Source organism: Numenius arquata, chromosome 5 (genome assembly GCF_964106895.1).
Source record: "Numenius arquata chromosome 5, bNumArq3.hap1.1, whole genome shotgun sequence".
Classification (NCBI taxonomy): domain Eukaryota; kingdom Metazoa; phylum Chordata; class Aves; order Charadriiformes; family Scolopacidae; genus Numenius; species Numenius arquata.
Genome location: NC_133580.1, coordinates 4,674,169 through 4,744,599, shown reverse-complemented (window position 1 = coordinate 4,744,599; position 70,431 = coordinate 4,674,169). Strand labels below are relative to the sequence as shown.

Genomic DNA, 70,431 nt, shown 5'->3' with positions numbered 1-70,431 from the left:
AAACTTTTAGGTGTTTAAAAAAAAAAAAAAAAAGAGAAAAAAAAGATGTGAATCCATTTCTGTCTTTCCAGTATGCCAGGGCTGGATTCTATTCTAAGGGATAATTTGTATGGAGCAACTGTATTGACATCAGCAGCGAATAAAGTGTGGCTCCATAGCTCCTAATTTCTTTAAGAGATAAAGTCTATCAATCTTTCACACCCAGAGTAAGACTTTATTCTTTGCCCAGCCACATAACGAGATTACTGCAAGAGAAAAGATAGTCCATTGAGGGAGTAAATATGGGAAAATATGGCTTTATTTTTCAATGATGTGCTGGAATTAAGGAGATAGATGGCTGCAATATGAGCTTGTTTTGAGGCAAAACCTCTAGGCAAGGTTGTGATTCTTACTTGGCACCTGCAAACAAAGAGCTGGTCTTGGCTGAGCAGGGATGGCAGACTTGGGGAAAACAAATGGAAGTCTGGTTTTCCTCTGCTCATATAAAAATCTAGATCTACTAATTAAGATGGAGTAAGAATGAACCCAAGCTACCTGAACCCACTTGACTTCTGGCTGGTGCTATTTTTCTACTTCTTCAAAATTACAATGTTAACACTGCTATTATTCGTTGTGTTCTATCATTATTAATAGTGTGTGCTGTACAGGATGTCTTTTGGGTCATTCAATGGCTGTGACAGTTGGTGGGTTTTTTTATCTGTCACTGTCCATCTGAAAAACAGCTTTCACCCTCTCGGTTTGTGTCTTTCTTTTTCTCTTGATCTCCTTTTTTTTCTTAACCAGAGGTCTAAAATAAAAGTGACAAAGGCATAATCAACCATGAACAGAAACATTCTCCGTCTGCTGGAGTCCGGCCTCTGACTCTCACCCGCCTGAGATGGGGGCAGGAAGGGAGGGTGATATCGCTTACAGCATAACTAGAGGGTCCACGCCGCGTGTTGATTTGTTTTTGTCTTTCCTGAAAGAGGTAAAGAATAGAAATGGAAACAAGGTGTTCTTGAGACTCAAAGTCCGGGTGAGCCTGTGAAGCAGGGTCCAGCCGAGCGTGCGTTTTGCTGAAGGAACTAGCAAGCAGGCAGACTAGCCATGAAGTCTTCTGTCCACGGGCAGGCTGGTGGTGAGGATGCAATTGCTCTGACCTAGCTCGCTGGCTGAAGAGATTCCTCCCCAGCTGCAGAGGTTAAAGGCCAGGGTTGCGGGAGGATCTCCCCAGGGAGTTCCTTCATCATGCACAGCTCAGCCTTCAAGGAATAGTTGTCATTTTTTCCTGCATCGTTGTGGGGTTTTTTAGTGCCTAGAGCTAAGCTGTGGCTTCATCAACCATCTTCTGGAGGGAAGGAACCATGACAACACTCACCCCATCTTGCTCCCTGGAGAATCCAGCACCATGAGTGCTTCCAGATGTAAAGCTCAGGACTGCCCCTGGTCTCCCGTTTCCTCCTCCCCTCATTCCCCTATGGTCACCTTGACCATGTCATGGTGAAGGTCATGTGAAAGACCTTCTTTGTATTGCTTTTCCCCTGAGTGCATTCATGATAGGCTCACACTGGACCCTCCAGCTTCACCCAAAACAGCACCTGTAATGCTGAGAAGCGTCAGGGTTCAGCAACGTCCTGACAAATTGCCAAGGGTGGTGTTTAGAGCTGACCACTGGAGGACTTGCTGCTGGCTTCTTCAGAGCCCAAGGCACTGACACCGTGCTGCAGGGCACATCAGCGGCTGCTGTGCACAGAGAAAGCCCAGTAGCAACTGTCTCTTCGATATTTAATCTGAAAGCTCTCCAAGACCCCAGGACGGAGGGGAATAATTTGAGAAGGATACTTAAAACCGTTAGCCAATGCAGGAGTAAATAATATTCTTCACCTGCGAGAAGAACCTGAGGGAGGGTGGTTTGGTATTTTTGAGGCTGGTGTATGAACAATTTGTATTTGCACCTCTTTATATGGTGGCTCCAAAACCGATGGCCTCAATTCTGGATGCTGCTACCTGGCAGAGCTGGATTGACTGAGCAAACTGAAATGACAGACAGTCACCGATGACTGGAATCAGGCCTGACTTGGTGACATACGGCTTTAATTCCCTCTTCAAGAGGAGTGTGTTGGCTTTGAAAATATTTGTGCAACAAACTCTCCCAAGGGAAAATCTCCTGGCATCCTGTGAGGGTTTGCTGACCGATGGACCAAACTCTGCACTCATCTGGCCTTGGCTAAGCCGGTGTGGATTAATGTGTGCAGAGCAGCACCGCTGTAGAACGAGCCCTAATTTGTCTGTGTCCAGTACGTACCTGCTGATCCTTCATGCCTTACTCCACGGCAGGTAAAAAGTACAAGAACTTGGAACTACAGTGCAAGAGAACTCGCTGCATGCTGATCAAATGGGCTGTGTGACCCTTTTTTAACCGCTCCTTTTCAAGTTGTTTTCCAAGAAAATTTTGTGGTTTGGGGAACAGCATGCAGAAATCCCTGAGACGGTGTTTGCTGGCAGTCTCTAATCCCCCCAGCTCCTCTGCCTCCTTTCTTCCTCTTCCCAGAGCAAGCCACAGAGCTGCATGCTGCAAACGTGTTGGGAAAAAAAAAAAAAAAACTTGATTAGGAAATGTCGAGTGCAATTTCAAGGCTGTTGCACAGAGTGGGGTTGTGTGGCGACATTTGCCAACAATAGAGGAAATCAGCTTCGCTGTGAAATATCCACCTTGGACATCAATATTGGCCTATGGGACCGTGCAGTGCAAAGCAGGGTGTCCTGTCACACTGATGCAGCTTCGTTACTGTTTGGGTAGTTTTTTTTATTAGTCTGTTTCTTGCCCTGGATATGTAAAGTCAATAATAATTTGCGTGATCACCCAAGGGGAGCGTTTTTCCTCATGACACGGACCCCAGATTCATGAGGCTTGCTACCAGGTGTGGCCAGATGCTACAAAAATGAGCAGGACCAAATCCCCACAAAGTTGTAAAGAGTCTCATAAACTCCTGAGATCTGAAGGACCTGCAGGAGTCTGCGTTTTGGAGGCCAGGGACCCACGTCCTTTGCCAGAGGGATGGTTTTACCGACCAGCCTCTCTGCAGGTTTAATACCCGATGTTTGGGCATCTGAGTGTGGTGCTTTTCATAATTGGTTTTTGAGATGCAGCGGCCAAAAAAGATGACTTTGATTAATTGGTCTGACCTCCTGAGTAACAAACGCAGCACCTTTTGACAGTTAACTTTAGAGCAATACGGGGATGTGTGCTGTGAGGGAGAAGCCAGTGCATTCTGCAACTGAGCATTGCAGATCATTCAGGGCTATTTAATTTGCGGAGGAGTGTGTAGACGCTGCTCTTGTTCTCCTAATGAAAACATTTGACTAGTCTATACATCTTGCATGTATATACACACATAGTCCTGAGTTTGTTTCTTTGCCTGGGGGCCTGAATCAACTTTGATCCACACTGTTGTACATCAGCACTAGTCCCAGTGAAGTGCAGGGAGTCCCGCAGATGTAAATGGCATGTGAACAACACTGAAATAAGCCACAGTATTTTATCAATCATGCTTCAAACTGGGTGTAGAAACTAGCAAAAAGGAGAGAATAGCCAAAATCTTCTGTTTATGTAGCAGAAAATGAAGGGAGATGCATAGTTATTGCTGCTGTGAGAGAAGATACTTGGGAAGATCTCTGCTAGAGATGGATGTGGACTGAGGATTTTGGATCTGGATTTAGGTCTGGCCTTTTAGAAATCACAAAATGTAGTGGTCTTTGCTTTGGGTGTTCTCAGTCACTCATGATATTTCTTTTAATTCAACACTGACTTATGTTCCAGTAAGAGTGACCAAAGGTTTTGTTTTTCAGCACTTTCTTTGCGCTGCATCCCCACAAAGAATGGAAATGAAGCGTCTGCCCTTTTTTCTTTCCATAGACCTTGACCTGGAAGTTCACCCATTTCAAAGCCTTTTGGGTAAAAGTAGGAGAAAGAAAGAGTGAAAAAGAAAGCCTAGAAAAAAAAAAACCCTGCAAACTCCATGAACAAACTTACTTCTTGCCCTCAATTAAAACCAAAGTAGAAACAAACCAAAAACCGCCCGGACCTTTCCATTCCTCTTTTATTGTATATTTTAAAACACAGGCAGATGAAAGAGGAACTGAACAGTAACTGTATTCCTCATTATCTAACTATCCCTCGGGCGCAAGGGCCAGGTTTTGCTTTCAGCGGGAAGGTTGGCCTCGCCGAGTGTCTGCACGCAGAGCTCAGGAGCAGCTTGTGGGCACTCCCAGGGAGCCCGGTGTTCATAGCTACTCGGAGGCATAAGTGTTTTCCAGATCAGGGGTTTAGACAGAGCTGCGGGAACATAAGAAAATACGTGGCTGCAGCCCCAGCCCGCTGATAACGTAACTGAAGGCTGCTGTATGAACGCAGGCCCCGGCAGCAAGCACTGGAGGGTCTCCGTGAGGTTTGGCTGCAGAGCCGGACAGCACTGGGAAGGCTGGAAAAGGAAAACCTGAGAGGCAAAAAAATTAGAACGGAAGGACAGCAGCCGAGCGCTGGGAGTGAGAAAACCGATCCTATGAGCAGGGTCCCAAAGCCTCCATCGCGCTGGCGTGGCTAGCTGGTGGGAAACACGCTTGGTATAACGCAGACACGGAGTGGAGTCCCCGTCTCTGGAGATTTTCAAGACCCGCCTGGATGCAGTCCTGAGTAACATGCTCTGACATGCTCTGGGCAATCCTGCTTCGGCAGGGGAGTTGGACTAGATGATCTTTATGGTCCCTTCCAACTCTAAAAATTCAGTGAAAAATTCAGTGAAATTCAGTGACATATTTCTAATGAGTCCTGGCCTCACAAAATACGCTATACAGCACGCTGGCTGAGAGAGACCAGGAATGTCACTCTACAATCCCTGCTTTTGCTTGAAGCGGTTTGGCTTCTGCATCGTGACTTGTGCCACCAGCTTGAGCACAGACAGCTCGTTGGCCTCTGTCTCCGGAGCTGCATTGACTGGGTCTTGCTCCCAGCCAGGTTAAATGGAAATAGCACTAAGGGATGACGAGCGTGTACGTTAGAGCACTTCGTATTGCAGGCGGTCCCGGAAAGGACAGGAGGTGGGAAAGAATGGAACTTGCTTTGGTTGTAACTCTAAACAAAACACTGGTGTTTATTTTTCTGCATGGGCACTGTGGATGTCGAGCTGGTCCAGAGACGGGGACCTTGGCTGATGCTGGAGGGACTGGCAGGGATGGGGGTGGAGGACCAGCTCTTCCATCAGGCACGGTGACTGGGAAAGCGAAGCCTGTCTGCCCATGCGGTTGCTGGGGCACAGAGCCATTGCTGCCCGCATCCATGTCTTCAAAAGGGACATGAGCCCTGTGGGGAACCTTTCAGGGCAAAACCACATCCACAGGCTGGGGTTAGCTCTCCCCTGCGAGCAGAGCCCCTGTTAAGCAGCCGGAGGGGTAAGAGATCCCTCTGGGCAGAGCATGGAAATGAGCCTGTCTCCCAAGCCAAAGCCTTTCTGGTGATTCCTGCCTTCATGGCCCTCCCCATGGCTCCTCTGCCCCTCCAGAGCCGGGGGCGTGGGGTCTGACTGCTCCAGGCCAGATGGCCATGAGGTGGCCACCCTGGCCACATAGCTTCCCTGCCTCGCTGCCTTCATCTCGGGTGCAAGGAGGGTGGCCGCTGGCTCCTACAGCCCAGGCTGCTGGGGTGACAGGGGGGCATGGGCCGAAGGTGTGGGGTGCTTGGCCTCCCCTAGCCACCTCTCGCCCCTCTCATGAGCTTTGCGCCCCGGCGGCAGGATGGGGACAGCTGCTTTCACAACCTGGACGTGTTGTCACTCACATCCAGACATTTCCTGTTATCTAACCTCAGCCTTATCTTCCCCATTCGCAGCTTCCTCTCGAAGGAGGAGCGGCCCCTTCAAAAACGAGCTGTGTGCCTGGGCTGTGCCCCCACCGCGCTCCTCCTGCGCGACCACCGGTGCCGCTGCCGGCCCCACACCACGCCAGCCCCACGCCATGGGGCCAGGCTGGCTCAGCACGGTAGGTGCCAGCTCCCTGTCCCTCCTGGTGGAAGGGGTGGTTGGGGACAAGGGAGGATTGGACCCTTGGGGGTGACCTCCCATTTCTCCTCCGGGAGGTCCCAGAGGACCACAGGGGCTGGGACACAGAAACCTGCGGGGTGTCTGCATTCCTGGTATCACAGAAAGCTCTCCTCCCATCCCACGTTACAGCTCGAGCTTTGGGGGGACCGAAGCCAGCTGGGGTTTGAACTGCTTCCCCTCGGCACTGGGAGCAGGTCTGCCTGAGCCAGAAGAACTTTTTGGTCCCTCCCTTCATGGGGAAAGTGGTGGTGTTGGGCTAGGTGTACTCTGGTGAGGGTGGATTAGGGGATGCGAACGCTGCCGGTCCCAGCCAGGGACTGCGATTCATTGACAAGGTTGAATTACAATTAATAGCAACAGCGATGTGTACGTAGCCCTGTTTGGTACCAGGATGCACGTGAGTGTGCTCCCCCAAGCTCGCACGCACACACACGCTACCGATGAGTTGCTGGCAGTAGGGAGATTTTGATCTAAATTAGTCATAGATGAGGCAGCGCACAAAGAACAGGGGAAGTTGCAGGATGGAGGAGGGTTTTACCGGGGAGAGATGGTGTCCCAGCTGGGTGCGAGCCTGCTCTTCAGCTCCTTTTCTCGCTGTCCCGATGGCGTCAGGACGGCGGACGAAGGTTTATCGTGCACCCCTCTTCTATCCCTTCGGGCGTCGGGGTGCAAGCAGGAGCAGGGACAGAGTCCAGCGCTGGGGTGGGGGCCGGGGGCTCAGGTGAGTGCGGGGGCTGCGGGAAGGTGTCTCTCCAGGGAATGGGGGGTTTATCGGGCCCTTTCCGGGTGCTTTTGGGTGAGCCGTGGGTGCCAGTTGCGGTGTTTCTGGTTCCGAGCCTCGCGAGCCACCACCAAAACCCACAACCTCCTGGCTGAAGTGTTTGCTGGCTGTCGGAACGGCACCTTGCCTTTCTGTCCCGTACAGACCTGGGGTCTGGATCTGGCTTTCGATTGTCCCCAGTCTCAGCGGTGGTTGGCCTGTCCTCCGGTGGGGCAAGCTTTTGCTGTGAATGACTGCTGGTCAGGAGAGGGGACAGTTTGCTCCTGGGTGCTCAGGGGAAACCTCTCCAGGACTCAGGGTCTGAACCCCCTGTGTCAGGAGGGGGTTGGGTCCATGAACCTCTGGAGACCGCGCAGAACAAGGGCACCTGCGCAGCATCAGCATTTCCCTGCGGTCAGTGGTACCCCCCTGCCAGCGATGCTGAGGGCACAGGGGGGATGTCAGGGTAGGAGGTATGAAACCGTGTGGTTTTTCGTTAAAAGCGGGGCCTATTTCTTTGCTGGGAAGAGCGCTGAATTACAGCTTTCACTTTCTGGAGCAAATTTGAAGAGGAAGTTGGGACTCATAGGACAAGATGGAGGAGAAGTTTATGGTGAAGCAGGGCTAGGCAGAGAGGGTGTCCACCTTGGGCTGAGGAAGGAGGGGTTGCTTTTAGTCTAATGACAAAAGGGGCTGCAGGGCTGTTGTGGTGCCAGGATGGCACGGATCGCAGCAGTTGGAACACATGGCTGGTTTCATGCTTCCCACAGTTGCCTGGGGAACAGTCCTCACTGGAGCACTTCGGGCTCTCTCTCACCTAGGTCCTCTCTAAAGCTGGAACAACTGCCGCACTTGCCAGATCCCGGTTTGCAGGAGCTTTCCTTAGGACAGGGCAGCTGCTCACCACACCGTCCTGTAAACTGCAGCCCAAAGACAGCTGGAAGCCCAGGGTGAGGTGACAAGGGACATCCCAGTCACTCTAGAGCCAGAGGGAGAGGGCATCACCTCCTGCCTGATACCTCCTGGTTTTGATGAGGGCAAGGGATAAGGGTGTCAAAAAAGCTGTTTCCCTGCGCCGCTGTTGCCCTGCTCGTGCTGGGGAACAAGTGATTTGTATGCCACCGAGACGGCTCCATCTTTGCCCACATGAGCCATCTTGGAAAGCAGAGCATGGCCCCATAAGCAGCAATAGCATCCTTCGCCTGGAGTCGCTCCCTGCGGCAGAGCAGGCATCCACGGAGCTGCTTTGGCACCTGCCAGCTAAGGAGCAGGAGTTATTAATTAACTGGCTGCAGCATTTGGCCTCTTTCTTTGTTTAAGTGTTGTTAACTGTCTCATCCAAGTCAGCAGAGGTGCTAGAGAGAACTATGCTTTGGGTATACAAGCCCGGCTTGCCTGTGATGAAGCAAGCCCTTTAGGCTGCAGCTCCAGGCTCTGCTGGAGCCTGCCTGACAGATGAGAGCGACCTTACTGAGCCAAATATTCCAACATTTGTCAGGCAAAGCTCCCAGCAGCGTCGGCAGCAGCGCTGGGAGCGCAGGAAGATCCTATAAGGAGTAGGACGGCATCCAGAGGAAGTCTGCCGTGAGCAAAGCCTCATTTGAGTTTGGCTTTTTCCTAATGAAGGCTTCCAGCTCCCTGGGAGAAGCCCACCCCACGGTTATTGATGGGCGGGGGTTCAGCCGGACCCTCTTGCCCACAGATCTGTGGGGGATTCTTGCTTTCAATCCAGGCTGTGATTTGGGTTTCGCTAAGTGGGAAAACAGAGACGGCCTCGATTCCAGTTCGGATCCTGCATAATCAGTGCTGGGCTCGAAATGGCCGCAGCCTGCAGCTCGGGACGCTGCTACTCAGCACGCGAGAACCACGTGAGAAGCCACACTTTTGTGCATGCCGTTATTTAGAGTTTAGAGTCAAGTCTATCCAATAATTGCACTTTTCACTTGTTTTCATCACAAGTTGTGGGGGAATCTGACAGGCCTGTAAAAATACCTGGGCGATGACACGCAGCTTGGAGGGGGGAAAGCCCAAGGTTTTTGTGACTTCGATAAGGGACTGGCCGAAGAATGCAGGAAGAGGAACTCTTTCTGTGTCCCCTTAGAGTATGCAATTGATTGCTCAGTCTGTTTTACAACACTGAGCTTTTTCTTGGAAATACCCACTTCAGCTTGAGACCAGAAGCTCTGACAATGACAAATCCATCCAGATCAGATGCTATCGTTATGGGGTAGGGTAGCAAGCTCCACTCCCATCTGCTGATAGAATTATCTCCACTGTGTACCCTCCTCTTATCTGTCACTGACAGCAACATTTCAAGTGGCTGTTTTTCCCCTCAGAAAGCCACAGTGGGGGATTATTTCAAGCTGCAATTGCAGAAGCAGTGCTGTCTTGTTTTTTGTTGGTTCATTACTTTTTTTTTTTCTCTCCCTCTCAAGCCCAGATCTTCCACTGTTAGAAATCAGCATTGAAGCTGAGGGAAGACTCATCACTGATACCTGCTGAGGACCTTGCTTGGTCTTTCTTTGTGCAACCTCCCCATCACACTTCGGTATGGCTGAGAGCCCTTTTGGGGACAACAGGTTCATTTTTCTTTTACCCCTGTGCTCTCATTAGTGTGTGGTGTCTAAATCTCACTGAAAATCGTTTTCAGGCAGAGAGAGCGCATCCCTGCTTTATTAACATCCGCAACAACTCTGCAAACCATTCAGAGTTGGTTAAAAAACCTTTTACTTTTCATGGTACATTAGAGTTAGATGTGGAAGAAGAGTAATCTGACCAACACCCCTGACAGACAGACCTGAGACAAGGACCCAGGTGTCTTTATGACATATGTCTGTTGCTAAAACCCACAGATGAGAGTATTTTGGATTAAGAAATGTTAACCCAGATCCTTGGCTACCTTAAAACGTTTGCACAAGGGTGACAAAATGCAGGGAAAGCCCAAGTCCCCGAGGACAGCCTGGCACCCCTCTCCCATGGCCGGGGCCTGGCTGCTTCGTGCTGCAGAGACTATCGCTACCGTGGTGCAAGAAGTTGGGAGAGATAACAGAAATCAGTTTTAATCGTGCTCAAACCAGTATGTCTTTTGCTAGGCTAATCTTAAATCAGCTTATTAACACTGTTTCCTAATGCTCATGAAATACACATGCTTCTTTTATCCATTGCAACATAATTCTTTTATCTACCATGGTTGAAATTCATTCTGAATTAGGAGCTAGAACAAAGAACTGGCCATTATCTACATCTCACCAAAGGCCTAACGTGGAGGGCAGGGGGAATGTAAGAATTGCAAAGCCTTTGTAGTAACCCGGTCTAGAAACTGATTTTATCTTTAAAGCTGTAGCTGTTCTCTTGCTGTTAAATCTTATTTCACTTTCTGGTGGTATCGGAACACGTATAAAGAATATGTATTTGACATTACCATTTTTTATTTTGTGCTTTCACATGAAAAAAACCTTCCCCTTTCCAGGTATATTTCTATGTGTGAAATATTAGATTAGGTACTGTAGTCATCTGTATGAATTAGAGTCCCAGAAGTTAGAGATAGAAAAGGGTTAATGGAGAATGCTTGTTAATATACCTCAGCTGCATTCCATTTTTGTGTCTTTAATGGTCTACCTTCCAAAATTTAGTTAACGTATCCATTTTAGTTTTTTATTTTGATACTAAAAGTAGCGCAGCTGCTCCCTCAGAAACTGGTGCTGCCGGTCATGTGAAATTAAAATGAGGGGACTGGGGAGAAAGCTAAAAGCACCATGTTTATAACTTGGCTATGCCTGGTTTAGGAGCCATGATCAATTTTTCTGGGAGAGTTGCACAGTATCAGAATTTCAAATCTGTTTTTAGACTCAAATTCTGAACAGTCAACACCTGAAAAGGACACAGAGCACAGTAATGCCATATCTTCTCTTGTGTATGTTTAGTTATTTAATTTTCTTTTAAGCGCCTTTCTGCATTTGACACACACTCTTGTTGAAAGAATAAGGGAGGGAACCAATGGCATTTTTTTTGGTCGTTGTGCAAAGGAATAGTGTGTGTTTGGGGGGACATGTTCACCCTTAAAGGCCGGATCATGTCAGCATCTGGGGATGGAAACGTCCATTTATTGCCAGAGAGGCTTTTTCTGCATGCTGGAAATGAAGCAGAAGGGGTTAGTTTGATAAGGGAAGAGAAAGTTTCACTTCATTCCCAAAGTTCATTGTTTCCCCACGTGGCAGTTTGGTTTTCATGTAGCATCACTATCGTTACAGCGATTCTGCCTCACAGAGCAGCTTCCTGTTGGCAGGCAGAGATGGGAACTGGAGTTTGAGGGGACAAGAGGCTGCTCTGGCTGTTTTTTGCTGCAAAAGCAAACACATATGGCACCGGACTTTGGGACCTGACCTTGCCTCCAGCAGAATCAACAATGAACCCCTACATGTATGTCCAGGGGCAGAGCTGTACCTCTTTTTCAGATGGGCTTGAAGAGGTGCCTCTTCAGATCATAGGTCTAGGTAAAAAAAAATTATGATTTTAGCTGTCAGTGGTACAACCCTGAGCCTATTCCTGGCAACAGAAATTTTGTCTTTGGCATGCATGGGCCCACCAACCTATGATAAATACAGAGGCCCCATCCCATGTTCTTTGGGATCTCTGACTGGTTACAACTGAAATATGCACGTATCTGGAATTAGGCACGTAGATGAAGCACCTTACAATACAAGGACACTTGGCCATGTGTGAATGCTTGAATGCAAGATTACCACAGGGACCCAAATAGAAGGAATTCAATGTGAGAAGCTTGAACAACTTGTTTAGGAGGTTAAAGATGAAAGCCGTGAAAAGTCTGTTAGATTATCATGCCCTTATCTCTGACCAGTGCAAGATTGCTCCCCCGCAATAGGTTCTCTGGGTCTTTGTCTGGACTTTATGTGTCTAGAGAGACATTGGTGTTCATGATGTTGTACCCAACCGGTGTGGCTGAGGGTTCGCATGGATGTTTTGTCAGTATTTCAAGCTACCGCTGTAGCCGTATAGCTAAGGCAGAAGGTTAGTCTGGAGCTCTCAGCATCATTTTCAGCTCCACAGAGCTTCAGCTTTTGAATTAATATAGTAGACATTTTCCTCAGCGGAAGGCAGTGTCTGCTTGTGTAGGTCGGTCTCACCCGAAGAAAAGCATTGAGGGGGGAGGGAATACGGGAGGGATAACGATGATTTTTGCTAACTGCAAAAAACCCTCGGAAGTTAACAGCAGCTTCAGCCCTTCTTTTCCCTCTCCATTTGCCCAGGATGACGCCCCAGCGAAGACCTCCGGGACCCCCAGCGAGAGGTGCAGTGCAGCACTGCGTGTATTTGACAAGCTGAGTCCGACACTCAGTGTGCAGAGTGTCAGTTTGTCAAATACCCCAAGTGAGGCATCTGCTGAGCAGCGCGGCGGCACACCGAGGGCACCGGCTCCTTCCTGCCCCTATTCTGCTTCTCTCCCCAAGCCCAGCGAGGTATTGTGAACCCATCCCATCATTAATGAATGCTTGACTCCCATTCTGTGCCGTCAGGTTTCCCTTCCACCCCGATTTCGGGAGCATCTCTTGGGGTACTCCTCCTAACAATGGCAACTCTGTGCAGACGTGTTGCTGGTACAGTTCCTCTGCGCCGTGAAAGCAGAGAATTGGGCCCTGGCTCCTTATTCTGTGCAGCCAAAGACAACGCTGTTCTGTCCCACAGCATTAACTAGCCAGCTGTTAATTAATAATCCTGCTCAGTTAACAAGGATTCCGGCAAATATAATCGCAACATCATGGGTGAGGGCAGCATTATTCATCATACAGAATCTTTTCTCTGAACATGTAAGAATCTTCTTTTAATTGGAGTACAAACAAATGAGGCTGCTGATTAACTTCCGTCTAGCCCATTAAACCAGTGAAAAATGCATGTTTGCTCAATCCTTTTTTAAATTCGGCCACTGAGTCCATCCCTTCTCCTTGAAGCCTTGTTGTTTGGAGAAGGCTCCTTGTTTTCGGATGGTTATTCCTAGTCAGCACTTGCAGCAAGGTTGCCTATTGTTTGCCTTGCAATTTCTGCTGCGTAGTTAAAGTAATTCCCTCTAAATCATCCCACTTGAAGATCTAATGATTGGTAAGCATTTTTAATAACTGACTAGTAGCATAGCAGATCTGCAGCGTGAGATATCTCAGGGTGAGGGGAATGACGGAGGGAGAGTGCACAGCTCAGTTTGACAAATCAAACCCTCTGAAAGCATTTAACATTGAAAACTCAGAAACTAAGAAAAAAAAATCCCAAGACCCTACTGACTTGTTTTAGGATGGTACCACCAACAAATTTTGCGGTATTTGAACATATTGATAAACTTCAATACTAAGCTTTCGGGGTTTTTTTTTTGTTGCAGCTATTTCTTGCTACATATTTTGAAGAAGTTGGGGTTTGTACAAAGCTGGGACAAATGAATGTATCTCATTGCCTAAGCAAATTGTGTTCTGCTTTTCGAATAGGTCCTCTCAATAGGGCTTATTGTGCGCTGCTGGACAAACATGGTCCTACTCCTTATGACTCACCCTCCCGTGGTCTCTCTCAAGCACCTACTCATGACTCACAGACATCACCCTGATCTTTATCAGGTCAGCTTCAAAAGAGAACGAAGTCTATTATTTCAGGGTTTGTTTTGTCCCCGGTGGATCCTTGTAGCAGGCAGCTGTGTCAACCCCAATCCTTTCTGCCATCACAGACCTCAAGGTTTCAACAGACCTAAACTCTTCTGCACCACAGGTAGCCAAGTGTTCATTTATGCTCTTCATCATTGTTTTCTCATGCATTTCCAGTTTTTGCTTTCAGCAGAGTTTGCCCCACTGCTTTTTAGATAACTCCCCCAGCCCTCAGTTCCTTCTAGGTGGCTGAGGGGGAAGGGGAAGAAAGTTAACCCCTTCCTCTCTTACAAGAACAAATACCAAATGGCGGTGGGTCAAATTTCTTTGAGACGTCCTCTCCCTTCTCCCTGCTGAGAACAGCAGGTTCAGGAGGGCTCTGAAGGCAAGGGCAAACCCGGCAAGTGTCAAAGCCAACAAAAGGCCCTCTCCCTTGTACACACACTTCAGTTGCTCTGAAGCCAGGGGAGCTGCAAGTCTCATGACGCTCTGCCGGCCACTAGAAATAGCGCGTTTTTTGGAGGTGGTGTAGTTTCGGAGCGGAAGCTGAGGTTTCCCTTCTGTGCTGGAGCCGATCTGGTGCTCAGGGAGGGGATGAGTCACGTCACTGGGTGAGTGACCAGCGCAAGGAAAGGAGAAGTTCTTTTGTTTGACAGCCATACAACACAGCAAAGCCCTCCATGACTGTCAGAAGAAAAATGACCTGTTTCCAACAGGTTTTACTACCAAACATGCCAAAAATATAAATAAAAAAAATAATTACACACTTGCTGCATAGGGAGAAACAGCAACTCGGCACTGGAGAGAGGCTTTTTGTCTTTCCACTGTTCTACTGCTTGTGACCAAAGTCGTTTTGCTGCCCTACTAGAGGCAGTGCCAACGTGAGGTATGTAGAGTCTGCTCCAGCTGGAATATCTGCTACCCCTGTCTAGAATCCTGTTGTCTTCTTCCTCTCCAGCTTCTCCCAGGCTTCAGGTCTTCTGAGGAAGTTGCCCGGACCTCCCCAGAGCCCATCAGTGCTGGGAGGAATAAAAAGTTGGAAAAATCATGGTGTTTCATAGTCAATGAGGGAAGTTGGAGCTGGGAGCTCCAATGGCAGCAAATCTTGCATAAAACACTAGGCTAATTGAAAATTAATGAGGATGGCACTTGGGGAATAAAAGAGCTGTGTTTTGGTCCGGAATCTGCCGAGGTGAGGAAGGGGAAGCTGAGGGGTTTTCAGTTCCCTTTTTCCACATGGCAACAACCTCGCATCACAGATTTCTGCCCTGCGTAAGTATGGCCGCGGCTCCCCATACCCCTCATTTCTTTAGTTTGGCACCACCTCTGAGACCACTGACACCAGCAGCTTCCTCCAGCCCCAGCCTGGTGTCTCCAAGGCCAGCTTCAGGGAGTGTATGTCCTACCTACAGCAAAGACACTGCTGGGTGGGGTGAAGTACCTCACCCCAGGTGCAAAGCACGAGAGAGACCCTCACACACATTTCTAATGGTTTCCACGCTTCTTGCCCTTGGTCAGGGCACAGCTCCTCTCCTCTCCAGCTGGGATGGGAGGAAATGGCCAGGCCTGAGGGCTAACAGACCAGTGCTTGGAGTGGGTCCTGGCACTGCCATAACCCTGGCAAGGACAAGCCCCTGCCTCCCCTGGGAAGCACAGGAGCCTTACACTGCAACACAACTGCCCCCGCCTGCCCTTTGCTGTGCTTATAAAACCTCCATGATACAGGCAGGAGACTTTTCTCTCTGATCTTACCTGATAACCGCCTCATGTCCCGAAGAAGAACTGTCATTGTAATTCAGGGCATTAAAGGTAAAAGTGAGGCTCTTCTTCCCAGCGCTCAGGCCATGAAAAGCTTGGTGAACCTGCTATTAGGCTGCTGACCTGGGAAGGGAAGATCCATGGCAGCAGAGGCAAAAGCCATGCGGGTCCAAGTCAGAGCCAAGAAGGAGGGCTTGCATGACCCAGAACTTATCTGCTTCCCCGTGCTCTCCCAGCTGCACTGGTTGATTTAATCAAAGCCAATAACTCCCCCTGCAAATCTGCTTTGCTAAAGCCAGGTGGCATCCTCTCTTCCTGCCCCTGGTCTGCTTGCCAAGCCTGGAGGACAGAGGGACGCTGCCTGGAGGTCTCCGACAGACAGGGAGGGCAGAGCACAGCACAGCAGCACCCCAGCACCACCAGTACATGTAAGAGGCAAACCGTTAACAATGAGGAAGCAAAGCAGGCTGTTGAGTAACTGAGCGTATTGCAGGAAACACACTTCAGCTGGAGGCAGGAACAGCTCGGCACGCAGCCTTGCTGCTTTTGCAAAAAGGAACTTTTCTTCTGAAAAACTTTTCTTCTGAGGGGAGACCTTATCAATGCTTATAAGTATCTGAAGGGTGCGTTGAAGGAGAAGGGAGCCAGACTCTTTTCAGTGGTTGCCAGTGAGAGGACGAGGGGCAACGGGCACAAGCTGGAACATAGGAGGTTCCACTCAAATATGAGAAGAAACTTCTTTCCGGTGAGGGTGACAGAGCCCTGGAACAGGCTGCCCAGGGAGGTTGTGGAGTCCCCTTCTTTGGAGATTTTCAAGACCCGCCTGGATGCAGTCCTGAGTAACATGCTCTGACACGCTCTGGGCAATCCTGCTTCGGCAGGGAAGTTGGACTAGATGATCTTTATGGTCCCTTCCAACTCTAAAAATTCAGTGAAATTCAGTGAAATTCTGATTTATTTATTTTTGCCAGAGATCCAGGAATGGCCTGGATTGGGTTTGAGCAGCAGTGACAGACTGCACACTGAACAGTTTCTGAACGATATGCTGTTAATATCAGAGTTTGGTTAGTTAGAAGAGGCCCAGCTAAATAAGTAAAATTACTGAACAGAAAATTAGTTCTGTTTTACCTGAAACCAGGACACACAGCAAAGCCTGCACCCCGTTAGCACAGGGCTCAGTCTGGGGACTTCTCTTTAGGACTGCACAAAATCCAGGGTTAATGAAAGTGGTGGGTTTTGCATCACGGACCGTACACGTCAGCCCTCCTGCTTGAGAGGAAGACTTTGGAAATGCAAAGTATAGCCTTGTAGCTCAGGAACCACTTGGCAAAAAAGAGAACCCAAAATGCACATTCCAAGAAGAGTCTTGAACTTAATGCAGGGCATGTGGGCTTCTATTTTTAAAGGTGATCTTGTGATTTTAGAGCAGTCAGCAGCAGAAGTGTGGCTGATCTAGAAGACACACTGGCCAAACAGCTCCAAAGCCTGCAAACACCAGAAGAGAAGGAAAAAAATGCCCCCCCCCCCCATTCCCTCCCCAATCTCTTGAGCGCACATCTGCAGTGCTTCCTCACTTCTCCTGCCTTACAGAAGGCTCCCTCAGCTTCAGGCATCGTCCCTGGGAGTTGGTGTCTCTCTCTGAGCCCTGACATGCTGCAGCTGCGCAAGTGCCTTTCTTTGCCACAGGATCTCCAGTGCCACTAATGGAGATGGACCCCATTTCTCGCCCCCCATGTCTGTAAAGCACCCCCCCATTGCTTCTGGCAAACCTTCAGCCCTAAACATGCCCAGCTCAAGCAGTGATGCTTCCAACCAGCTCACTGAAATGAGAGTTTTTCCATCATTTCCAGGCCTCAGCCTGACGTCGTCACTGCTTGGAGCGCTGTGTCTTACTGTGCTCCCACTGCAGGAGTAGGCGGCTGCAGGTTTGTGACTTGGTGTGTGGAGGCAGCACCAGGACCCTCACAACAAGCTCTTGGGGCTGTGGTGAGGTGTAGCCATGCCAGGAGTCTGGTTGGGGCTGATTTTGTGTCTCCTCCTGCCCTCTCCTCTTTAAAAGGCAAACTCAAGTCAAAAGTCCAAGACAAACCGTGGCCATGACTGTACCCCTGCCTGTTCTGCAGAATTAAATCAGAAGACTGAGAAAAAGCATAAATTAGCAGTGAACAGAAAAATGACGGCGCTGGATAGTGAAATACCAAGGAAGTCAGAATTCACATGCAACAAAATCCTTTGAAGCCTTTTGTATTTGCCCTGGGAAAGAAAATACATTGCACCAAGCAAGCATTTTTCAAGGCATTTTACAAACATAAGCACTCACAGCATCCCCGTAGCACAGGTCAGCATTAATATCTCTGTTGTAATCAGGCGGATTGACTCGTGTCCCACAGAGTGAATCAGTGTCAGTCTGTTGTGTCCAGGGAGATCCCTTGCTCAATTGTTATTCCAAATGCCTCAAATTTATCTCAATTTTTTTATGCCTCTGGCCCCCACACTGTAAAAATAAAATCCTTCAACACAAATTCTGCTTTTCCAGGAGAAAAACAGGGAGTGGCAGTTAGGAGTCTCATCACCCAGAATCATAGAATTGTCTAGGTAGGAAGGGACCTTTAAGATCATCTAGTCCAACCATCATTGGGGGACACCTATGGGGACATTCCCTCTTCCTCTCTCAATGAGTTCCAGTCTGAGAGCAAAAATGACGTTCCTGGGCCATCAGTCCCCCTCTGTGGTCCCTTTACCATGCTCTAACAAAAAAGACTCAAGGACAAGCAGGATGTACAACCAGAAGTCACTGAGCTGTAAAAGCCAGAGGACATCCCTTTCCAGCACAAACTCTGGTTCCTTGCATTCTGGGATGTCCTAACAGGGGAACATGCATTTAAGAGTACACCTTGCCGTTGTTACTGGATACCAGCGTTGCACCCAGCTACACCATGATTTTTCAGGCTAAAGACATCTGTGTTTCCACTCCTTCAGATCTTTTCTTCCTCACCTTGGTCCTTCAGGCTGCTTAGAAATTATTCATTCTATAAAAGTAGGTGGATAACCACTTAGCTGAGGGTTTCTGCCCCAGTTGGCAGGCCCTCATTTGTCAAAGCCCAAGAAGGTTAAACAGTTCCCCTGGGATAAAGAAAGCAGCGAAACTGGTATATTGATCAGAGCAGAAGGCAGACAGGAAGGAGAGGTTCCTTTCCTTTAGTAAAGTTTACCACTTACTCTCTGCAGCCCTGCACGGCTGCTCATGTGGAAAAGCTGATACTCTAGTAATTTTTTTCTGTTTCAAATTCCAATTCCATTGCATTCATAAGGTTCTCATACTCAGGATTTTTCCTGATGCATATGCTGTTATGGCCATTGTCTTTCAGGGTGAAAGTGTCATCAGACGTTTCAGTCTTAGAATGTGTCTTCTTCTGTAGACACTTATCAGGGTCTTCCACATCAGTCTCCAACCTCGTGACATCTGCTGTGCTATGGCTGAAACAACAGAGAGACATCATAAGAAGAACGACTAAATCAGAAGTAATTTGATTTACATCTTAGTCAAAGACAAGATCTACCACATAATCTATGGAACAGCAGAATTTATATTAATCTAGTGATAGGAATAGGAATTGCACAAAATAAGACTCGGATAAGCACTAGGACATGTTTCCTAAAGAGAAAGGCATGTATAGAAGGCACTTATCTTGAGGGGAGAGCTGAGGATTCCTGTTCTTTGCTTTGTGAAATAATGGTAGGAATTTACTACAGAGAACAGTTTCCCCATCTGCAAGGCAGAGTGAAGGACCCAGAGTATCTTTATCTCATTCTAACATATTAAAGAACAGACTCTTGCAACATCCTGCACTAAAGTGTTAATTTTGTCATGCTGCTAACGAAATGGACTGTCAAAGGTAGTCAGATCCTCCCCCTGCAAGTCAAAGAAATCTTGGGCTTTTCACTGAGCAAAGAAGCTTTTTGGAAACAGACATGAGTGTGATGTCCTTAAAGTCTTCTTAGTGTCCCAGGTGAAAAATTGTACTCACAAAGCAACTTCATAGAGGGGGTCTGGAAAAAAAAATACAACAAACAAAACAAAGAAGAATCAAAGATGTGCATCATCATATTTTATGATTAATGTGCCACAGAAAAAAAAAAACCCAGCTGCTCCCAGGTATTCCCACTTTCAGGAATAACCCTCCCACCCTGCTCCTCCCTAGAAGGGACCAGATGGGGCTGGGGCTGAGGCTGGGGGATGATGATGATGGAGTGATGGAGGGGGAATGGGAGTGGTGGGGGTGATGGGGATGGGAGTGATGGGGATGGGAGTGATAGGGATGATGATGATGATGGGGATGATGGGGATGGGGGACAGGGGTGTCTGGACACCTCCCGCCCCGTCCCCTCGGACTAGGGCTGCCCTCTATCGCCCCCCCCACGTCGCGTCCCGGTCCTCGCCCCCGTCCCCGTCCCTGTCCCTATCCCCGCACATCCCCCGCCGCTCACCCTCCTTCTTCCGCAGCCGCCGCCACAGCAGCGCGGCCGCCAGCGCTCCCAGCACGGCACCGCCCAGCGCGGCCGCCAACGCATAGAGGTGCGGAGGATACGCGGCCGGCGGGGAACCTGCGGGCGGGGACGGCAAAGCTGTGACAGCGGCGGGCGGGGAGAGCCCAGCCGACCCCCCCTTCCCCGCACCCGCCCACCCTCAGCAGAGCCACGGGGCTTTTTGGGGGGGGGGGGGGGGAAGCGCCCTGAAAATGCGCTTTTCAAGTGCTTTTAATGCGAGTAAAACCCGCAGCTGCAGCCAGACCCCGACCAAACAAAATCACAGAATCACAGAATGGCGTGGGGTTGGAAGGGACCTCTGGAGATCATCTAGTCCAACCCCCTGCCAAAGCAGGTCCACCCAGAGCAGGTCGCACAGGAACGTGTCCAGGCGGGTTTGGAATGTCTCCAGAGATGGAGACTCCACCACCTCCCTGGGCAGCCCGTTCCGGGGCTCTGCCACCCTCAAAGTAAAGAAGTTCCTCCTCATGTTTAGATGGAACTTCCTGTGTCCAAGTTTGTGCCCATTTCCCGGACTGCGAAGGCCGGGGCTGAGGTTGGCATTTTCAGCCCCTTTCAGCCAGAAACGCCAACTGCAGGCAATAAACACACTCCGACTGGCCTGTGGAGGGCAACTTCTGCCTAGAGAAAACCCGATGTTTGATTTCTTCCCCGCAGCAGCCCGGTTTGCTGTTCGGTCTACAGACAGCATTCATCAACCCTCGCCGGTGCAAATCCGGTGTTTTCCAGCACCAAAACGCCGCTCACCTGTGGCGATGGGAAGCCCCTCCGAAACGGCATCCCTCCTGGAGGCCAGCGTGGCTGCTGTGGGCAGATCTGCCAACGCACAAGGGTGAATGCGTTGTGACCCTTCCCGCAGTTGCCCTGCAGCGTTGGCAGGGCTGGGTTTGCTCTGCAAAGCAGCAGCAGGGCTGGCAGCGATGTCCGCTCGCCGGTGAGCCCCTCCGGCTGCCCGGTGCTGGGGGCTCACCAGCACAGCCCTCCTGGGCTGGAGGTAGCTTCTGCCCTGAAGCTGCCTGCCCCGTTTTGAGGAGCACGCCACTTTGATGCTCTCAGGCTAAGAGGTCTGAGGTGGACGGAAACAAAACACCCATGGGATCCACTCTCGCGGTGACAAGCCAGATTTTTATCCCTGTCGTGTCGTCCTCTGTGCATTCCACCAGCAGTCTTGCAGGCAGCGCATGGTATTTGTGTCCCCCCCGGGTCCCTGGCAGCCCTGGCCAACGTGGTACAGCTCCAGGCACCGGCACGTGTGGCTGCCTACAGCACGGCCAGGGAGTGCTTTGGTTGTGTCTTGCTGGGACCCATCCAGGTTTCCCCAGGACTTTCTCTCCTACGATGCATCCCTGGCTGGTCTGGGGTAGTTTGCCGTTGGCAGCTGCACCTCGAGGCTCCCTGATGCCCCAAGCCAGGTTTCTTGCCCCAGGTGACCTCCTGCTGAAGCTGTGCAACCCCCTGGTTTCCCAGGATGTGGTCCCTCTAGCGCTGGCTCTGCTGTTTGTCCCGGGGGCTCCAACCCTGCTGAGCACCTGCACCCGGGGGACAGGGCAGACTGTTTCTACCCCACCTGCAAAGAGGACCTGCAGCCCCGAAGGCATGTCAGGTAGATTTGTCTCATTTGCCTTCTCTGTCGCTGACAGAGAACCAGGGTGAAAGCAGCCCTTCCCCTGCAGCCCAGGTCACTTACCTGTGGGCACTGGTTGGGGTGCATCACCTCGGGGGGCAGGTGGGGGTCTGCTCTGCCTGCTGGTCCCAGTGCTGGGCTGCTGACTGACTGGGGACTCTGTGGGAGACACTGGTCATCAGGCCATTTCTCCCACTCCCTGTTTGCAGTACAAGCCAGGTAAGAGCAAGACAGGCCAAGGGGAGCAGCCAGGCTCTCATCCTGCACAGTCCTGGTCCCAGAGAGACACAGGGGACATTTTCCTGACCCCTGCCGTGATCGGGCATGCTCTGAAGCAGGGAGGATGCTTCTTCCTCTCTGGGTTTCCTCTCTGGGTGGCAATCAAGACACAACTCATATTCAGAGTTATGTGTCTGACCCTGCTATGAAAGAGGAAACTCCCATGTCCTCTGCGGTGGAGATGAGGAGCTCTAGGCTGGGGACTCACCTCTCACCCTCAGCTCGACAGCGTCGCTCTGCTGCACAGCCCCGGCCCCAACCCTGTTTTCCGCCTCACAGTAGTACATCCCGGCGTCAGAGGACCGCAGACTGTCCCACACCAGCTCAGCTTGGTTGCTCAGGAGCTGGGCTTTCTGTCCCGGGGAGCTCCTGAACCAGCGGTAGCTGATGGGGGGGGACCCGCTGGCCACACAGGTCAGGCTGGTCCTGGCTCCAGTGGGGACCGTCAGCCCCAGCTCGCCGGCCTTGATGACGGGCTTGGTCACTGCAACTGGAAGACAAAGAAGGTGAGGCCCAGGTCATGGTGCTCATGGTTGCAGTGGGGAAGGTTCTTCCCCCCGACAGCAGTTCTTGCTCTGGCTTTCAGTGCTTTCCCAGGAGGAAGAGGGACACCTCTCCCACGTCACCGCTCTGCACAGGTTAGGCTGAGTTCACCTGTGCCTAAAGCCAGGTTTACACCATCTATGCCACCATTGCTACTACCAATATGACACAAGTCCTGCCCTGTTGAGTGGGTGTCCCTCTTGCAGAAAGCCAGTTCTTTCTAGCACACACCAAGGGTGCGCGGGAAGGGGAGGAGGCGGATTTGGCTAGTACAACACCCATTTGCTGTCCCACTTGCCACAAGAACCACAGAGATGCTGGCTACCTGCACAAAACCGAAACCACATCTCGATGTTATCTCAAGCACTGCGAGTTCAAGTGGCCCATCAGTAGATCCAGACTGGGATGTATCCTAACTGATCCCCCTTCCCCAGCCCATCCCTACACCTCCATGAGTGGAGAAGGGCTAACGCAGCAAGGGAGCAGGATGCCTCAACACCCAGCCTGGATGTGGGTAGACAGTGTGGTGTGAAAGACTATTCCCACCAGCTGCTTCTTCTACGTGCTGTGTGGATTAGACTGGCTACACAAGAGCAGGGCTTTGTTGCTGGATTTACCTTTGACAACTTTAACCGTAGTGGTCAGCTGCTTTGTTATCAAGCTGTTATTTTTAGACCTCCAGATGACTTGACAGGTGTAGTGTCCACTGTCAGGGATTTCAAGGTTTTCGATTAGGAGAGAGGCATCCCCTGGGCTGTTCTTTGGGACGCTGACCCGGTCTCGGAACCGAGACAACAAGATGTGGTCACCAGAATCGTCCCTCCGAAAGATGGTGGAGGTGCTGTAGTCTTTCTCCAAACTCCAGCTGAGAGTTTGCTGTGTGAAACCTTCTGAGGGTGTGTAGGTACACGGTAAAGTGGTGGATCCCATCCATGTGCCCTTGACCTGGTGGACACCAGACAGATCCAGGAGGGCTGCAGGGAACGACAATTGAAAGGAAGAAATAAGAATGCAGCAGAAGAGAAGAACATCCTTAGGATAGATGGGAATCACTAGGAGGTGGAAGCCAGAGTACGGTCACGTCTTAGATGTACTGTAGACCACAGCCAACTAAACCAGGGCCTGTCTCCACTTCACTGAGCACAAGGAAGTGGACAGTTGCTCTGACCTCATGGCTATTTTTATTGCTTCTCTCTGGGCACTTGCCAGTTCTCAATTCCTTCTCCACACAGAGAGGCACAAATCCTGCCCCCCCTGGCAGAATCACAGCTCCGGTCTTCACAAGACTTTAAGGAGCACCTCTTATTCCTGCTCTCTAGCCCCAGCCTTTATACCCTACTTCTGCTGCTTGGCTTTCTGCTTACACTTGCACATGATGAGCACCAGCGTCCCCCCCGCTGACACGGGATGCTCTGACACCACCACTTGCAGTGTTGACTTCTACATGGGTGGAAGGATGAAAAAAGCCAAGTTTACTGCTTCACTGCAATTAACGTTGAATGCAACATGTTTACATTCATTAACATCACTATCTTTTAATGCAACTTTCCTGGTGCTCACAGGACCCGGCGGTATAGCTGTGTGGGCAGAAACACTTTTCCATGCAACAGCCTGTCCAGGAGGATCTGTGGATCTGTGTCCGTGGGGACAGCCGAGGGGACTGCTGAGGCTGAGCACAGTGGAAGCTTGTTTCTGACAAAGAGCTTTGGTTTTCCTTTCCTGGATGATTTTGAGAGGGCAGGCAGTGCTGCATTCTTCAAATCTCACATCCCAGTCCAACTCAATGCCTTGATGTATCAGTTTTTAAAGGTTTTCCATTTTTCCTCTTCCTATATTCACAGGCTCCCACCAAGAAAAACTAAGAAGGGTGGAAGCTATTTAGAAAACTGCTCAGAAATACCCTGAAGGCATTTATTGCACTCAAGGTCAAGGATGTTTGCTATCCAGTGTATTCATCTGGACACAATTTTGTTTAAACACCTCTCTCATATTGTTTTGCATTGCTGTGTGCCATGAAATAGCTGCCAACATCCACTGACTCCCTGCAGAGCAGCTGCATGTGTGTGTGTATATATACGTATACGACCAATTTCAACATTAGCAGGGATGACTCCAAAGGAGAGCTGATTGGAAAGAATGGAAAAAACTCAGCAAAATAAAAATCCCTGAGACAGCATTTTTAAAAAAAGTATTTCCTCTCAGTGACAGTTTTTGAATTGGGATGTAGTCTTTCAGACTATGTGGAGTTGTCCCACCAGAGGGAAATAGAGCTGGACCAGGCAAAAACCTGAAGGGCTATGTCAGAGATCAGAAGACTGATCGGAGGGATTTCTGTTATCTATAAAGCATGATAACGGGAAAAAAAAGGGAAGTCTTATATCCTGGCCCATTTTCAAAAATGATCGAGTATCTTCCTTCCTAGCCTGCCAGCACCAGATGTCCTGGTGGCATGGAAGTGCCACGAAGGCAGGAGCCTTTAGGGATCTGCTCTGAAGTACTGGACCTGGAATGGGAACAGTGGACCAAACCCAATCTTCTTCTTCTGGGAAGTGCCTCTGGTAAGTAAGCAAATTACCTGAATTTAGCTGGACTTGGCTCACCTCTACTCATCCCCCCTTATCCCGCTCCCCCTTTCCCCTCTTTCCCGGGAAGGCACTGGTTATGTTCAGCTGCATTAACTCACAATAAGAGGTAGATCTTGAGAGGTAGATCCCAGAAATCTGCAAAGCTGTTTTTTTTATGATGAAATGGGGAACATACTTCAACCCGTTTTTCTAAATGTCAGTAGCAATTCTGTGCTTCTGTATACAACTTGTTAAAGCACCTTTCTCCTGTTTCCCAAAACCTTCCTCTGCTGGTGGCAGTGTCATATGTGCCCTGGGAGTAGCACATATACCTCATGGGCATATGAATCGAAGCAGATTCCAGCATCACCTCTCCTAATGGACCTAGAGACTCAGCAGATCAGGAGAGACCAAGGGGAGCCATGTATGTTCTTGCACCTCGTCTCACAATTACAGCTTTTCTTCTCCCCAGGACCATGCTAGAAGAATAACAGCGATGCCTTAATAATTTCTAGAAAAATGCATATTCCAGCTTCACAGTGACTGTTTCAGAAGCTAACACCCCAGAGCATGTCCTTTCCAAGGGTCCTGAACAATCCTGTTTTGTCCTTGCTTTGGGGAATGGGAGCTGATCTTTTTGCCCAACACTGCCCTGTTTGCTCCACTCTTAAAAGCACCTTGTTGTATCTGATACCAAAGGAGACTCTTGTAAATTCTTAGGCTCTATTTTTCATAGAAGAAACTAAAGAATTTCCACACTTGACAATTTTTAAGTATTAAGACACTATAATTCAAAAGATTTTCCCTACCCCCTTAGTACTCTGATTTTTGTTCTCATACATTGAAGCATTTACTCACCGTCGCAGCTGATGAAAGCCATCACAAACACCACTATCCGCACAGCTTCTCCCATTCTCCCAGAAATGCAGGTCAGTCCTCCTTTTCCTGCACTTCGTGAGAGACCCCCACACTCCTGGGACCAGATTGCAAGTGACGAATACTTCCTTCTTCTGTCCTTTGTCATCTAGGATCCTCTTTCTGAAATATCACGAGTCCATTTCACTGCTGACTTAGGTGAAGGGTAAAGGATGGACAAAGACGACAAGGATCTTTCCAGTTCCATTTCATATTCTCTTCTCCCCATCCACTTCTTTTACCATTCTCTTGACTTCTCTGACTAGTGCTCTTTATTATTATTCTTCATAATTGTGTGTTTCTATTTTCCTGGTTTTTCTTTTTCTCCTTTCTTTTCTTCCACCTTTGCATTCTCTTCACAGTGAAAGAGCTTTATGATGACTACAGAGTCAAGCACTCAGTAGCAAGGGAAAGCAAACTTGAGGTGCTTGTGAAGCATGAATTCAATTCCTTCTGACTCGTGTGTGATGACATTGCTCAGCAGAGTGCCCAGCATCTCTCTCCATCAAAACTGGGCATCCAGAAATGAAAAAGCACAGGTCCGAGTGCACCATCTCACCTACCACCACGCAGGAGCGTGAGGCAACGACCAACCTGTTGACGCTCAATTCAATGTCCTTAGTGTCTTCTCCTGCTGATGGTACTCAACTCTTCCACCACATGCGTGTACCAACTTCTGCAGCAACAGACCCTCCGAGGGCAACCCCTTCTGAACAGGTCGGTGTGTGACCTGAGTGAGGAAGACAACCAGCCATAGCTTCTTTGCCAGTCTGAGCCTTTTAGACCAGAAAACTTCAGATGCCACTTTTACTGCTTTTTTTTTTTTTTTTTTTTTTATGTTTTAACAGAAAATGTACAGAGAAGAAGTACTAAAAAAACAACATCCTGCTCTTTACTACAGTAGGAATCTCCCTTCAAGAGCTCAATTTTCTACCACCTGCCCAGAAACTGTGTCCTATTGCAGTGCAGCTACAGACACAGTTATACCTACCAGGGCCATGGAGAAGGTGCGTGGGGAAACGACAGGTTAACGGGCCAGAGTCATCCACGTTTAGTGTCACATAAGCTTTTACCATCTACTGATGGTCAGATGGTCACTGCCGGCTGCTCTCACCTTCACAGCATCACAGACTATCTTGGGACACATTTCTGCTGCAATAGTCCAGTTCATGGGCAAAGGTCATCACCTTTGACGTTCTGCAGACACACACAATGTTTTCTAAGAAGGTGACTTATGACTGGTGGCAGAGGGACTTTTTAATCCAGGAGACATTCTGGGTATGGTCTGTAGGGGTACCTTTAAAAGTACATCCCAAAGTTATTAATAGCTGTTACGCACAGGATTAACATGCGCCTGCTAATTATGACCAAAAGGAGGAGGAATTACAGAAGATAAGAAACATGTATAAAAGCAAATCTACTGACCTAACGAACTCTGTTATAGGCTTTTAATCACTCACTAAAGCAACTTTTTGGCATTTATTCAATAGCCATGCCTTAGCATATAGTTTTAACAACCGCACCAGGAGAACAGTATCTTTGAGCAAGAGGAAGACTTGTCTGAAATACCGGGAGCCATTTTCTGTTGGAGCTGGGAGGGAAAAGTAATTGGTGTAGTTTTGCCACAGCTACTCCCCATCGCGACAGACACCTGTTTGCTTTAGCTGAAGTGTTTACCTTGCAGCTGAGCTCAGGCCATTCTCTGGAAGTGCTGGCATTTGTCAACGGTCCCTCTCTGCACAGGGCAATGAAAACTGGAGACTATCTTCATTTTCCCAAAGTCAGTAAACTGATGAGAACTGTGTAGGTCTCATTTCAGTCTTGGGATGGAGGCACATCCACACTTGGATGACTTGCTGAATGTGATTTCAGCTGAACTCTGTTTATTGCTGCAGTAAAACTTGCCTGGGGCAAGTGTGAGCAGCCTGGAGCAAAAAGCTGAATGTGGTGTGGCAAGACCTGGTGGAACAAATTCATATGAGGTTCCAGGCTAAGAGCTACCACTGGCTGTCATCCTGCTGAAGAAGTCAATGAAGCACCACCCATTCCTGCAGAGCATGCCCTTGCTCGAGAGGTGGAAACTTGATTTTTGCTGCCTTTTCTTCTTGACTTCTTTGCTGAAGGTACCAGTGTGGTACTAGTTCATGGTACTAGTTCATGCTGCCTGCACCCCACCTGCCCACTCTGCCACCAAGAAGCCATTTGCTATGTTTAAGTCCTGTCTAAAAGCAAGCAAACAAACAAAAAAGCACTTGTTAAGGTACAAGCAATGTCACTGAAAGAATGAATATGAGTCCATTTTCAGAGAGAGAATTTAAAACCAACCTTTTGCATATCCTGGCCCATGACTTGGGGCTTGGGCGATGGAAGCGATGGGTGATGGGACTGGGTGATGGAAGCTTGTCCCAACAAACCATCTCCTATGCAAAAGACTTAAGAAGAAGCTGGATTTTGGGGAACATGCCCTGGAACAAGCTGAAAACCCAAGCTAAAATTGCTGATATGACTATTTTCTGAACCGGACATGCAAGACTTCCTGAAGCTGTAATTGTACAGAATAAAAAAATGACTGTTTAGCTAGAACAAATATGAAGAACTATAGTTCCTCAAACATGATGTGCATAACATCTTTCTCTCCCTGAGACAGAGATGTAGCTGCTAGTTTCCTCCTCCCTGAGTCATAGAGTCAGTCCATTTCTTTCTTACCAGAGGGACTCCTCATAGTTTTGCTTCTGAACACATGAAGAAAAGGCCTTAATGTCTCAGACTTTATGGCTAGTTACCTGATTTATTATAACGAAGTATATTTATTTCAGTGTCTCTGCTTTGGATTGAATCCATTGCTTTTGTGGCCTGCCGTTCCTTGGAAAGCCCTTTGTCTCCATACTTCTGTTGCTGCTTGCCTTAGTGTGCTCTTCTTCTTGGCTGGTCACACGTCCCACCACATCTCATCACTTCAGATGAACAGCAGTGCAAGTCACTTTGGAGTCAGCCAAGCCCCCGTTTGGGTAGCCGTGGCAGTCACCTTGAGGTACTCTGAGCGTATCGAGCATTACCACACTCACACCTGAGAAAACACACCTCGTAAACCCAGTGCGGTTACTGGCACACTGGATGTCTCTCTCCAACTGGTGACACTTCGACTTCTCCAGAACTTCTAGGGGCGTTTCATCATCTAGTGCAAAATCCACCACTTCTCTTTGAAAACAAGGATGAAAGGAGACAGAAAATCAAGGTAACTAGCAGGGGTAACATTGCTTAAAGTAACTGCCTCAACCTAGCGCAGCACAGAGGGTCTTTCCCATCTAGGTCAAGACCAGCAGTGGTGGAAATACAGGCAGGGAGGGAAGATCTCGTGGTGCCGGCTGTGTTGCCCTTCTTTTGTTCAGACAGAGCTCAGCTCTCTTCTAAAGAGCCAAGTCTGCTGGTCTGGATGGCTCTACCCATCACACCACAGAAAGGACAAACTCTTTTCTCCTCATTCTCCAAGCAGCACATGTTGTATCTACACTCAGATGTTCACCCTGTCGCTTGACTTCAGAGTACCTCTGCTTCCCAGTTGCTCCACACTGCACTGAAGCCCCATATTCCCATTGCAGTAAGTTTGTTTCTGGGATGGAACTCAGACAGGTGGGCTGCTCTCCAGTAACATTCCCTTCTCATTCTCACCCTACAAAACACATTCAAACACACACTTTTTAAAAATCCTCTTTTTAAAGAATGAGAATATTATTGCAGGGCTCCAAAAACTGCAACATCATCTAAAATTGAAAGATTAAGAAAACATGACTGTTTCCCAGAAAATTTCAACACTGTCAATTTGTCATCACATTAACACACTATCCAGTCATGGGTTTGCTGTTGTCCTCTGGAAAACCCTTTCAGTGATAACTGTGTGCCTTGCAATACTATTGCAACAGTTTTCCTCCCCTACTCACCTTCCTGCTTAGGAAGAAAGACCGCCAGACTTCACTGGCTTTTTATACTCTTCCTTTTATTTCACATCCTAAACACCTTGTTTCATTATCTCTGAACCTCAGATTGGACTAGCAACAGCTCTTGAACCTTCTGTTCCCTAAACTGTGGCTGACTACAGTCTACAAACATCACCTGACACCACATCCCAAACTCCAGCAGATTCACAACAATTCCTCTGCTTTCCAGTAGAGGGACCGAACATGCTCCTGGGAACGTAATTCCTGGGCACACAAAGACATTCACGCACATTCATCTTTATAGACAAAATAAAGAGAAATATAACAAAATCTAACAACTTTGCAGCCTGAAGTTTAATGATTTTCATTTGCTTCCCCACATTTGCAAGAAGCTACACATACCCGTTGACAATTTTTTCCCAAGACATCATCATCAACAAAAGCTGCTGTTTGTTCCCTTTCCATTTTGAAATCAAGGTAACCCAGCCCTTGACTTTTAAGCACATTCTTAACAAAGATAAATAAAACTTGTGGTACAGGAAATTCGGGGAGAAAGTATAAGGTCACCTATAGAGTGTGCCTGGCGGTTTGTGAATTTTGATGAATTTTTATATCATTCATTTCTCATTGGACCTCTGTGTACTTTGGGTTTTCGTAACACTGGGTGAGCAGCATTGCAGTCCACACTTATTTCTGTATTGCATAAAAGAAATACTTTTCCTCTCCCTTAAAAAGTGCTGCCAGATGATTTTAGCAAATGTCTGCTTCTTTTTCTCTTCAAAGAAACTGTAAACAAATAGTCCCTATTCCTCTTCACACTGGTCATGAGGAGCACACTTTGGTCATTTTGCCTCATTCTCTTTTTTTCCAAGCTGAGAAAGTAAAATACACTTGCACAGAACTGGTTTCAGGCCACTAATCATCCTTTATTATCATTCTCTGTAACTTTTGTATCTCTGTTAAACCCTTTCAAGGTGAGAGACCTACACACATGCATGAGGTGGAAGCATTCCATGGGTTCTTACAGCATCACAATTGTGTTTTCTATTGCATTGTAATGCCTTTCCTTGTAGCACCTAATACTCTTTTTGAACGCTGGTGAATTTTGAGCTGATCCTGGCAGAGAGCTGCAGATGCAGATCTTTCCTGAGTGTGAAGAGCAAATCCGGGGGCCCCCACTAATCCTGCGTCTGCGTCACTGCTATCCCCCTCAGCCCTCAGACCACTCATTTTGCTTTACATCTGTCCGTATGGCTTTTAATTGGGCATGGTATTGCCCTATCGTTCATTATAAAAAGGTTCCTCCATAACTCTGCAGTATCCATGTTGTAGATTTATTCAAGACAGTAGAAATTATGAATAACAAAGCTTCTTAGCTCCCTACTTACCCTTCGGGACTTCTAAGGCTGGAGGAAAGTACTTTATGAGTATCTACTGAGGAGCTGTAATTGTGAGGGCTTGCTGGCATTTTAATGTTGAGGTGGATGTGCAAAAATATTCATAAACAAAATTTAGATATGTGTAAACAACCCTATCCACAAGCTTATGGAAAAGTACCTTATTTCTTTAAAATAGTGAACACATTAAACAAGAGAACAGAGAAGGTGAACTCAGAAAGAATGTGCCCTGTTGCATATAGTATCACAATCACCCCAAGCTGTCCAGCATCAAAACTATAGAAAGTGTGTCCACATCTTACCGGGAGCATTATTCTTTCAATAGTGAGTGCAGCACAATGGGAGAATGGGACATTACTTCTCTTTGTACTGCTGCTCCCAGTGTGGTAAGGTTCTTGGTTTTATCCTGGCTTTAATCGGTCTTTCAGTGTTTCTTTAAGGGTCACCTCACATTTAAAAGGATATTCTACCACCTTTGCAGCACTTCAGGTGGATGGGAGGAGAAATACCGCTTCCTGGGCCAGCCTCATTCTGCACTTCTTACCCAAAGATGATGAGGATGTTGAGCAGCCCTTGGTGCTGGTTCTACTCCCACCACACGGAGGCTGTGAAGGCAGATCCTTTTGGTCATATAAAGCAGCACATTTAGTACGGCGGTGCTCTTGGCCTGGGATCTGCATACCCTAGCTTTCAAAGGGCTTTCTTCTACAGAGGTGGTGAAAGGGAACCAAGAAAAGCTAAATCAGAAGATCAGTTGCAGACTGCTGTATAGAAGTTCCTGAAGAGGCTTGCATTTTCACTGCAGAGATTGTTAAGGCTCCATAAATTGCAGAGGAACAAAAACTGCTTGTCCAACCTACTTTTCAGAGGCAAAGGTGAATAGGAAGATAAATTTTGCCTGGATGAAAGTACTCTTCAGGGCTGCTACCTGTAGAGCATTGTTGGGTCTCATACAGTGTCCCCTACTTCATATTCAGATTCCTGGGTGTGTCCAACAGACTCATATTCATTCTTTTTTGTATTTATTTCTTCAGATTCTTTGTTTTTCATTAACTCCATCACATAGTTGTTTTCAGTGGAGGAGATGGGTTCCTCATAATGACCCGTACTTTCACGTCTTGAAGAAGCTGCTGCTCTTGAGTTATGGCTGAAACCAAAATACAATACGAAAGAAGAGTTGCAACCAGAGGAGACAAAGCATCTCCCAACCATCAAGATTTTGAGCAAGATTGTGGTCCAATTCAAACCCATGTAAACTTGGGCCATTGGATTATGACAGTATTCTGAAGGAGAGAATCTTATCCTTTGCTTCCAGGTGGCAGGAGAACCTTGGAAATTATAGCAGTGTTGCCTCCAATTCAGGGAGAGTTACAGAGGCAGAAAAAGGTATGTAAGCAACACAAGAATTCCCATAATTTCTTGGAATGACACAACAAGACAACTGCTTTTTGCAAGATAAATATATATATATTAAAAAAAAAAAGTGGTGGAGGAATGGTCAATGCAGACCACATCCACCATGTGGCTTATGATATCTAATATCTTTAAAAATGAAGGTAAATTCTCTGAGGAGAAATGCCATCACACCATTTATTCAGTTGCTCAGGGTTCAACCACTACTCAAGCGCACGGCTTTATAAACTGCTTGGGAAGCCCAGCATCTGGGCAAACACTGTTGGCATGTTCTACCACGGCACTTTAAGTCATCAGCACTCTAATGAATATCTAGATAGGTCATTCTCCTTGTATGTTTTGACTGGATTATTAGACTTTTCAGTATGGCTTGCATAGGTTACATGTAGATCAGGATGCTGAAACCTGAGTTTAGAAATAGTTGTAACTTCCTGCCACAGTTACAGTTAAGAGAGGCAAGTTCAGCTAAGGATATTTCAGGGATAAGTCAGTCTAACCTGCGCGTTGGGAGCCTTAGCTCTCTAGAAGGGGAATTCCTGTTCTTTGTATTTGAAAAAACCACTGGGAATTTATCCTTGGCAATGGTCTTCAATAGGCTTCATGGGGCTGAGGAGTTAATGAACAGCTCTTGCTCATTTTTATGAGTCTAGTATTGCAAAGGGAAAGATCTTTCTTCCTACATTATGTGTTGATGTGGAAAGCCCACAGATCATCAGTACAGAGTACTACTGAGCTGACTTTGAACCTCTTCGACCACACTGCTTAAGAGGCTTTTCATCTTGACAGCTAAGTAGCACCATTTCCCCCCCCCCTCCCCGCCCTGCTTTGATACAGTCCCCAAAGACTCATCAATATGTTAGGTAGAGGGTTATACTCACAGTTTTACTTCATAGACTTGAGCTGGAAAGGAATAATCAGAAATTTGTGTCAATAATTTACATCTGTATTCTCAAAAAATAATTTCTACTATGTCTCTTTTTGATATAAGAAAGCGGCTTCTGAAGACAGAACAAAAATAGGAACCTTAGAGATCATGTTAGGTGGGTGATGACTCCTATTCCCAGGATTCAGTCCAAGAAAATGAAAACAACCCATATCCCAGCTGTAGCACAACTGGGTCAAAATAACTGCCCAAGGTCAAAGGTAAAGTTGAGTTTAGAAACTAGTTCCCAGTTCCCACAATTTTCCTTTTCATTAGAAGTTCAGTAAAGAACAATTTAGAAAGAGGTTATTCTGGATTCCTTTAAAAAAAAAAAAAGAAAAAAGGCAAAAAGAGTATTTGATAGTAATTATTAATTGGTAGGACGGAGTTATAGAAAGGTAATTAAAGAAACAAAGGGACAAGGAGAAAACTATGGCCATCAGTATTAAAACATCCCAAACCAAAACCCCAGCGTGTTGTCTATACACTGCTGAGCGCTATTAGTGAGAAAGGGGACTCTAAGAAAGCACTTGGCCAGGAGCTTTCCAGTATTAGTGCAGAAAAGACAGAAGCATTCAGTAAACATATCCTATGTCTGAAGGCTAGAAGTGAAATTAATTGATATTGAATAGGGAGAATTAACGATGACCTCTTTTCCTCCAGGTTCTTACTAAGGGAAATATTAAACAGCAGCCGGTGCAGACAGGCATTTTAAAGTAGCAGGACAAGATTAACTTGCTACCAGATACCTTGAAAGATCTGATCACCTTAGTCAAGCAGGTGAGTTTGAGAGGACCAGAGGGAAATGTCCATCCCTCAGTAATGGTGGCAGAGCAGAGGACAGCACGATGGAGAAGCCAAGCACTATGGGATGGCCAGGGGGATGCAGAGACTGAGGTCCCCCTGGAACCAGCATGGGTAGGAGTGTTGCAGGGGCTGATCACAACGTGTCAGCCCTTCCCTCAGCAGAGGGGCATCTGGTAGGACCCTCCCCAGCTGCCGTGACTGGTTTTTACTGAGGAGAAAGGAGTTTCTCTACCTCTTTTAACTCTCCACCACCTATTTTGACCCATGCATGTTTTGATTGCGTGCCTGTATGATGCAGGTGCCAGAGCTGCTACAGGTAGCTGCACACGGAGCACCAGCTCCAGCCCCAAAAGCCCTCAAAGGTAAAACCAAGGTGGGCATGCACAGCACATTCAGGATTTCCAGAACGTTTCACTCACCTTCTTTGGGCTTTCTAATGCAAATGATAAGAAAGATGACAAGGAAAACCACAGCACCACAAACCACAGCAATCAGGATGACCAGGTACAGAGACAGGCCAGTCCTCTGAGAATCTAGAGCAACACAACAGAAGACTTTCAAACAGAGAAGCCCTCCCAGGTCACAGCAGCAGCAGTTACATGGTGCTGACCACTTCCCTGAGGGCAACAGCAGCCAGCTCTGCCATGGCCACGCAGGGTTGTCCCTGCTCGTCTCCATCCTAACAGCACCTTGCTCTGAGTAGGTGTGTTTGTGGGAGCTGGCCAGACCTACATCACACACGTCTCACCAAGAGACTGCAGCCATGAAGACAACCAGCAGAATCTCCTAATGTTGAGGCAAACCGAGGTTGTGTGCTGGGCAGAATAGTTGCACTACACCTCAGGGTGTAAGAAGTCCCAGCTTTTAATGCAATGATACTCTCCGATTGTATCTGGAAGATGTTTAAACCTACCACGGCACTACAAAGCTAGAGGAGGTGTGGAAGATCTGCTTGAATTGCACACTGAGGCTTTTCTGCTCTTCCAGCTTTGACACTCCAAGAAGAGATCGAAAAGGATCAGGAACACAGTAACAAGTCTGTATGCTCCAACTATGAAAGCTTCCCCCCACCCCATAAAAACATCTAGAGTCTTTTAAAGAGTGACCGTGGATCATCTAGGTCCCTTGAGAACAGCCGTTGATGCAATTTGCAGCCAAAAGGCAGAACACTAATTTTGAGGCTGAAGGTACTGACTACTTAGTGGCCAGTTTGGGTCCCTAATCTCGTTCTTAGTTTTGTTTTGCTCTCCACTTACCCTGAGTTGTATAATTCTTTTCTGGGTATCCCACAGCACTCTCAGGGGTCACTGCTACGGACAGATCTGCAAAACAAACAGAAGTGAAAGGCTCCCAGTACATTTCCAATCCTCATTTTAGGGATTATAGCTGTAGGATCAAAAGAGAGTATCTCCATCACCTTTACAAAGCTGTGAAAATAGAAAAACTCTAGAAATAAGTACTATATATACACTATAATATATATAGAGTATATATAGTACTATATGTACACACTAGATACTATATATAGTTTATATACACTATATATAGTATCTACGTATACACAAACTATGCATATATGCACTAGATATATATGTATATCTATATACACACACACCTGTAATAGTGGTAAAGTCCCATGGAGCCCAAGAGATTTCTGAGGTACCTTTGAACACCAGCTCCGTTTGGGTTTTTTCTGTAAAACAGTCAACAACCGTCAACACCTTCCCTCAGCTTCTGGTCACTGATGTCGATTCCCACAACCTACAATGTGACTGGTGGGGCACTATAAATTCAACTGAAACATAACCCCAAAAATGCAAAGTTTCCACAAGCTGACCTACTCCAGCCCAAATCTGAATTCCCACATCCCACAGAAACAAACTGGGAATCATAAGCCCTCCCTCAAAACAACCATCCTTGGGAAGGTAGACCGTTTCCAGTCAGGTCTGAAGCAGCTTCTGCATCACTTGTGTCTGCCACTAGAGACACTAGCTCTACCTCCCACTTCAGCAGCTTTCATTCAGGAGCAGAAAACAAGCAAAAAAGCCCTTTTTTAAAAAAAAGAACAGAAATACAAACATCCTATATGGTCTACAAATTAGGAAATGGTATTTCTGGCAGCCCTAAGACACATACAGAGTCTCCCTAAGAACAAGCCAAAAGCCCATTGTGGACTGGAGGCTGAGGAAAGGAGGATGTTCTACGTTCAGAAACATCTGGGTGTGTGGACTAAAGCATAATGTTGTCAAGGCTGTATTCCCCAGCCACAAAATCCACTGCTAAACGTGGTGTCAAACCCTCCTCTGACTCCTTGTCCTTTCTGTCAGCCGTAACTTCTCTTACCCTTCTCTTACCTGTGGTTGGGTGGTGTCTCCCTGAGGTTCCACCATCCCTCTGAGAGGCCACTGTTGTGGCGGACAGATCTGCAAGGTGAACGAGAGAGAGGCTCACACAGGAGTTTGACCATGTTTGTGATGCTGCTGCAATACAGGAGAACTTCTCCCCTGGTGGGGTAAGACCATGAGGAATCAGCCACCATCCAGAGGACAGGTAGGGACTGCGTGTTAGCAGCATTAACAAGCATGGCCATCATTAATTCCTGTTCCCTTGCTGTAAGCTTTTTTATGCAACTGCTATGAAAAACAAGACAATGTTTCAGCCATAGTCTTTGTTCCACTGGGAGCTCAGCAGGCTCTGCCTCTTCCAAAGGTCACTGTGTGGTATCTGTGCTTGGCTCCACCTTCACAGTCTTCATGGCTCCGATGACTGAGTTACCAGCCAAGGAAAGCAGCAAGTCTTCCATGAGGCATCCATCATGCACTGTCTTGCAGAGCCTGGATACATCAGAGCACAGAAGTGCAGTGTGTTCTCCTGGAACTTGTGGCCAGGAGTAAGGAACAAAGGCCAGTTTGACTTTTTCACCTACTAAATTACCATTCTCATTTTCCTCATACTGAAAATGAAGTCCTGATTCCTCGTCTAAGCTTGCTAAACCACACTAGACAGCACTACACAGCCAGCAAGAACCTAAAAAAAGCCAAAGAGGAATAAATATGTGTTTTAAATATAAAAGCTCTTTTGCAGCAGAAAAGAGCAGTTCCTCTAAAGAGGAGGGAAATTGAATACAGGAAATAAAAAAAGGACAGAAAGTCAAAGCCAGCGATAAGTGCTTCAGAGTGCAGAAGGCCAAGGCTTTTTGTGTTTTTGCCTTTCAAGGAAGGGAAGTAGGAACCTTGTTCCGTTTCAGTAGGGAAAGACTCCAGGTGTTTTCCATCCAGCTGTGGCTCTGGGGACTCACCTCTCACCCTCAGCTCGACAGCGTCGCTCTGCTGCACAGCCCTGGCCCCAACCCTGTTTTCCGCCTCACAGTAGTACATCCCGGCGTCAGAGGACCGCAGACTGTCCCACACCAGCTCAGCTTGGTTGCTCAGGAGCTGGGCTTTCTGTCCCGGGGAGCTCCTGAACCAGCGGTAGCTGATGGGGGGGGACCCGCTGGCCACACAGGTCAGGCTGGTCCTGGCTCCAGCGGGGACCGTCAGCCCCAGCTCGCCGGCCTTGATGACGGGCTTGGTCACTGCAACTGGAAGACAAAGAAGGTGAGGCCCAGGTCATGGTGCTCATGGTTGCATGGGGAAGGTTCTTCCCCCCGACAGCAGTTCTTGCTCTGGCTTTCAGTGCTTTCCCAGGAGGGAGAGGGGCACGTCTCTCACATCTCTGCTCTGCACAGGTTTTGTGCCTGTACCAGCTATGCCACCCGTTGCACCTCCTACATGAAGGCCTGCTCTGCTGGGTTGATGCCATCTCCGTTCCTCCATAAATGACCACTGCCCAGGCAAAGGGTGATCGGGCATGTGCTGATGGAGTTTGGTCAAAGAAAAGCAATGCAACATCCCAGAGACTTCCCCTCTGGTACGTGTCCCTTGGAAACATTCAGCCACCAGATACAGGTTGAGCCAGGGAGAAATTGATAAACGAGAAGCCACAAATCCTCCACCAGCCCCCAAACTGCAGGACACAGTATGGTGGGCAGAATCCTGCTCTATGGCCCATTCACTGCTTCTCGATGGAGTCTGACACTACTCAGCAAAATGGTGCTGCATTGGAAGCAGGTGGTCACTGCCTGCCTGGTCTATTCAATTCCCAAAAGCCTTCTCAAGCCAAGCCTTCCACTCCTGCATTTCCTTGTTGGGTTTACCTTTAACAACCTCTACTTTAGTGGTGATGTCCTTTACTATCAGGCTGTTGTTACTGGCTCTCCAGGTGACCTGGCAAGTGTAGGTTCCCCTGTCAGAGAATTCCAGGCTCAGGATGTGGAGAGACACGTTCCCTGGGGCATCCTTCAGGACGCTGACCCTGCCTCTGTACTCAGACAGGAGAATGTGGTCACCAGAGCTATCCCTCCGAAAGATGGTGCCAGAGATCTGGTCATGTACCACGGTCCATGTGAGTGAGTGCTGCACAAAGTCCTCCTTGGGCACATAGGCACATGGCAAGATGGTAGATCCCTTCCATATGCCTTTGACCTCATTGGGACCAGTCAGGTCCAGAAAAGCTGCAGGAAGAATGGAGAAAGAAAATGAAAAATAAAGCAATCACAGTGAAGGCAGCTCCTGGGTGATGAAGCGGTGGTGAGAGCATCAGCAAGTGGAATCCACCAAGTCAAAAGCCTGGGCAGTCAGTGTAGATGATGAGGGATGGGCTAACAAAAAAGCCACATGGCTTGAGGAATCAGATAGGAGAGAGCTGATTGCCAGGGGCACTGCCACGTGAGCAGTTTGGTTCTCATGCTCCGCCTGGTGCTTACCTGCAAGCAAGCGAACAGCAGGCAGAGCACAGTGTCAGAATTAGCAGATGGCTTAGACCTGAGGGAAGCAGGTCTCAAGACCAAGTTGCGGAGTTCCCCCGTCACAGCTGGCATCTGCCCCCACCACTCGACATCACTCTCGGGGCTTCCTGGAGATCATTGCATGTTAACAGCAAACCAGAGGTTTTATGGTTTTCACTCCTCTGCTGCCCAGTTTTTCTTCGGAAAGACACTGCTTTTTCAGGCTACACTGAACTTAACCAATTTAAGCAATGGATCGAAGTAGTCTAAAACTCTTTAAATTTTCCTATAAGAATGAGGTCTGTTGACTTTGTCGCTCTTAAGGCTGAACCTGTGCTTCCATAGGTGCATCTTTACCCTTTTCTCCTGGTTTCCAAACCTCCCCTTTCCTGGGAACACAAGAACTAACCAGACCCTTCGTGCTGGGCTGTGCTCTGTGAAATAACCATCACAACATATATGGCATCTTTGTGCTCCGGGTACGTGGGCAGCGTTTCCATAGCCCTCACGCACCGTTGCACTCCCCAACCACTGGATTTGAAACAACTGAACACCGAGCCAGCAGCATGCAAAGACGTTGGCCTTTTTGCCATTTTCCTATTCCTGAAAGAGAATCACCCCTGTACAAACACACACAGACACACCAGTGCCAGGGAAGGACCTGCCCCGAGCAGGAGACCTTTCCGTACACTCACCGTTGCAGAAGAGAAGAGGACTCATAAGCACAGCTGCCCTCACCAGCATTCCCATCCTTGGCTGAGCTGCAGCTTCTCCCTCTCCAGTAGAACAGTCCTGCTCTCTCCAAGTCAGAGGGTAAACACTTCTCTTGCTTCGCTCACTTTGTCATCGAGAACGCAGGACAGCTGCTGATGGTTTTTCCTTCCTCTTTTTCAGAACAAAAGTGTCTCAGTGATGTCTGTCAGAGGTGTGGGCGGAAGAGAAGTCCTCAAGGAGGGTGAAAATAGGAAAGTTTAAGAATTACTTCTACTCTATTTCAGATTTCCTACTGAGTATGCTTTCTTCCCCTTCTGTTTTTTAATTCAACTTTAAAAAAAAAAAATTTCTTTGTTTCCTTTTATTCCTAAACACTTATTTCTTCCTCTTTTCCCCCTTGCATTACTTTCTGAATAATAACTTTTAACATGCATGTTACATACAAGGCGATCTGATAGAATACTCTCAGGAGCTGAACAGCCAAGGTCCTCACTATTCATTTTCTTACCAGCTTTCCAACGGAGCTCACCACTGTGTTTTAAATTAACATTCATGAAACACCCTAAATCTTTACATTACCAGCGTGAGACAAATAATCAATCATAGGCCCCTTCCAACCGACATATTCTATTCCATTTCATTATGTCCCATTCAAGAGGTGGAGAGCTTAGGTATACAAATCTGAAAACAAATGATTTCCAAGAGCTACAGGCACCTGGTTTAACCATTCCTCTCCAGATCACAGACTGAGCCTTCTTTCTCATACAGCAATTTAGCTGCTTGGTTGAATTGATTAATTGCATTCAATTAAAAGCATAGATTAGAACCACGTGCACCTGCATTTCCCTGTAGACTACTTTGGAAACAGGTAAATGATTATATGCCTAGAGAGAAAAAAAAAAAAGGAACTTATCAAAGTAGAAAATCTTTGAGACTATGAAATCATTCAGTGAAATTCAGAGATTTGTTATTATTAAAGGCAATATTAGTTATAGTTAATCTGTATTATTAAGTAATTGAGCACTAGATTAATCTAGAAGCACCAGTTCTCTACTGAAACATTATTTTCAAGAGATTTTCCTTGTCTTTTTCTCTCTTCTGTAACTCTTAATTTTTTCTGTCGCCCTAATGACAGAAGTCTCTTCTGCTTCATTGTATACAACTAAATTGATATGAGCACTTTGCTATTGTTACACCCAAATTCAACATCCAGTCCTCAAATGCAAGTAACCAGAATAATTGAATGCAGTCAATAAAATCCCAGACCATATTCTAAAGTACAACCCTCCTTTAACAGACGATGTTTGCACAGCGCTGGACACCGGAGCAATCAATGCTGCATACCTGATTCTGAAGTGGTGGCAATGTGGAGAAACAAATATTTCATATAGTCTTACATATGGCTTAAAGACAGCTCCACCTACATTGTCATTTGTAGGTGGCTTCCTTACGTTGTTATGTAATTTAACATTAAAAACAGGAGGTTTGTGTATACAACCCTGGGACCTCCGATATTATCTTGTTCCTCTTCTTGTGAGGTCTTTGCTTTCATTGCGATTGCTTGCTTTTACATATATTTTTATTTTAGAGTCATTGACAGTTCATTCTGCAAAACAATGGTACTTAAAAGCATATATGCATGTAGAAGTATGATTTTTTTTTTATGACTTGTTGTTAAAATTGATCTAATTATGACTATGTTATTGGTATGAGTTTGAATTTGGTTCTTTTCAGGTTATAACATTCTGATCTCTGATTCCCTGAAGCTGGTGATTTTACTACACACAATTTTCATGCCTTTACTTGGTTAGAAAATCTCCAGATCCTTGTGGTTGTTTGACAGTCTTGGCTTAGAGAATTATCTGTTTAATTATTTTCTTACCATCTATTATATTTGCAGTTATACTTGTAATTAAAGAGGACACCTAACCAGCTTAAGGTCCAAATGCTTCTGAAAATATCCTAATTGATAAGGCTGAGAAAAAGATTCAACAGAGACTCGAGAGATTTTGGGACCTGATTTCATGTGCTCCTCCCGTGTAGCCCTGTGTTCCTCCATCGGAAGTTTCCCATGAGATGCAACTCCAATCTGCAGTCACTGCAATGGAGAGAAGCAGGAAAAGCTTGTGTGGGTTGCAGTGTTCACATACTTCTTGGTTCAAAAAAAGAAGAGAAAAAAACATGTTAAGTTCAAATTGACAAAACTCCTTCCTGGGGAACACGGCTCACTGGACAAGAGGGCAGAAGCCTAAACTGACTCCGACTAAATCATAAGGGAACCTACCCTAGAAGGGTATGTACCAACCAGGAAGCTACAAAGAAAAGATGTGTATATATTTATTTATATATGTATATTTACATTTACCTTTTTGGTTGCGGGGACAGTAGCAGGAGAAATCTCTTGTCCTTTATATGGTGCAAGTATAGACGCCTGTACGCTAAGATGACCCTTGGTAGCAATCTCTCACTTCTGCTTTGGGGAACTATGATAACACGGATACTACATTTCAAAACACGGACAGCAAAACATTTTGAGCATGGACTGGATGAGGTGGCATCTTACAGTCCAGGAGAGACAGATCAAAATAAGTTTTTCTGGTATTCTGGAAAGCTCTGTGTTAGCAAGGGCAGAGCACTATGAGACAAAAAATTGCTGGCTGGGCTGAGATGATGGGGAGGGCTAGTCTGAAACAGTATGAAAAATAATGATGAAAGGAGCATGTGAGGGGCACTTTTCCCTTTCTCACACTGTGCTTGCCATGCCTGGGTGTGTTCTCCAAATTCTCAGCACATGGCAGTCAAGGAAAAGCAACCTTCCATTCCCCAGATACAGAACACTCAACCCAAGCGGTAAAAGTGGTACCCACGTGCGTTGATGCTGGAGGAGGAAGGAAACTTGCATTATAGTGAAGCAACTGTGGGCATGGGAAACACAAACTTGTTTTGTGTCCACTTGCAGTGCCGCAGTAGTCCCAACCAACAGGCTGTTGTACATCGAGGGGCTAGTGATGGGCTGCCGTCTGTCCTGGTGTGCTGCAGATACCACTTGGCCACAGACAGACTTGCCCGGCTCGTCCTAACGGAAGAGTCTGGCCGTGGCTCCCAGCAATGACACCGCTGCCATGTCCTTGTCCTTATCTAGAAGCGGAGCAGCACTTTTTCATATAAACATCCTTTTTCTTGGCAGTGGAAATGATGAATGGAGTTCTTTACTTCCAGGAAAACCCTACAAAACCTGTAAGGCCCACAGTGCCAGTTAACCTTGGCAGGGGCTCTGAACAGTGTGCCATGCTCAGACCAGAGCTCTGCCTGGTGCTAAGGTTATCTCTGCTGTTCCCCGTTTCCTTCTTGTGTTATCTCCAGTAAACATTTTAATCAATACCTTCTGGAGTTGAGGGCCTTTCTTACTCATAAGTCTCCTTCTCTCTCTCCCTCTTCTCTTTTTGGAGAGAGGGGTTGGGGGGAGTATCCGTCATTCGGTTCTGTGGCCAGTCCGGCCCAAACCACAACACGGACACTACAAAGAACACTTGTGCTGGTGCACTACATCTGGTGTAGCTGGCAGACAGTCGGTGAGAAATGTTTTTTTGGGGAAGGATAGTGTGGCCAGGACAGGGCGGGTGCCCCGCTGGCCCCACACCCAGGCACAGGGACACTTGCGCAGTCCGTGGGTGGAGTGACCGCCCCGTGAGTTGGCAAACAGGGAAAGAGTAATCTGGGCAGCCCATCCCAACTGAAATATTAACTTGCCTCCCAAAGGGAAAGGAAAGGGTGGTAAAAAAAAAATACCCAGGAGAATTTTCCTTGTAGTTGGTTGTTACTAACACGCTTTCCAAAGAGTGCTGGGAAGTTTTGACCCGGCAGAGAGTTACAAAAGACTGAGGTTCAGGAAGAGTTGGCGTGGGTACCCCAGCGAGAAGAACTGATGAAAGAGCTGCTGTGCCAGCTGGGGTTGGGGGCAGCCCTGGTCGTAGCAGCAGGTATGAGGCTGAGGCTGGGATTCTGCAACGTGGGACCACCAGTTATGGACAAGAAATAGGGACCCTGAACAACCTTCCGTAGTTTCTATGTGAGATTCCACCCAGGGAGAATTGCAGATCGTGGCTGAAACTTACTGGCAAAAAAACTAGGGCGATGGCTCTAGAATAGAATTGTTGGTTTCTGCAATGTTTTTCCTTTTTTAAACAAACGCATAAGTATCGAAACAAATCTCGAAATCAGAACAGAAGTAACGTTAAAGGACGAAGGCGTAGATAAGTATTAGAGGATACTCAGACCTGTCTGATAACCAACCTTAACAGCTGTAGTCTGGTGAATCTGAGTTAACCCCATGCGATACATGATCTTAAGGTGTTAAGGCCTTCTTTTTAAAGGAAAGGAAAGAAAGAGAAGATGGTAAGTGTCTATGCTTAAATATACCAACTAATATACCAACATTTAAGCTAAAATGTAAAGTTTGTCTGTTTATTATAGAGAAAATAGAGGGAGATGGAAAAATAGAAGGGAAGGGAAAAGTGAGTGAGTCTATTGGGTGCTCCTATAAAGGAAAATACTCCAGGTCTGGGAACAAAGAAAACTACTAATGAAAAGCTTTTGTTAATCTTATTTTCAACAGGTAACAGAGGAACTGAGTATCCCAAAAAATTCTGGACTCTTACCCACTTAATGCCATTTCATCCTCCAGGGCGTTCGCACAGAACCCCATTGACTGCTCCAGGTCATGAAATGGATGGTTTCTACACGTTGAAAACACAGCTGAGGGCATCCAGTTTTCCATTGACTTTATCCTAATTGTTTTCATCCCGTCTTTCATCTTACTTTCCCTTCCCCTTCCCGTGGAATCACTTCAGTTGATTTGTGTTTACACAGACCTCCTACGACTCAGAAGATACCTCTGCTCCTCTGAGTAACAGAAGAGGATTCAAGGATTTGAAACAGCAGTAGCATTTGTTTCGCTGAGCTTGGGGCAGGTGGTGACCTTTACTTGTTTGCACATCAGGTTCCTGAAGCGGTCATTTCACAGCACACAATCCATCGCGACTTCCAGTTGTCAACTGGGGAGCTTTCTACCACAAGTCCGTTTCTCGCTAGCACCCAACACAGTATTTTGAGCTTTTACATCACCACCTATGAAAAAAACCACTTCACATACGTTCCCCCACTGCTTGGATGCCAAGGCTGGCTCCCAGCAAGCAACCCGCATACAGGCAATGAGCAAATACCCAAAGCCAGCTTGGTCCTACACTGTCAGGGTGGTCAGTCCCATTCCCACAAGCTTTGATTCCATGGCATGTTGAATATGGGTTAATAATAAACATAAACTTCCTTCTTTTTCAGGCTGACAGCTCTGAGAACAGGTACCAGGCTAAGCTGAGCATTTCAGACATTTTTGAGCCAGCAGCAGCTCCATAATGAGATTACCCCAGAGAGCATTAAAGCTCTCTTTTCTAGAAAATTCAGTAAACAGGTTTGGGAAGTATTGGCACACACAGGAACACACACAAAAAAGAACGTACAAGAAACACAGTAATGGTTTTGCAATTCTTGAGTTTAATTACTTCAGCATGTGGGTTTTTCTTGCTATTCAGCCTTCCCCTTTCCATCGCAATCTTTCTTAGGAAACTTGCATAAATATGCACTTTTCCTAGACCAGTACATAAACCAGACACAGATGCACAAGTTTTTATTTGCAGTTTTCCCAAGCCTTGGTTTCTTAACTTCTTAAAGAGAGAAAGTGTATTAAAAAACTATTACGCAATCAGACCAAATATCTGACGGGGAGATGCACTGAGATCAGAGGGCTCCATGATGGAAGAACGCGACAGTAATCCGTAACGGGAACTACGCTTCGGTCTAACCTGTTCAGGAAGTCAGAGTTACAGAAGATCAGCCACTCAAAGAACCTCGTTGTCTGCGCTCTGCTGTCAAAATAGCACAGAAGAAAAGCCTGGTTTTGACTGTTTCACTCTTGGTAAAACTGAGGCCTTTGGGAAGAAACGGAAAAAAAAGCAGAACCCAAGACAGATACACAATTCACTCGTTTCCCTCTCTCCCTTTAGCTCACAAAAACTTGAGACTATTCTACTCTTTGTCTCAAGAAGCAAGCAAAAGAAAGACTAGAAAAGGCTAGGATAAGACATACTCGACAAAAGGCAATTCAAGAGATCCAAACGTGAAGGGCCACGAGGTTAAGAACAGTTACAGAAGCATGGGAATAAAAGGACACTGTGAAGGCATTACACGTAGACACACACTCAGCAGCAAGATCCTCCTCTGCAACTCAAAACATCGGACGAGGAAGCACAAATCCAATCAAGCAAGGTCAGCACAGACCGTGTGCATTATCTAGTAGGCTTCAGAATATCAGATTAACTTGGATTCTTGAATATATATAAAAAAAAATATAAATCTTATCAGTTCAGAAGCTTTGGAGAGAACAAAGCCTGTAGGTAGCCTGAATTCCTAAAACTGAAATAAAATTTAGAAGTAATTGTGCTGGTAGGAAATATCATGTGATATTATACAGTGGGTTTTCTACCTGCCTCCAGGCCTCTTCTAGCCCCAACAGGTTCGTATCACTGCAGCAAATTTCAGGTTTGCCTGGGCTACAGGTAGGCTGTTACAAACTCGGTATCAGCAAAGGAGAACTTGTGATTCCACCGTCACCAGGGGCTGATGCCTACGTTACAGCTGCTCGGAGAAGTTCAGAAAACAGCATAGAAAGGAATTTTGGGGAGAAGTTTTTTGATTAAGCCGACACCATTTTATTTTTTTTTTTTTTTGTAATTCGCTCTCAAAGGATTCAAATGCATCTAGTTAATTTAGCTTAAAGACTCCACAAGCAGAAAACGCGGGAAAAAGTGCAGTGTACATATAGGGTCAGGTAAACAAGCAGCTGCTGCGAGCAGAAGAGAAATATTAATGTAATGTCCTATGTCAATGCAAGTTACCCCATGACTCCTTTTTTTTTTTCCCTCCCCTCTCATTTTAAGGGCAGCTGCTGGACATTGCTAGGCGTGAATCAGTTCTACTCAAAATTTCTGAGGACGCCTAACTTGTGAGCTAGGTGCAGGTTACCCTAGAAGAACTGCCATGCAATGTGCATGAGAAGTCAGCATTACGCAGGGTGGCAAGCACTTCCTACCACAACACCTACAATCCGTGGCAATGGATGCGCGTTAGCATGTTAAAAAGTAATATTCCACAGTTAAAATGTAATTTTCCATAGGAAAAATGTTCCCTGTACCTAGGAGCAAATCTAGGAGTACGAAAGTGACCTAAGCAGATGCAAACAAATGTAGCCATAAGCTATTAAAAAAGAAATCTCAAATTAAAAACAAAATTTAAAAAAAAAAAAATAATCTTACTTCCAAACAACTGACAAGCCACCTATTGAAACAGGCTCTCAGAAAGAGTAAACCCCATGTTTAAAATATTACACACTACTTTACTACCCAGCTAATAAAAAAAAAACCCAACCAAAAAACAACAAAACCCCCCCAGCCAAACTTTACAAACAGGATACAAACAGATTTCCTTTTGCAATAAGGATATTGGATAAAAAGTTATGGAATACATTGCGGTATGTTTACGGGGAGGTTGTTCTTCCCCTCCGCTCAGTGCCTTCACTTCCACCAGCTCTTCTTTTGAGCTTGTTTTCAGTTTTTCCACACATTCTCTTTGCTTATAGAAAGAGAATTTTCCTTTTTCTGTACAGAATATGGCACCCGGGAAGCAGGTGAGGAGAGAGGTCAAACTTCTCGCCGATCCATTTCTATTTTCCATCACTAAGCCAGTTACAGATGCCATGTCATTTCAAGACGTTTCTATCTCAGAGGCCTCTTCTATGAAGTTAGCAACAGGACTGAGGAGCAAGAGTGGAAACAGTTTATACTCTCCATTCCCATCTTCCGAGAGGAGAGGTGGATCACCCATTCCCAGCGCATCCAGAGGCTCAGGCTGGCTTGCTGGAGCTGCTGGCGGCAAGACAGTTTCACTACCCGATGGATGATGAAGAGTAGGTTTCTCCTCCAGGGGGGGCAGCAGAAGGTCTTTCGGATCCTCTATCTTCCCTGCAGCTTCACTCGAAGGTAGTTCTTCAAATAATGAAAGCAGAGGATTGGCCCTGTACTGTATCAGCTGCATATCTGAGGGAAAACAAACAGTTTAAACTCCAGGCTCCTGCGGCACATAAGCGAAGGCTCTTATTCAAGACAAGGACAACTGGAGAGGCTGCTTCAAAACTTGGTTCACTAAAGAAAACCAAGACAGCTGAGCTCTGACAGACTACATCCACAGCTGCAAGAGGGGAGCTAAAGCTCCTGTGGCTGTTAAGATCAGTGTCTGAAGCACACTTCAAGCCCCCAACACATACGGTACACAATGGCAACACTGAAGTAGTAAAAATGAGTAGCACTGCATTTGTGGGGGTCGTAGCCCATGTAGGAGATACTTCCACAAGGACATTTGCAGTTCTGCTCCCTATTGTGGCGTTCTGTCACGTATAGGAAAAGGAAACAGTTAACACCAAACATGGGGCATAGGATGGATGGGGCCTCTTAAGATTGAGACACAGCTTCATCAAGATCAGTGAAACATCCCAGTCTTCACAAACATTTTAAGCCCAGACCAAAGGAGGAGATAAAGCATATTACAGGCTACAAAAATTCCACTTCAACACACAGTTTTGGAAGAGTCTGGAACTGTCACAGCTCTCAGTGTTCCTTCCTGCCCACCTTTGCTTCCTGCTGTTTCTCTCTCACTCGCTCCCAGATCTTCAGGGCTCTCTGCCAAGTTTGCAATCTAAAGCAAAACGGACAGAGAGTAAGACAGAACGCTTAAAAACAACAACAAAATCCAAGTCTTCACTGACTGGTTAACAAAATTAAAGGAAAGAACAATGAAAGAGTTGACCAAGGAGCCCACCGTTGCACGTGAGGGTCAGCAAACAGAGCTCCCAGAAGAAGGTCTGGTGAAATACAGACAAACTAAACTGACTAAAGCCAAACAAGCTTCTGACTAGCAAATATTTACTTTACCAAACCAGAAGCTTTATTATAGTTTCTCCTGTTGAAATAACACTGTTAAACATGATTTCATCAATACAATTATATTTTGCAAACACTGCTTGAAAACAGTTGCATTTTACCTCGGTTGTGGTCTAAGCTCTTATGACTGGGAAGTCATAGTTTAAATATTATTTCAGGACTACAAAATAAGTGACACTTGCAAGGTTGTTTGTTTGGTTTATTTTTTTTAAACATGAGTCAATTTTAGGAACTGGACCAAGAGAAGTAAATTTGCACTGGACTTTTCTATGTCCTCTGAGGAAATTCCACACAGCCGTGTTCAGAATAAATACAGTATATTGCAATATATTTTTCATTTAGTACTTTTCTTTCCATCTTCAGACAGACTGAAGACACACAATCTCATCTGAACTATAACCCCAGATCTAGTTATTACTTGCCTAAAAGACGTCATGGGAATCCCCAAGGCTAGGAAAAACAAGCTAAGAAACTGTTCTCACACACTTAAACCAAAAAAAGACAAGATTTTCTACCCTCCTCATTCTAAACAAAAGGAACAGAAGTAAGGGATAGGAAAAGAAATTTTCCTCAATACAGACAGCTGATTCAACAAACACCAGTTTGTTTCCCTCTTCCTTATGTTCTCAGGGGTATTCAGAAAGCAAAGATGATGTTATTCAAAGCAAAGTGACAGTTTAAATCAGCCCACTGAGCGCATTACTGCAGCTAGGAACCTAAGACTCGAAATTATCTTGAGAATCCTCTTAAATTCACATATGCCAACAGCGATAACTGAAAACATTAAGTCAGCAGGGCTAGATAAAATGGCAGTTTCATCCTGTGCTATCAATCCAGTCCCTCCCCTCAAACTGCATCAGTCAAAATTTAGCTCTCAACATCGTATTAACCCTCCCCATCACAGAAGCAAATCTTACTCTTACATTTTCCATGCCAGGGGAAGTTTCCATCAAGCTCATATCCAGGGCTGGCAGCTCAGGATTAAGCGTCTGAAAATAAAAACAGACCATAAGTCATAGAATAAGGTCTTTAAAGCTTCAGAAAGCTCCTGAAAGGAGAGCAAGGTCCAGTACACCACTCCATCCACTGAAGCACAGGGAAGGTGGCTCCTCCAGCAGCCGACAACAATACACTTTCAAACCATGGCAGTAAACTGAGGTCACAGGAGAAGACAAGGACACCATATTTCTCAGCAATTCCAGGATAATCAGGATGTGATGATACGTGACAAAGGCTTGAGAAGGAGAAGAATCCAATTTTTTCCTTCTGCCTCCTCCTTGAGTTATGTGTAACAGAAACACTGTATGAACTGAAAAAGGCTCTCAATGTTGCCTCGTACATTCTTGACTCCTAGAATGACTACGTATCATTCTATCCATAACTATTTGCTTTTCAGGATATTCCCCCCCTCTTGCCCGTTACAACATGGAATAGAACAGTAACATTTCGTAATGCAACCTAATCGGTTTTTTTCAGAAATTAGAAAAATTGAAAAGACACTCACATCACTGAAAGCTTCAGAACCAAAGTTATACTGCTTCCCGGATAACATTGCTTGAAGTTCTTCAAGGCTGGCATCAATGCAGTTAAGAAAATCCTGAATTTCTTCTCTAAAAAGACAAAACGATACCAGGCTGTGAGGAACAGCTGGCAGTTAGGGCCTTAATTTGCACCACAAGGCAGGAAAAACTTCACAGCTGTGGGGTGAGATGAGAGCCAGAGGAGGTCATCCACAATCCAGAATAGCTTATTGCCAAATGAATGAAACCACATTCCTATATCACTTTTCACGGTCCAACTCTTTGAAGGACAGGTACACGGAAGACTATCCGAACAGCAAGTATAATTATAGCTATCTTATCAAAAAGCAGTTCCTCCTTCCGTATCTACTTCCTCCTTCATTTTAATATCTTTTGAATGTTCTCGGATCCCAGCCCATATACCAATATTTAAAACTAAGGTGTGACGGCTTTTACCTGGGGACAATAAACGATACGCAAAGGGTTGGAAATAATCTGGATCTGAAGGAACACTGCCTATTTTGAAACATCAGGCTGGTGCTGATTTGTACACATTTCCAAGGGCCATGGGCAGGATAGAAGGGACAGTGAATGAAGTGGAGGGGAAGCTCCATGCACGGTGCCAGAATTGAACTTCTCACTGCTCTGCAAGCTACCTCCTCTGCTGGGATACTCAGCTATAAGCAACAGAGAGTTCCAAGGCACCGCCTCACATTTTGCAGTGCCAATGAGGGAAGATATTCCAGGGCCTTCAGATTACACGGAGTTGCTGTGACACATCATCTCGGTACCTCCTACCTGAAGCTAACCACAGAAAAGCTGTCAGGGGAAAGAACTAGTTTGTTCCTCGGTCCAGCTCACCCTGCAGCCCTACAAATGATGGTGCTGCTAAAGCTGAGGGGCCAGTGCAGAGCCAGGAACCGCTTAAGCAGAATGTGAAACCACAGCCCGCCTGATTCTGATCCCGGGGGTGATGCTGATGTGACAATGCACAGGGAAACAAACCTTTGCAAAAGCGAAGGGCAAAGAAAGGAAGCAACAGTGATACAACATCAGAGTATCACCGACACAAACCCGTATCCAGTTCTAAGAAACAAAGCAGCACTCGGTGCCCTCCTGAAACCACTACCCCTGACCTGTTGTTTGGTAGGACTTGGCAGTGCCAGTGGTTGGTGACAGGAGGGCTGACGTGACAGACTGACACATCAGAAGTCAGGCACGCTTATTAGAGATGCGCAAGGTGAACTTGCCCTGCTTTTAGTGTATGATGTTAAGGCTTGTCTTTTTCAAGACCTTCTAACAAAGGGGCAGAAAATTCAGTTAATCGATGACATTCAAAAAGCTAATTCACTATGTTCTGCCAAACACAGCCTCTAAAACTTTGACATGATGCCACAAGACAATGACAGCATAACAGTTTCCAGCAACAAGCTAATACCTGTCCAGTAAAGGATCGTTTTGGTTTCCAGAGTTGTTCTCGTTCAAGATGGAGTCAATTACTGACACGGGGTCTTCTGGAGCATTAGGCTGCGCAGTATGGAGTTCCACAGCAGCATTTTCCATTTCACTGGATTTACTGACATCATTTAAGTGCACTGGTGGGATAGGTTCTGCACAACTTAACTCATTTGGCTGTGATGCTTCACAAATAGGTAAGTCAGGATCCAGAGCTGCCTGTGTCTCTCTAAAATATGACCCAAAGAGAAAAAACACACATGAGAATTCATCAACTGTATCGTTACTCATTTCAAGTTTAGTATCTCAAATCTTAATACCTAATAAGGTCAAGCCAGTCAAGGGTTCAACCAACCAACTGGTCTTTAGAAAAAGAAGAAAAGTACCTTCCTAAAGGCAGATGAAGAATCTCTTATTACGTCTTATACAGATAGCATGTATCAGGGCAAAACACCCCATTTTGCCAGGCCAAAAGTGGCAAAATAGTATATGGAAATCTGGGAGGAAGGAAACTCCTAACATTGTGGCTCTGGAAAGAAAAGATTCCAAATTGGCCCATATTTCACTCTGGATATTAACAAGTAAACTGGTTTTCACAAGAATCTGATGCCACACGAAAGAATGCCTTCCATTCAGTTATGCTTAGAACTGAACTACACTTAGTAGAACTGAAAATGGAGACAAAACTACGCACCTCGGTTTGTTTATTAGTAACCTACACATGCATTCAGGTCCCTGTTCAGTCAAGAAGTTGAGTATGTGCTTATTTGTTGAACAGACAAAAAAGCCTCAGCAAATTAAATTTCAAGTGCCAATCAACTCGATAGGCCTTCAGGCACTCCTGAAGAGACATGAGCTCTTGAAAAGCTTTGCTGACCATGACCAATGCTACATGCTGTAAAAAAACAGTCTACAAACAGGCCTGACATGCACAAATAAGAGGCTGTTTCCCAGAATTCATATGGATGACTTACGCTAACATAACTACCTAGTTAACAACCGAAGCATAAATATGCCCACATCCTTTAAACGTACCTGGCTCTGTCGCTTGTGTGTGCCACAGCAAGGAGACCATCGGTGGCATTTTCCAGGGTATCGGTGATATCTCGAATGATGAGACCTGTACCATTTCCATCCTCATCATCTGCATTATGTTCAGAGAAAGCCATCTGCAGGATACAGCGAACAGAATGAGTAAACCAAAAGGTCTTTTTTTGATGCTGAAGCTCCATTCTTCTTGCAGCTTCTCTTCCCTGTTCAGATTTCACTTATGACTAGTTGTACGGATTTGCATGATTTTACAGACAGAGCAATGCTTTAAAGCTGCCCATTTCAAAATGGAGTGCATTTGATGACAAGATTAGGGTATTAATAGTTATAAGGAAGATCCTGAGATCACCCTGTACCATCCTGTCCAACTCACTGTCTATCTCCCTGCGAAGACTTACTGCTTGGCCACTCTCCACAGGGATGCGAACATACTGACGACTGTATTTGGAAGGTGAAGCCCCTGCAGCATCCGTTAGAGACCTGAGACAAAATACAGTATATAGTATAGCATATAGTTCTGCAGTAAAAAGCTGTAGCAATCCCAAGTGTGTGCAGTAATGGCAAGAACAATCATTCTTCCACTTCTAAGAAAACGGGCTTTTGGAAACGTTTTTTAGTAAGTGTAGTGCAGACGGGCTGCATTCTAAATGTGCTTTTTGTTTTGAATGTCAGTCACATTTACATATTTTGAAAGAGTTACCATTTCTGATAACTCTGCCCTTTGAAATTTAGAATGTATAGTATATTCTCTTCCCACCCATTCTTTTTAGTAATAAAGAAGATTAAATCTTTATTTCATACGTTACGCAACTTCCATCAGCTTTCTCAAGTTTGAATATACAAGTGATAAAAATATTCTTCATACACTTGACGTATCTTGCTTCTACAAGCTGATTTATCCCTACAATTCACATCTGACACTGATTTGTGACCTATCCAGTAATTACCTTTTTCTTTTGACCCCAACAATATAATTTCCTCGCATCAAACTTAGTATAAATTGAAGAATCTAAAAAGGAAAAACAAAAAACCAAAAAGAAGTGGTCAGTATAGCAATCCTAACATTAAATTACTAATTCAGATAGGTATATTAAAAATCCATTTGTGTTCAGGTCTTAAAAAACAAAACGATAGTTACAAATGGCATTAAAAGGTTATCCCACTTGGACAGGTTTGGGTTTGGTTTTTTTTTTTTTTTAAATGTAATATAACACCACAAGTCACTAGAGGACTCCAGACCAGAAACAGCTGAGTGACAAACAAGAGACAATTTGTTCCAGTGCAGAAGCTCCTATAGTTTCTGGGTTCCAAAGTTCACTTCTTAAGCAGTCTAAGTACATCTTGGTCCAAGATCTTTCACAGACTCCATTCCATGTGCCTGCAATCTCTTGTTTTAGGCTCCTGTTACCGTGCACTGCCTCCAGCCCCACGTTTACCCCAGGTCAGCTTGATTTACTGATTTCTCTCCAAATAAGATTCACTGAGATTTCAAACATATTGAAATCCTTTTCGACTATGACTTTTCCTTAGTATTTTGCCCGTGGTTCTTTGCTGTGCTACTTCTGGGACACTCAGGAACTGTGAACATTTTCTTTATGCTGTATTAATATAGGCTGTTCAGCTCTGTGTCATTTGTCATTCTACATAAGCAAAGAATGCCATCAAGTCTCACAGAGGCAGGAATAAGGATGGTAGCACTGAAGATGCTGCAATGATACCTTAGACAGCAGCTTCTGTTGTTGACTGTGCTTCTGCCTTAGAACTGCCACTTCTTTCCACAGGGCCTTATTTTCTCTGCAATGCAGAATAAATCAGAAGACAGAGGATGAACAGAGTTTACTTTATATGCTTTGGTTTTACAGCTTTCAAACTTTCACAGTACCTTGCAGGACCAATGGCAACATTCCTTGTGTGGATAATTAACATTCAGTTAATCCAATCCACTAGTATAAACTCTGGGTTAAATTAACTCCATTTTCTATCAGGTAGGACCAAACACTCACTAATAAGGACATTCTCATCCACTGCTACTCCACCAATAATCTTGATCTGAGGCATTCCTTCAAAGCCTCAAAGCCTTAGAATCAAGACTTGGTGTTTGGAAACAGGTTGAGTGTTACACAGATAACCTCAGAACAGTTTCAAAGTTTGTGTTTAAGGGTTTTTTGTTTGTTTTTTTCCTTTTTTTTTTTTTTAAGGGAACAGCGGGAGTGGAGTGAAGCTATCTCCTGAACTTTGCTTGATATCTACTTGTCTACCAATGATTTGAATGAATTACCAGTGCCTATACAAAAGGGATCTGAAGGAACTGAGATGAGGACGTGCAAAGTCCACTTCTAATTAGAAAGAAAAGCAAAGACTAATTCTCACTCACTGCATCTAACCCTGTTTTGTGTTTAGAAAAGGAAATGTTTTGATCGCCCTAAAAAACTACTACAGATGACAGCAACCAAACTGAAATCTCAAGATAGTCAACAAACTCCCAGTCTTAACCTCTGGTCTGTGACTGAATTATAAAAACAAACAAGATTCAGAATGTTGTGTGGGGTGGAATGGGGATTCTTAGGAAAAAAAAAAAATAGCTTCACCTGTTTCCAGTTCAAATGAAACCCACATTTAGACTCAAGTTCCATTAGATATAAGCAACAGTCAATGAATAAGTGCCTCCGAAACAGACGGAGTCTACCTCCTCATGTTAGCCAGCCTGACATCCATGTTGTTCTGCTGCTCTCTCATCTCCTGGACTTCAGAAAGTACTTTGTGCAAATCCTCTGTACAGACCTTGAGATCCTCAGTTCTTACTGCAGATACCTAAAACAGGAATAGGTTACACATGCTTTACTATGAACAGTGCCTTGCATGCTCCTTTCTACTGGAGCAGTGTAGTTGGTCTGTAAAAGAACAGGTAAAAACTTCATTAAAAGATTAGGTAACACTGTAATTCTTATGTATCACACAACACTGCAATTGCTATAGATGACAGTCCTTAGGACAGTCTACAGTGTCCTATGTATGAAAAAAACCCAAGATGTCAACGAAAACATGAGATTATCTCTTTGTACATGTAGACAGTAGATTCACCATTGTATTTCATGACAAATACCTACCACTGATTGAAAATGGCCTTCCCTAGGGGGCTCTCTGACAGGTCTGGTGACAGCTACCCCTCTAGTGACACAGTAAGACACCAGCCAAAACCAAACCAGAATTGATAGTGGAGTAAGAATGACATGATCATATTCCTTTTTGGTGTGGGTAAATCTGCCAGCCCAGGAGTAACAAATTTCCATTAACTTACAGGGAAGGGTGGGTAGAAAAAAAAAAAGGGGGGGGGGGGAAGAAGAAAAGAGGAGGTATCTAATTAGACACATCCTACTTGATTTGAAAATTTGTCCCACATCACCTAAATTGCAGATTCCTATACTGGTGTTTCCTCTATCGCCTTTCTGCTCAGTGACATTCCAAAATTATTATAGAGACTTGTCTCCAGAAAGTCAGAGTCAAAACTGCTCTTCTGCCCCCAGCAGAATCCATGAATGTCCCCTCTTCAAATGATGGCAGAAGAGTCAACAGAAAGCAAAAAGCTCGCTCCCTCTTCCCTACACTTCCATATTCAAAATTCCCCAATTCCTTCAGTAACTCTCTCTTTGCCGTGGTGGCACTTACGACTAACATCCAATGCAGGATTTTGGAACAGATGGGTCTGGTGCATCACATGCCTGAATGACACGTCCAGGTTTTGTAGGCATAATTTTAAAAATCATTTAGCCAAATACTGGCCATCATTGAACCAAATGGAGTTGCATGAGATAACCACCAGATGTCCCTTCCCACCTACAGTACGCTCTGGTTTTTCTTATTGTTCTACTAAATTCCAAGGGAGAAGGTGAAAGCCCCTGGGATTGGCCTGCTGAACTGCTAGATAACTTCCATGCAGGCTGGCTCACAGATCCCTTTTTTCCAAAGAAGAATGGGATGGTCATAAATGGACTTACACTGTTATAAAGTAACATCCCATCACTTCATGATGAAACAGAAGATAATTGTTACGCAATCGGTCCACAGAAATAACTAACCCCTTTCTTAAGATAATCCAGTGTTACAAAGGATGGACCGAATGGTCTGACAGCTCTCTCTCTGCATTTTCAGATGCTTCTCTATTCCTTGCGGATAATACCTTATCCTAAAGCACACAAGCTGTATCCCAAATGAAACTCATGGCTGTCTGATTTCTCTTCAGCATACCATCTCTCTGTGGGGAAGACACCCAAAAGATCCAGACAGCAGGTGGAGATTTCAAACGCAGTCAGTCTGCCTCTAAAAAAAAGGCCAGACGTTCTGCCCAAGTGCAAGGAACTGCTCTTTTCAGAGTCTCTAACTAGGTAATAGGAATGTCCAGATTGATGCACACCAGCAGAGCTAACAGTAAGGAGGAAATAAAGGGAGGAAATAAAGGGAGGAAATAAAGGGAGGAAATAAAGGGAGGAAATAAAGGGAGGAAATAAAGGGAGGAAATAAAGGGAGGAAATAAAGGGAGGAAATAAAGGGAGGAAATGAAATAAAGGGAGTCCTGCCTTTAAACCTGCACTCCTGTTAAAGGCTTGAAATCCAGTTTATACCAAGTACTGAACTATGACTCCATTCCAGACAGTAAAAGATCAAGAAAAACTAATGGACATTTGGCAAAAAAAATCACTTAACATTTCCTGTGCAACAAAGAATGTTTCACCAAACTATTCAACAGTTTCATATGAACGTCCTTGGCACTAACTAGAGCTTTTGTCTTTCCATCTAGATTACTCCACCCAGCGCAACACCCCTGGGATGCGCGGTGCCCACACGTAACATCAACTGCCCCGACAGACCGGCAAGCGAGGTGTGCGAGCCAGGGCAAGTCAGCGATGACAGCGTCTGGGAAGAGCACAGCCCCGAGCCAGAGAAGCAACTGTAGGACCATATTTCGTGAATTGTGATTCTGAGCAGAGACGGTTCAGCGAAGAATCAATCAAAACACAATTGTGACTCTCAAGGCGACCCTGTGCTTTTATTAACTCGGGCGATGTCGCTGCCACATGATGACATTCTAAAGAAAAGCTTCTGCAGTTCAAATGTCAACCTCATGCATCATGATACTCTCTTTCGCTGGCAGCCAGGATGTTATGGGCTGTAATGTGCCAATAGAGGATAAGTATCTGTGTAGAAACAGGTCAGACAAGGCCTGAATGTACAAAAGAAGACTGGAAAGCGCTAGTAAAGATGTAGCTTAATGGCAACACAGTTTTGGAGGAACGATGTAATTTACGCAAACTCACCCAAAAAAACTGATTACTGATGCCCTTGCTAAATTTCAATGAGCATCAAATGTAAATGTATTTTCTTTGACTTCTTTTCCTTTGTGACTCTTTCCAAGTCCGCTACTCTGGTAGAATTGAAGACCAGCTAAGCTGAAATGGGATATATAAATTCTTTGTGGAAAAAGGGCTCTAGTTTGACAGCCTGGAAGGATGCGGTCCTGCTCCAGTGCGTTGCTAAACAGCAGCAGGCTGTGTTTTGTCTAAGAGCTGGCATAAAGAGGCCAAGCCAAGCATTAGCCTGGCATTTGGGAGGGAGTTACAAAGGCTTGCATCATGATGCACAACCTTGGTTCCTGTGGAATTTGTTGGCTGTAAAGTGTTTGAAACCCCCAGGCGTGCTCTTCACAAGCTACTTCTCATAACAAAGTGAAGTACATGCTTAGACTGTACCTTTCGCTTGATGTTCTCCAGTAAGTGTGCCTTCCCTTGCTTGAAGAAAGGGTGCTGGAACTCAATGACTGAGCTTTTCTCCACTGTAATCATACCATTCTCCAGAGCAATTACCTTCCTGAAACCATCTGTGGAGAGGTATTAACAAAGTCATTTCTTTCAGTGCAAAGCTGACTGTTATAACACACAGCTAAAGAAAATCCCAAGGCTACTGAAATGCCTACTGTATATACCTACAGTTACTGGGAGCAGAAACTATGAAAAACAGCCAAAGTAAGCTTTTCTTTGGTGCTTAGTGATTTAACAGCTCCCCTCACAGCAAGGGAACGTGTCCCCAATCCCACCAAATGGCCTTGCAGGCTGTACAAACAGCACATGTGGCAGAGGCCAGCCAGTGTCCGCAAGCAAGACAGTGATGTCCAAATCATCACAGAAGTTATGTTAGAAATGAGATTTATTAGGACATCTTGAATAAAAACTTGCCCCAGTGGAAGCAGCAGAGAGGTGCACCTTCCTTTTAATTTTTATAATCCCAGACTACTACATATCAAAACCAATGCTGTCACGTACCACCGGGGTCTACAGAATAAAGTAAGGAAGAGAAATTAGTTCTCAGCCTATGCAAACACGTGCATGCCAAGTACTTTCTCCATACCGGGCTGCCTGCGTGACTGAAGACATTGCCAGCTCTATTTCCATCACTGCTTCAAGTACCGCAGGGCAGATAGAAAATACATTTGACAGTGAAAATACATTGACAAATCCACCTCTCTCCTCGTTCAAGTTTTTAACATGGTTAATGTATTCTAGTTTCACTGTGCCCCAACAACACTATCATTAGAAAACTAATGGCCAAAAAAAAAAGGTCATCACACTGCATGTCTTCACAGGAATATTTGCATTTTAGCATTTACCCTTGCTACAAGGCAACTGTCAATTGTTTGTTTGCATTATTCCTTGACGCTCAAGCGATGGAGTCTCAACACTCGACACAAACAGAAGCATTTACCCTGTGTCAAGAGGGTACGTGTGTGCTTTCTCGCTCATGTCTGACAAAATCTAAATAGGCATCAGCTAGAGAGGCCAGGGAAACCTACTGGGCAAGGACAGAGAGTTCCTCCCCCTTATTCTGAATGGAAATTCTAAATAATGCAGCCATCTTCCATGTGGTTTGTACCTTCACCCAGCCCATAACCTATCTACTGCTAAATAACCATTTCTGCTGCGTGTTGCAGCCCTGCACATTGTACTATACCTCTGAACAGCCACCTCATTCCAGCTTCTTTGCCTGTACAAGCTGTACATGTGCTATATAACAGACGCTACATGATGTCCACAAGTCAAGCACAGAAAACATGATGAGAAACTTAGTCCAGCTCAATCCATCAGCGTGACTAATCTTGTTTCAACACAGCAATGCAGGCAACAGCATGATCTAGGGATTTCTTTGTTTTCATAAACTAGATGTATGGGTGTAGATACTGCCTTCAATCCTCCACCTAGGCATAACTTTGCTGTTACCATTACCATTAACACTACCACTGGAGCCCAGTGAACTCTACCCAAGCCTTAGGTACTAGGACACGAAACAGCATTTTTACAATCATTGCTCAAAAGGATTCAGAGCTGAAACACAGAAAACAAAGACTAAGCCAAGCTCTACTGTTATTCTTTTCTTTTGCAAAGCAAACTCAAGACCAGAATTCAGGTTTTCAGGGATGAAGGACCTGCCAAGTCAACTGGTTTGCTTAAAGGAATTCAAATCGAAGCCAAGTAGCAATGAACTTGGCAGAAACAACACATAATAACAGCTGATGCTTACACATGTTAAGCTGTCGTATGAAGCTGGAGATATTGTTGTGTTTGAAGTACTTGGGGAGAAGCTCCTTGGCAAACCTCTGCTCATCCAGAATGCAGAAGTTCTCACCATTCTAGGAAATAAGCAGAAGTAACAGTTAGAAAACAAGCACAGTTTTTCTAAGGTGTTGCTCATAAATCAAGACCATAAATCGACAGAGACGGTTCCTACAATAGGGAAGGGCAAAACACTGAGCAAAGAGAATTGTCTGTGTGAGCACTTCTGAGTACTTCAGACTGCACTAAAAAGTCTGAATCCAAAAAGACAGTGACATGGAACATTGAATGGGGGATTATTTTTTTTTAAAGCCCTAAAGTTTTGATCTTAATCCAAAGAAAAATCATTCTAAAACCCTGCGTATCTGCAGCTCCCTTCATCCACAGGAAACATAAATGTTGCCCAAGCACAATGGAATTCAGGCCACTAGAGGGCTTTTATCTCCCCGATCAGAGTTTGCCCAGCTCCTGACGAGATTCTTCCATTGTACGTACTATGTCACCACTAAAAATAACCAAGTAACATTGCAGAGTAACTACAAGTTCAGACAACGCAACCCCGCCGCGACAAAGGGTAACTGTGTCACACGCAGATTTATCGTGTTATCAAGTTCAAACTTCCCAAAACCCGGCAGCAATTTGTATCGTTTTGGGATGGGGCTTTGGGGCAACCTGGTCTGGAGGGAGGTGTCCCTCCCCATGGCAGGGGGGTTGGAACTGGATGATCTTTAAGGTCTCTTCCAACCCAAACCCTGCTGTGATTCTATGATTTTTACGCTGTTCACAAAGAGAACAAAAATCTTACATTTCTGTCTTCACCTCTGTCCTTGTAAAGGCCAAACCTTTGGGGAAAAAAAAAAAAAAAGAAGAGAAAAAAAAAAGCGGGGGAAAATCCTACGGATTTAAAAATGACCAGGGACAAAACGAAACGCCGTGTTTTGTGTCAGATGTCACACTGGTCTGTGGATGTTTGCAATGTCCTACGCCTGAAGACACGCCGGACCAACCAGGCCCGTCTTCCTAATCTCAGGAAGAAAAACAAATTAAAAAGTTAATTACTTCTTCAAGTGCTTTTCCTGCCGAGCGTCACCACTTGGAGCTAATTACACGCAGTTCTGAGTTTTTAAGACTCCGCTCCGCGATGCCGGGTCGCTTTGAGCCGCCAGGCGTGGTCCCTGCGCGGGCAGCAGCATCCCCCGCACCGGGGGTACCGGGTACCCGCCCCCTAACCAGGCCCCGCCGCCCCCTCCCTCACCCTTCACCGGGCGTACCGGGTACCCGCCAGGCCCTGCCGCCCCCGCCCCACCTCCCGGCTCCCCCGCCGGGGACGCTGCACGCCCCGGCCCTGCCCGCAGGGCCCCGCAGCCCCGGTGCGGCCTTCCCCGCGGGCCGCCCCGGCCCCGCCGCGCCCCCCCGAGAGCCCCGCCGGCCGCCCTCACCCTGCTCCAGCAGATCACGTCGTCGCTCTGCGGGTCCTCCACCAGCGCCCAGAGCTTGGCCAAGAAGCCGGGCACCGGGGCGGCGCCGGTGGCGGCGGGCAACGCCGGCCCTTCCCGCATCCTCGGGCCGGGCCGCGCTCCCGTGCAACGGGCCGGGGCGGGCGAGGAGGGGCGGGGCGGGCGACGGCAGCCGTGACGCTACGGAGGGGGCGTTGCCTCCGGCCCGGCAGAGCCCCGCTCATTGGTGCGTGCCTCCTTAACCCCGCCCCCTGGCCCCGCCCCGCCCCGCCGGCGGCGAGCGTGACTCTTGTTGTGCTCCCGGGGGAGCGCGGCGCGCGGCCCCGTGACATCACCGGGCGGCTTTAAGGGGACCGCCTCCGCCCCGCCGCGCCCGCTGCCTCCCCGGGGACCGGGACGGGACCGCACCCCGCCCGGCAGGTAGGTGCCGGTGCCCACGTGCTGCAGCTCCCGCCCTCTCCCGGGGTTCGCCGCACGGGGTGGGGGCGCAACCCCTCCCCGCTCCCCCAGCTTAGGGGCACCGAGCCCGGCGCCGGTAGGTGCGGCGGTCCGGTGGGGCCCCGCCGCCCGGGCTCCGCGGGGCCGGGCCTGCGGCGGGAGGTGAGGCAGCGCCCCTCTTTACAGCCCAGACTTTGTCCCCTCGTCACTCTGCAGGCTCCCGCCGCCCGGAGATGTCTCCCCGCTGACGGTCCGGCCCTTCCAGCAGCCCCGCGTCGCAAGTAAGGGGTGACACGGTTTCCTTCCTTCCTTTAGCACTTAAATTTGAGTTTCCCTCTCTTTCTCGGGCAGTGGTTTCTCCGCGGGCAGGTGTCGGGAAAGAACCCGTTTTTTCGGTAGACCGAGAGTTGGTTACCGACCAAGTGGACTGAAATCTTAATTTTTCTCTTCGTTCCCAATTCCTGTACTATTCATATATGGGCAAAGGGAAGCCCTGGGAGTAAAGATTCTGCTATAAAATAGCAAGATTCAGGGATGAATGTTATACAAAGTTTGGGTTTTTTGTTTTTCCTTTAATCAAGGCGTGAATTTCAAAGAAAAAGTTAACTTTTTTGAAAAGAATTTATAGTTGTCGGTTTCCTTCGCCTTGCCCTGGTAGAGTGACTAAATGGGGATTTGTCACTGTAAAGGGAACGAGACACCAGACTCAACCGATCCTGCTGAATCTCCTCTGAGTGCTCCTGCTTTGCTATTTCTGAAAATTGCCACAGAGGTATGTGCAATGGCACGTTCAAACTTCAGCCTGAGCTCCTCAGCGAGGCTGTCCCGAAGACTTTGTCCTTGAGGTTTGGTTTTTTTGGTTTTTTTGGTTTTTTTTTTTGGGGGGGGGGTTTTTTTTTTGTTTTTCAAGGCCGGAGCACATTCCCGAGGCGTTTAGATTGCCCTGGCTTCTGGTTGAGTCTGGTTTCTCTGGTAAATACCCTGACGCTGCGGTGCGGAGCTTTGGCGTGGTAAGCGGGGGGCTCTGCCGCGTAGAAATAGTGGGTTGACACCGTGAGGATGTGTCTCAGGAGACAGTTTTTCACAACCAGCTTGAAGAGCTGCCGTTTGTCCTTGGTATAAAGTCTAAGCTTTGCCCTTTCCTCGGATTTGATGCTGCTTGCAAAAACCACTAGTGCGAGAGGACATAAAGATTAGCCCGTGCTGACTGCCCGGTCCTCCGGGACGGTCGCCCCACGCACTGGGCACGCTTTCCCCGGAAAGCTGCTCCTACGTACTTTGACCCGCAACGACAAGAAGGCCGCTTCTTTGGCTGAGTCGAAAGCATCCCCTTGCCCTTCCCAGCAGGGTGTGTGCCGACAGGAGGAGAGGTTTCGGGCTGAGCGCCGGCTGTGTCTTTCCCCCGTTGCTGTCCCCACTGCCTTTTGCCGTTTGTTACGGGGCGTGGGTGTGAAGCCCCACGGGTACAGCTTTCCAAACTCCCTGCTGTGAAACCTCTTTATTGGCACGGTGGGTGGGATGGTGCAGGTGTTTCACTGGAGCAGCAGAGAATGAGGTTGGTGAAGTTGATGGACAGTGTGTAGCAAGCGCTCTGCCATCATCCCTCCTCTGCCAGCGCCATGGGGTAGGGGCCGTTCTGTACCCAAGTTTCTTCAGGTGTGTCACCAGGACCTTCTGAAGGGCTTGCTGCTGGAGCAGAGCTATACCATGTTGATGGATCACAAATATCTTGGATTTAGAGAGATCCCTGCAACCTCCTTTTGAGAAAGGAGGGAAAGAAGGTATTTTCCGAGCTGAGAGTTGCTTTCTCCCAACTTCTCAATTTAATGACCATTTAGAATCAGTAATGCTTGATTATCACTAGCTTCTGAGAAGAGTACAGCATGTCTGGAAATCAGAAATCGGGCTTGGAAGTGATATGAATAGGTATCCAGTCTGTCGCCGTGTGCTGGGGTTGAATCCCGTGTATTGGGTTGAATCCCACATATTGGGTTGAATCAGATTTCTCAGCTTCCCTGGGAAAGCTGTTGTAGTGTGATGCCGTGCCAGCTGAAAGCTGACAGAGAATCCAGCTTTGCTGCAAATAAACCTGATATGTTCGTGTTGCTGTTACCAAAGACGGAGGGGAATAATGACACGGGGAAAATATTTAGTAGAGCTAGTCTAGGCAAAAAGCCATGTGCAGCCCACTCGAGGTGCACTCTCTGGATGACAGAGAACCACTCCTTAAGAGCAATCTTTAAAGAAGTTGAAACTTAAAATTCTACTCACGGTGACTAAATCTTCCTTCCTCTAGTGGCTTGGTGGAATAGACAGATCTTTGGGAATGGTTTAAAATATAAATACGCTTGCTCAGGATTATTTCCCTGGTCTTTGTATGTTGTCCTGTAAGATAATTTGGGACATCAGAGGTGGTGGAAAAGCCAGTCACTTGAAATTACCCTTTCTGCTCAGGACCCTCTTGCCTTGAGATAGTCACTCAGCTCATGGATTCACAGGTACCTTTTCTGCTAAAGTAGTGCTTGCTGTGAATCTGTTCACCTCATGTCCTACTGTGTGAAACCTTACCGAATTAGTGGTATTTTCCCAACACTATGGAACAAGGCATTTGGAAGAATACTACAGACAGGAAAAAGGTTAATCAAGCTGTCATAAGAGAAGCATGTTTGGTATTGGGGACTGATTATCAAGGCATAATCTCCATTCACCTTGTGTGTTAATTTTGTTATGTGTGTGACTTCCTTATCTCAGAACACATGGATGTTTGAATAATGATCCCAACAGGACTTCCACCTGATTTCTTCATACCCTCTCAGAATGTCTAGTACCTTCAAACCATGTGGTCATGTTCTACTTCTGCTTCATTACATTTTTTTTATTTTCCTCCCAAATAGGTGTAACCTTCAAAAGAGCCTTCGCTTTGAGCTACAATGGGATTGTTTTGGTTGTTGCTGCTTTACATCTACGTGCTGTCACCCACGTTTGCTGGAGGTGTCACCCGAGTCTATTACCTGGGGATCCGTGAGGTGGACTGGAACTATGCTCCAACAGGAAAGAACGTACTCGCTAACCAAAGCATTGCACATAACCCGTATGTTTAGTTCTATAAGAACTTAGTTCTGGTGCTGGCTTAAAATAGTAATTTTATGAGTAATTTCATGCAAGTACTCTGGGGAATCTAAGCAAGCAAGAGACACGATCTCGTAGATGTCTGGTCTTTATGAGCTTAATGGTTAACTCATTTTATCGTAGGAACAGAGGAACTGTATCAGTGGGGAAAAGAATGGTCAGTTTAATGGAGCATCCAGTGCCCCTACTCCAGAGAGAAGTACAAACACTCTTACAATTGACAGATTGTGCAATATTCTGCCCTGGGGTTTCATTTTCCTTAGTTCCAGCTGGTGATCAGCTTGTGTATCCTGAGGCATGATGACTTTTCACCTTGATGTAAATGACTTCACAGAGCCGCCTTGTTTTCCTTTAAATGGAATTTCAGGCCTTACACTTAATGGAACTTCCTGCATGAAATTTTAGGGGTTGTTTGAAAAAATGGTTTTGTTTTTGTTGCAAAAGTACATCTGGAAGCTGCAATAATTACTTTGAGTCACTACAAAAACAGGTTTTGGTTTTAGTTTTCAGAACACCAAACCATTTTATTTGGTGTTTTTTTTGTTTGGTGGGTTGTTCTGGTTGGTTTTAGGTTTTTTTTGTGTTTTTTTTTTTTGTGGGTTTTTTTGGCATATCTTTTCACAGCTCTTTAAAGGCACTTGTGGCTTCCCCCTCCCAATTTTCTGTAGCAAATAACCTGTATTTCTTCACCTGCTCTCAGTCATTTACCCCTCTATAATAAATAACATTGGGTTTATACATGTCTTTCAGAAATAGCACAGTGGGAATAGGAGAGGCTCACAGGAGAACATCAAAGTCTGTCAGTTTAGTGTGGAAAAATCTCTGTTCTCTGGAGGTGTTGAATAGACTAAAATTATCTCACAGAAAAGGAGACTGTCCAAAATCCAGGTTTAATAAAGATATTATTGCGAACTCCTGCAGTGATAATGAATGCAGTAGTTTTTGTTTGCTTTATCTCATAATAGATGAAGAGAAGGAAATTAAATTCAAGGCCATTAAACTTAAAAGCAATTTAAAAACACTTCTGTCACTGCAAACAATTAGCTAATGGGACTTACTTCTACAGTGATTGCAGAAACCAAATTGCTAGCAGTAAGAAAGGGATGTAATATTGATATAGATGATAGAGGTAGTAAAATGCTTGAAGGATTTTTTTGTTGGCAAGAAATGGACTATGTGGGGGAGAAAGAGGCAGATCTGCAAAATGAAGTACGAATCATCTGTAAGCTCTTTGCTAACAGTGGCTGCAGGGATGACTTCAAAGGGATGGATGAACTCTAGATTGTGTAGCTGGAGCCCAGCCCTTCACAATTTTAGAAAGACAAGGGCAATGTTTAATGTTTTGGTCTCAACTGTTCATCCTCTGGAGACACACATTAGATCTTGCCTGTATTTCAGGGCTACTTCTATTCCTGCAGGGTAATTGATACTAAGGTCTAAGTGTGGGGAGTAACCTCAGCTCTCACTTAGACCAGTTCCCCTAATACCTGAACCATGATTCATCTCTTATCTACTAAGAATTAGCCACACACTCATTGCAAATATAATCCTGAGTTGAACTTTAGTACCTGGATGAGGTTTTTGACTCTGGAAGCTGATTACACACTGGTTATGTACCTACCTGACTTGCCTGTCATTCTGGAAGTAATTCAGAATCTGTTTAGTAGAAAATCATCTTTTAGACTGTGAATTTTGGCCAGAGAGCTCAGGAGGTATTTTTTTCACCTCCTCTTGTGATTTAGCTACAAACGGCAGAAAGGCATTGAGGTGAGTTTCTCTGAGAAGCACCATCCTTCCCATTCCTTGTTTGCACTGCACAGTTCAGGGGTACACTTTGCATCCCTTTGTGAAGAACTGGGGACGAGGCCGTGGTCATGCATGACAGCAGGCATCTGACCATACTTGTGTGGCTGTGATCCCAGGCTCTTCAGCTGCTCCTGTGCTGATGTCTGCTTTCTGAGCATGTGAAACACAACAGGGGATGAGTCTAATGGCCAGTGCTGCCCGTTTCTCAAGCAGGCTGTGTTACTCCTGTCACAGCAGTCAGGTGTGGGAGGAGGAAGCTCACAGGTGGCTTAGGGCATGCTAGGTTAGAGCACGAGTGGTCCTCTGTAACGCCGAAGCCTTTGGGGCATTGGGAAAGTTGTGTATTGTCATCATTCTACTGTGTTATCAACCAGCTGTTTTATATCGCGCGTGACTCACGGTGCCTTTCCCTTTTCTGAATTTAACAGCAAGGCCTCAGCGTTCCTCCAGCCTGGCAAAGACAGGGTGGGAAGCACGTACAAGAAATCTGTCTATAAGCAATACACGGACTCCACATACACCACTGAGGTTCCCAAACCTGGCTGGCTGGGGTTCCTTGGGCCCATCATCCGAGCAGAAGTGGGGGATACCATTAAAGTACACCTAAAAAACTTCGCTAGTCGGCCGTATACAATCCATCCTCACGGTGTTTTCTACGAAAAGGACTCTGAAGGTAAATGAGCCACTGCCATAAAAAGGAGGCAGATTTTTCTCACTGGGAACTTAGGAGAGATGTCTGTAAAGCCACAGACTTGGCTAGCCCAAAGCTATATTGCTGCAAAGCAACTGCGCTTAGGTGATTAGTGAAGTCACCTGATGTTGGGTTAGCAGGTTCGTGGGTCTGGGAGTGGTTTCCTGACCTGGGCATTACAGTAGCCAGCCAGATTTCTTGATTTTAGAAGAATCTCCAGAGCTTTCTAGTGGGAGAGTGGTGCAGAAGGAAAAGAGCTATATTCATTATGTGAAGTGCCGTAGTATAAGAGCCATGAGCTTCAGGGAGTTCACAAGAATGACAAAGTACAAGACCAAAGAACTGCTATTTGAAGCAACCCTGGAGATTGTAGAGAGGCTGACCGTGGGACGTTGCAGACTTGAAGGCAAAGTAACAATAGGCAGAAAGGGGATCATCTTTCTGACTCTGTGCTGACCTGTTTACTGGGCAAGTTGCCTTACAATGACTCTATGCCTCAGTTTCCCTTTGAGAGAATGATGATTAAACAGTATTTCAGCCTTGGGATGGTGAGTCTGGCTTTGAAATCTGCTACCTGAGTATATACGTGCAGCTCTGAATGAGAGAGCAGCTAGATATAAGGCTACATGTGTGGACATCTCTGCTCTTCTTGAATAGATGTTGTGATTGCTCAATTGTTCTAGGATCCCTGTATCCCGATATGTCCCCCCAGGATCAGAAGAAGGATGATGCTGTTTCCCCAGGAGGGAATTACACCTATACTTGGACTGTCCCTGAAGATCACAGCCCAACGGCTGATGACCCAAACTGCTTGACCTGGATCTACCACTCTCATATTGATGCACCAAAGGACATTGCATCTGGATTAATTGGGCCATTACTTACATGTAGAAAAGGTAAAGACTCCAAGAGAAAGCAGCTGAGGGCTGCAGTTTCATACTGTGAGGATTTTGTGGGACTTGAAGCTTCATGGGAAAATGCAGCATGACTGGAGAAGACAGTACCCATGTTCTAGCTGGGTTCTGGTCAGTACGTTGTCTTTGTCCCTTAGTGGCTGAGCAGGTGAGCTTGTAGGCCTCTCGATCTGAGTGAGCTGTTTGAATCCATGTTAGAAGTAAGACTCTTGTCCGAGACCTAGTTTGTGTATTCAGAAAGATGGGGACTGTTTGGTTTCCGAGGAGTGAGAACACCGAAGGTGTTGCAGTTCAGCGATGCAGTGGCAGAGCTGCTTGAGAGTGAGAAATGTGTTAGCGGGGATATATTAAAAAAGAGTGAACTTGCTAGAACTCGGCAATGAGCTGTGCCAGGATGCAGGATGGTGGGGAAAGCGTCTGTCCCTCATCTGTGTGATAAGAGCTACTCTTCTATTGATGTTTTAATCCCTTGATTGATGTCTGCTTTTCTGCCTGGGTGGGCATTCACTCATCTTTTCTTTCACCCTAGGAATACTGACTGGCAATTCCCAAAGGCGCCAGGATGTGGATGTTGATTTCTTTCTGATGTTCAGTGTGGTGGATGAGAACCTCAGCTGGTACCTGGATGAGAACATAGCATTGTTCTGCACAGATCCAGGCTCCGTAGACAAAGAAGATGAGGAATTTCAGGAGAGCAACAAAATGCATGGTCAGTGTCACCTTTGTGAAGCCAGGGACTTTGCCCACACGCTCCAGGGTTGTCAGTGTTCTGGTACCTTGAAGTGTTATTTTAATTTAATCTCTGACTTGAGCGAACCCTTAGTTAGTTGTTTTGAGATTTTGAATATACTTCATGTTAGGAATAACTTATCGAGCTGGGCTTTCCAGAAGAAGAGGAGGATGAGTTCTGGTTTGGTCCATCCTCCAAAGATGTCTGTACTGTGACCTGCTGGCAAAAGCTCTGAAGGCCCTTGTTCTAATTTCTGATTTTGAACTTGCTTGGTTTTGCAGCAATTAATGGTTATGTGTTTGGGAACCTCCCTGAGGTGACAATGTGTGCTGGGGATTACGTTTCGTGGCACCTCTTCGGGATGGGCAATGAAATTGATGTTCATACAGCCTACTTCCATGGAGAAACGCTCAATATTCGAGGCCATAGAACAGATGTGGCCAGTCTCTTCCCAGCCACTTTTGTTACAGCAGATATGATCCCCAGTAACCCTGGGAGATGGCTACTGAGCTGCCAGATCAATGATCACATACAAGGTAAGGCAGAGCTTGGAATATGTCCTGCACCCTATAGCCTCCCTTTTTTTCTCCCAATGTGGTCCTGTGGTGCCCAGTGTGGTAGGGGACAGTGCCTTGGGCAGCATTCCCTCTCAAAACATCCCTAGATGAATGGAGTGAATCTTTGTTTTGTGTAAATTGGGGTGGACTGATTATTAATATGCAGGCCAGACTTACTGGGGATGACTTATACCACTGTTTGATGTTCACGTTGATCAGTGGTGAAGACAATAAGTTTGGTACAGCTGAAAGCTAAGATGAGGCAGTGCCTTAAGAGCTCTAGTCCCTATAAGTGGCACTTGCATGGTGTGGCTGAGGATGGC

The 70,431-nt window shown here is 46.2% G+C and overlaps 4 protein-coding genes across 4 annotated transcripts in view; 1 reads left to right on the top strand and 3 right to left on the bottom strand.

Annotated features, from left to right (window-relative positions):
- Window positions 1-18,493: 18,493 nt before the first annotated feature.
- On the bottom strand, window positions 18,494-26,779 carry LOC141464533 (uncharacterized). The gene is given in 11 exon segments (XM_074147498.1): window positions 18,494-18,707; window positions 19,259-19,280; window positions 19,719-19,835; window positions 20,526-20,594; window positions 21,466-21,561; window positions 21,890-22,171; window positions 22,842-23,198; window positions 25,647-25,792; window positions 25,794-25,826; window positions 26,298-26,334; window positions 26,695-26,779. Coding segments are annotated over 11 exon segments (1,458 nt in total).
- A 5,204-nt stretch (window positions 26,780-31,983) lies between these two features.
- On the bottom strand, window positions 31,984-39,722 carry LOC141465016 (V-set and immunoglobulin domain-containing protein 4-like). The gene is made up of 7 exons (XM_074148192.1): window positions 39,698-39,722; window positions 38,373-38,729; window positions 37,476-37,757; window positions 35,434-35,499; window positions 34,597-34,710; window positions 33,327-33,348; window positions 31,984-32,182 (listed from the first exon to the last, which is right to left on the bottom strand). Exons 1-7 carry the CDS (start codon window positions 39,720-39,722, stop codon window positions 31,984-31,986), a joined length of 1,065 nt encoding a protein of 354 aa, XP_074004293.1.
- Window positions 39,723-45,253: 5,531 nt separating this feature from the next.
- Window positions 45,254-61,968, bottom strand: LOC141465072 (heat shock factor protein 3). Its single transcript, XM_074148264.1, has 13 exons — window positions 61,826-61,968; window positions 60,355-60,463; window positions 58,533-58,660; window positions 55,475-55,599; window positions 54,507-54,582; window positions 53,736-53,797; window positions 53,187-53,268; window positions 52,774-52,907; window positions 51,722-51,967; window positions 50,268-50,373; window positions 49,687-49,752; window positions 48,452-48,518; window positions 45,254-47,863 (listed from the first exon to the last, which is right to left on the bottom strand). Exons 1-13 carry the CDS (start codon window positions 61,943-61,945, stop codon window positions 47,532-47,534), a joined length of 1,653 nt encoding a protein of 550 aa, XP_074004365.1. The 5' UTR covers window positions 61,946-61,968; the 3' UTR covers window positions 45,254-47,531.
- Window positions 61,969-65,211: 3,243 nt separating this feature from the next.
- Window positions 65,212-70,431, top strand: part of HEPH (hephaestin) — a 21,511-nt gene continuing 16,291 nt past the window's right edge. The window contains exons 1-5 of the mRNA XM_074148263.1: window positions 65,212-65,372; window positions 67,645-67,889; window positions 68,591-68,803; window positions 69,351-69,530; window positions 69,833-70,087. Of these exons, the coding sequence (XP_074004364.1) occupies window positions 65,212-65,372; window positions 67,645-67,889; window positions 68,591-68,803; window positions 69,351-69,530; window positions 69,833-70,087 (1,054 nt within the window). The remainder of the gene's footprint in view (window positions 65,373-67,644; window positions 67,890-68,590; window positions 68,804-69,350; window positions 69,531-69,832; window positions 70,088-70,431) is intronic.

Excerpts from the sequence above, each read along its gene's own strand:
- LOC141465072 (XM_074148264.1), bottom strand. The coding sequence starts at position 61,945 with ATGCGGGAAGGGCCGGCGTTGCCCGCCGCCACCGGCGCCGCCCCGGTG. Across the intron at positions 58,661-60,354 it reads CATACGACAGCTTAACATGT|ATGGTTTCAGGAAGGTAATT; the intron begins GTAAGCATCAGC and ends ACCTCTCCACAG. Across the intron at positions 51,968-52,773 it reads CACACAAGCGACAGAGCCAG|AGAGACACAGGCAGCTCTGG; the intron begins GTACGTTTAAAG and ends GTCATATTTTAG.
- LOC141465016 (XM_074148192.1), bottom strand. The coding sequence starts at position 39,722 with ATGAGTCCTCTTCTCTTCTGCAACG. Across the intron at positions 34,711-35,433 it reads AAAGAATTATACAACTCAGG|ATTCTCAGAGGACTGGCCTG; the intron begins GTAAGTGGAGAG and ends GTGTTGCTCTAG. Across the intron at positions 32,183-33,326 it reads CAAGTCTATGAAGTAAAACT|CCATAACTCAAGAGCAGCAG; the intron begins GTGAGTATAACC and ends TTTTGGTTTCAG.